This window comes from Lathyrus oleraceus, chromosome 6 (genome assembly GCF_024323335.1).
Source record: "Lathyrus oleraceus cultivar Zhongwan6 chromosome 6, CAAS_Psat_ZW6_1.0, whole genome shotgun sequence".
Lineage (NCBI taxonomy): Eukaryota > Viridiplantae > Streptophyta > Magnoliopsida > Fabales > Fabaceae > Lathyrus > Lathyrus oleraceus.
Genome location: NC_066584.1, coordinates 471,980,226 through 472,052,314, shown reverse-complemented (window position 1 = coordinate 472,052,314; position 72,089 = coordinate 471,980,226). Strand labels below are relative to the sequence as shown.

At 37.3% G+C, this 72,089-nt stretch overlaps 2 protein-coding genes across 2 annotated transcripts; both read left to right on the top strand.

Annotated features, from left to right (window-relative positions):
- Positions 1–32,856: 32,856 nt before the first annotated feature.
- Positions 32,857–40,898, top strand: LOC127097926 (phosphatidylinositol 3,4,5-trisphosphate 3-phosphatase and protein-tyrosine-phosphatase PTEN2A). The gene is made up of 13 exons (XM_051036413.1): positions 32,857–33,062; positions 33,363–33,876; positions 34,404–34,505; positions 34,602–34,658; positions 35,567–35,632; positions 36,842–37,018; positions 37,130–37,216; positions 37,334–37,398; positions 37,472–37,548; positions 39,193–39,239; positions 39,382–39,512; positions 39,593–39,662; positions 40,121–40,898. The coding sequence occupies exons 2-13, from the start codon at positions 33,448–33,450 to the stop codon at positions 40,655–40,657; spliced, it is 1,845 nt and encodes a 614-aa protein (XP_050892370.1). The 5' UTR covers positions 32,857–33,062; positions 33,363–33,447; the 3' UTR covers positions 40,658–40,898.
- Positions 40,899–54,924: 14,026 nt separating this feature from the next.
- Positions 54,925–57,050, top strand: LOC127097925 (cyclin-D3-1). Its single transcript, XM_051036412.1, has 4 exons — positions 54,925–55,633; positions 55,711–55,912; positions 56,085–56,221; positions 56,429–57,050. Exons 1-4 carry the CDS (start codon positions 55,106–55,108, stop codon positions 56,714–56,716), a joined length of 1,155 nt encoding a protein of 384 aa, XP_050892369.1. The 5' UTR covers positions 54,925–55,105; the 3' UTR covers positions 56,717–57,050.
- The last annotated feature ends 15,039 nt before the right edge of the window (positions 57,051–72,089 follow it).

Here is a 72,089-nt window from a genome sequence, read left to right as displayed (position 1 = left end):
TCTAACATGTGTTGGAAAGCTAAGAGAAAGGGCTACAACTTTTGTGTTGAAGCCAAAAGCTGATTCAAAGTGCAGATATCTCAAATAATTCGTTGAAGTTTCGTACTTTAGGAAATAATTTCTTTTGGGCCATTTGTTGGGCCAAATTTAGGTTTTCCGACCCAGTTTGAATTATAAGTGAAACCCTTATTCTGTTTAAAAGGGAAGTCGTTGTACTGTAGCAAACACACATTATTCCCAATAACTTTTTGCTTTTGTGCGATCATGAAGAGGAACTAATCTCCTAGAGTCAATATGCTGAAACCGAATTTCCAAGGTTTTGAGATTTTTATTCTATCAATTTAACTTCGTTCTCTTTCAATTCTATTCTATGAAATTTCATTTGCTTAATCTGTATTTTGTGGAATGGTTTTGATTAAATTTGTATGATTGCATTCCTAACTATTAATCGTCGTTTTCGTTGCTTTGTCGTTAAATTGCGTTTGTAAATCGTGTTTGCTTAATTCACGATTATATTTATCCGTTTGCTTAATTCGAAATATAGGAATATAAATTTGTCATATATCTATTGCGCTTGTCAATCGAATTTGAATCGAATAGAGATCGAAGCCGCTTAGGAAATTGGTAGGTAAAAACCAGTGATTAGGCAGAAACCAAAAACAGTAGATTGACTTATTTTATAATCGCTTATTTTAATCACTTTTTTTTTGCTTTGTTTTCTAAATCGACTACCAAACATAAACCCCCTTAAATCAATTTCATTAGGTTAAGAATAATACAAGAATCCTTGTGATACGATACTCGAGTTGTCGCTTCCATTAAACTACAATTTTCTAATTACTCATTTTGACCTGTGCGCGACAGCGGATCAGTCATTTCACTGAAGATTGCATAATATTCAAAATTAGGGTATAAGAGCTCATTGACTAGAAGATATTAAATTTCACATAAGAGAAACCAAATGTGAAAACTAATCCTCTACCTGGTTATAATGGACCAACATTTAATGTTATTGAAGAATCTAAGCACTTTGCAGTAGTAAAAAAAGTGAACAAAATGAAAAAAGAAGCTACACGAACACGACAATGGGTTCTTGATAGGTGTCGCGGCTGGAAAAATGACAGAGTCGCCAACATCCTTTATTCGTTCTTAATGAACAGGAAAATAATGAGAAAACCAAATAACTAAGGGTGAGAGACTAGGTTCGGGAGTCGGTTAAGGGAAACGTGTAAGACACCTCTTACCTCCATTGTAGTCAATGTGATCCTCCTCTAATTATAGGGTTAATATGTGTTTAAAGATGTTCGTTTGATATAAATTAATTTTTTAATTATTTATTTATTTATAAAATATTTTATTATTGAGAAAAGGACATTGATTAATAAAATGGGACATAAAAATATTTTTGATTATTGTTCTTGCTAGAGTCTTACAATTCTATGTCTATGTACCCTCACTTTTAATGAAGGATCAGAGTCTCGTAGTTCTGGTAGAAAATAATTGTTTGTTTTATCGTTTTTATCCTTTGAAAATTCTCACACATCGGGGGCAGAAAAATGATTGACTTTTAAAATGCCTCAATACCTAGGGTAGATGATAGTTTGAAGTGTGTTGTATTAATTTTACCCCTTAGTTATTGACAAAAATAAAAGGCTTAATTTATTTATGAAAATAAATTAGTGATGATATTTAGATATTAGACATAACACTTTATCTCGATTTTATTCCTGATTTTATTCCTTGAAAAAAAAACCTTTGAATTTGATCTCACATTTCATCTCATGTGTTTTATCCCATTTGATTATCATACTTTCTTATTACAAAAATATGATTTAATTTGATTAAGAAAATAAATTAAATAACTATAATATAATATATCTATTCATCCCATTTTCTATCCTTGATTTTTATCCCCTAAAGAGAAAAAAAAAAGTTCAAGTTTCTACTAATATTCATCTTATTTGGTGTTTTAAGAAAAAAAAACTCAAAATTATTATTTTAATGAAAAGTTGATTCTATTTTTATTTATTTTCTATATTTGTCATTCGACGGTTCCACCGGAATGCTAGATTCCAATGGTCCTCTTCTTTCGTGTTATTATAAGACAATTTAAATTGGGGCATAAAACGATTTAATCGTATACTTAAAAAAACATGGTGTTGGACCAAGATTTCTTATTTTACTTATTTTAATATAATTAATTATTTAATTTTGCAACAAGTGAATAAATAAATAGCGAAACAAATAATTTAAAATAATTGAAAGTAATGATGAAAAACTATGTAGAAAATATTCATATTAATCGATTTAATAATAGTGATCAATCATTTAATTAATAAAGACCGAAATAACAATAAAAAATAATTAAGAAATTATTAGTATAAAATAAAAGGGTACAAAAAGAAAAAAGAAAGAAAAAAAATCGTTTTTAATTCTTATTATTATCATTTTATAACCTTTATTAAATAATATATAAAAAAAATTATTAATGTCTAAAAAAAAGAGTTTGGGCGTTTATTGATAATAAGGGTGGTGAAGGAAATCAAATTGGCTGATTCCGACCCAGCCCAACCCAAAATTTAAGAATTCTAAAAGACCAAAAATAAAAATAAGTAAATCCTAATTTTCCTCTTGGAACCGCCGCCCCTATCCTTTTTCGGTCACACCCTGAACAACTCACATCAATATCTGTCCAAATTAATAAATGGGTACAGGAAAAGAGAAAAGAACGTTGGATAAAGTGGAAAGGTCAAATATACCGTATCTTTTAATTAAAATATATTAAAGTAAAATGGAAACAAATCATCATTTTTTAAACTCATTTATTCCTCTTAATACCCAAGAACAAACCGATTACATAAGAGAATCAAATCAACAACTCCCTAAACAAACCGACATCCCTGATTAAAACACGATTCAAACGCTCAACCTCCACAACAAACATCACACACGAGGATCAAATCGAAATAGGAGAATGAACACAAACAGAGCTAAAATCCTACAGGTTATTGAAATCATCTCAGACCATCCAAGCATCAATGAAGCAAAAATGCAGAACACTAAAAAAAATGAAAGAAAACAAAAGCTCATGAAGGGATACTAACAAATGAGAAGTCGGTCTTGAAACAGCTTTAGGTGTGCTCTTAACTCTATTCTAACTCTGTCTTCTTGTATGTTGTATAATGATTGTCATATTACAACTATTTTTTCATGTCGATAATGGGAACCCGTTTATTACTCGAATTAGTGTTTCTATATGTTGTGAGTTATGGCCTGGGATTTTTGTAGTGAAGAAAAAAAGATGTGACGGCTCAATTCAAAGAGTTTCTCTACTAATGTGTTTTTCTGATGTGAGTGTTTGTTTGAAATTTTTATGGCTGTTTTTTAATTTGAATTCCCCTTCCTCCTTGCTGTTAGAACTTCCCCTTTTTATATTCATCCAAGTTATGCCATTAGGGTTTGTTTTATGATAAAAGGGTAATGGAGTTAGCCTAACTTTTTTGAGATTCAAATTTGTTTCATCATACTTATGTAAATTCTGTTATACTGATGTTTTAGGAAACCTGCATCCTGCTTTTTTATTTAGACATTTTGGCTTTGTGTTATCTTCCTCAAAACTGTGCTAACTAGTTGCAGCAATGTGTATGTGACAGAAATATCAGAAATCAGAAGTGGAAAAGGAGAGATGTCTCACACATGAAGCCAAACAGAAACAAACAAAAATCAAGCCTTAGGGACCATCCACACATGGAAATTCTTACTTTTGTAATTGTTATTTTTTTTTGTAAAATATATACAAAAATATAATTAACCTAAACTTTAGTATAAAACATAGTGTTTATTTCTTTTAAAATGTGACCATGTATCTGGACTTACTTAACTCAAATTGGTAGATAAAAACAATATTATTATTATTATTATATTATTATTATTATTATTATTATTATTATTATTATTTCCAATCAATATAAAAGATTTATTGCTAGAACTTAATAAACAAAAATAAAACCTTACATAATAATCACAAAACAAAATAATCACATCATTCATGTTAGAAGCACTCAATATAATTCATCAACTAAAATCTTATGAAAGTTCAAAGAAAAAACCCTTAAATAATCAATCTGACTAAGGTTAGGTGAAATTCGTCACCAATTTCTATTATGGACATGTAACGAATACATGAACCGACTAGAACAGAAAAATCAAATCAGTTCAGATAATGAGATGCAGATGAATGATTCATTTGAATGAATGTCAATGGATGAATGCAGATGAATTAATTTGGACAAAATTTTGGGTATGACAGTTTACAATTGGATGCCCTTTTTCTTCTTACCAGTTTCTGTTTTTATAGTGACAAAAAAATTATTTTGATTGTTCTTGAATGAGAGAATATTTGAATTTTTGTGATTTGATTTTTATATTAGATTTTGGAATTTATTTATTTATTTATTTTGGAGTTAGTAAGAAAATTGATTTTGAAGATTTAGTTTGATTAATCATAAAAACAATTCAATCAGTTTTTTCTCAACTTGATATGATAGGGATGATGAATGGAATTTGGAGGAATTTCTCATTCTGATTTTGGTATATAGATTGTAGTGATAGTGTCTCTTCTTCTTTCAAAATCGATAATGATAATAAATTACATACTTAATTTCTAATAATTACAATTCAATTAAAGAAATTTAATTAAAATCATGTTTATGGATTTTTTGAAATAATAAAACAATACTCATAATAAGTTAAACATAAAAGGGGGAAAGTTCTAAATATAAAGAAAAAAGAGAGTGGAATTCGAACCCAAGTTCTCCACATTCACGTTCCATATCCTTGTTTTACTATCCGCTTTGCTTCTCATTTAAAATGAGATGTCGTTTCTGTCGCATCCTGCGAAAAATCAACCGGCGAGACTCAAATAAAAACACAACACAGAGCCGCCACTGCGCGTTATTTATCCCAAGATAGGGAAAGGAAACGCTCAGAGAAACCTGGAAAGGAAATGGTCTTGCGACCAGAGAGAAAGGGTAAGGGAGTCGGTTACGCGAGGGGAAGGTATTAGCACCCCTCACGTCCGTCGTACTCGACGGGATCCACGTTCTAAGAAAAGAAAAGGTTGCTAAAACATCACACACACACACACAAGGGAACGCAGGTGGGGTTAACAGAAGGGAGCTCGATAAGACGTCGCGTCTTATGCCTACATATCTTGTCTGGAACAAGAATCAGAGCCTCTGTAGTTCGGCTTACGCACGCCAAACAACACAAAACATACAAACAAGCAAGGGTGGCAAACATGGAGCCCGACAACCACTGGATGGAATTACGTCGGCATCCGAACCAAAACACACTCAAAAGGGCAAACGTGGAGCCCGACAGCCAATCACTGGGCTTACGTCGGCATCCGAACCAGAACACAATCAGATAACAAGTAAACACACACAAAAAAGAAAAAGGTTGCCCGGAGTGGTCTCGCACAACCACCTGCCTACATACCTCGTCTGGAACGAGGATCAGGGCGATGTAGTTCCCCTGAAAGGGACTGAATTGCTAGCCAGAAACCGGGGAAAAGACACACTACTAGGGAGCTGGACTCGAGCCTAGTGTTGTCATGCATCGTTTACCCTAAGTTCAGTTTTCTATCCTACTTGCATAAGCAAACTACTCCTATCCAGGAAAGAAGCAAGCACACAAGCATACAGCATAATTCAAACATACATCAAATGAGAACAAGCATCTCAAACAGATATCCACACAGCACGCACTATAACCAAACAAGTGGCTCACACAATAGGTTTGACTGCCGAAGCGAGTCGTCTGTACGGGCTGGGTTTGCTCTTAACCTTGCCATTACGAGGCTAAGGTGAAGCAGATGAGAGGTGAAGTGAGGATCAGACCTCACAGCTCTTATCCCTAACCAGGGAGAGCTTCTGACAAATGAGCATGGGTCCAGAATAGGGGAACCCTTCTATACTCGATGACTCCGACTCGATTGTGCGACAGCACAGATCTTGGGCTTGTGTTCTCAATGCTACAACCATGTAATGGGAGCAATGAGAAGACTCACAGAATAGTGGGGGGTAGATTGCATACCCCTACCTTCCACCAATTGCCTTGATTAAGGACTTTACCTGCTTAGGCACAAAATTAAACAATCACAATCATCGCCTCTTAAGGAGGACTTCAGACATTTATTTGCCCGGCCCGGTAACAGCCGGGTCTCCAGAATACATGAAGTTAGGAAGTTATACCTCAATGCAAGTTGCTTAAGCAAGGCAAAGCAAAAGTTCACAAGGAACTGAGCAACTAAAAGTACCTGGAAACAGTCAAACACAGTTAGTACTCAGACAGACAAAACTAAACAGCAAAAGTTCAATCAGTTAATCTATACAGATCAATGCACAACAAAGCAAGCTCAAAGCTCAATCCCAAACTTCACAACCTACAAAACAATGTTATGTTAGTGTACAAACATCAAACAACATCAATTGCATTTAACTTGGTTCATTATCCATGTGCATTATGCTTTTGATCCTGAAAAATCAAGCAAATATTAGCAACAAGACCACTAGGCTAAGCCTAGGGTCCAAAGGCAAGAAAAAATCCTAAACAGCAAGGTATCTCTAACCAAACTCAAGCTAAAGTCAAACAAGAGTCAACACAATTAGTCCCATGTCCATATCATTCATTATACTCATTTCATGCACAAAACAATTCAAACTAGTTCAAATGAAGCACCAAACATGCAAACAGAACTATTGCATTCAAATCCACATCAAAACAAATCTAAAAATTCTCAAATAATTTACACCTAAACAGGGGATATTCAAGGTCTACCATGTCAAATTTGAGCTCAATTGGGCAAATGGAACCATGTCAATAAAAATCAACAAAAACAGACACAATTACATGCTCCAAATCACAACATCAATACATGAACTCACTTCAAAAATTCATAACTCAATGAAAACAAAAAAGAAATGGATGAGACCAAAACAGAGATGTCACATTATGTGTCTATTACAAGCATATAAAATTTCATGATCATACAATACCATATGAGCATTTCACAAAAGATTTGCCAACCTATGTCACATGAACTTGCAATTTCAACCACCAGAGATGAAAAATAGCAATCAAATTGAAGATGCCACATAAAATTCCACAAAAATTCACATAGCATCTTAACATGTTAATGAAACATCATGCAAAATTTCACATCATTTCACCAAGTATAGGTCACTCAAATAAATCCAGCAAATTGACATAATGAGGTGTGACACAAATTGTCACACCTAAGTTCAAAAATTCACATCTCAATGATCAGGTATCAAAAATTCATGAAATCTACATGTAAATAAGCATCAACCAGTCAACAATCATCACAAAAATTTTCTACCATGATCACAATAGCACAAGGTACCAAAAATGCACATATGTGAAAGAACCCTAGGTCAAATATTATTTCTACCATGCACAACTTTGACCAATAGGTCAAAAAAATCCTACAGTCAACAACAAAGTCAACACAAAAATTCCTATATTTTTCTGAATTTTCTATAATTTTTTATGAATTATTTAACATGTTATGAATTTTTTATGAATTAATTAAATTAATTGAAATTTGACAATGGCACAATTGTAATTATGTTATGGCGGGGGCGGCAAACAGCCTATTCAAAATTTCAAATGGTTTTTTGGATCAAATGCTCTAAAATTTCCAGAAACGCGTCTTCTTCACCCAGCCATGCCAAGAACACGAAATTTTCAAACCAACATCAAAATGAGCAAGCGCATAGCCGTTCGAACCGTATGAACATGTGGAATCCAAATATCAATCTAGTTTCGCCTAAAAGTTCCTAAAACTCCTGAATCGAGCAACCTAGGGTTTGACATTGAAACTTAATTTCCAGATTTCGTAAGCTATGGTTCATCATTTGCTAAACTACTCACATCACTATGACCTACCATCAATGAACTACAAAACGCACCTAAGCATACAACAAATCTTGAGATTCGAATTTCTCAAACCTGGAAATGGCAGCGATGAGATTGGACGAATTCGAGCTACTTCTCCTCAAACAGATGCACTAGATGCTCCAAACAATTGAATGATGTGATTCAGTTGTGATGAAACAGCTCCTAATGCGTGAAATTTTGAATTGCCATTGAAGATGCAATGTTGGACAGTCACGAATCCAAGCCTTTTCCACTCCAAACTCCACAAACAGTCGATGATGATGATGAAAGGAGTTCAATGCAAAAGGAATTCTCAAGATTGATCAAGAATTGATGATGAATTTTGGATTTGAAGTTTTGGTGTTCTTGAGGAAATTGAGAGAATTGGAGAGTTTTCAGATCTGGTTTTGGGAAATGTGAGTTTTCTGTTATGATTAGAATGTGTTTAGGAATATATATGATAGCTTAATCATCACTTAATCATGTAATTAGCCAAATTGCATTTGTTAGTGAAAGTGTAATTTTCAAGTGAGGGCAAAATGGGAATTTCACTTGCCAGCTCATTGCCACCTGTTTGACAGCTCACACAACTTCCAAATGCCATGTGTGAGCTGTTGAAACTTGTCTCACTCTCATTGGTTGTGTAATTCTCAATTTCACTATGTATTTGCATTTTGTCCAATTTTACACTTTCATTTTTCAAGCCAAATCCCAAACCATGAAGCCTAGCCATGAAGTGATGATTCCAACAAATTTTAAATACCATTCATGAGGTGTTGCAAAAATCCCCACTCAAAAATTCCAATTATTTTGAAAGTTGGACAATTTTGCCCTTGGTCCAATTAATTGTCCAGTTGAAATTTGACTTTTTGCATTGGCCACTTTTGAGAAAATCCAATTATGCACCATGAAAGTACATGTCAAATGGAGTTTGTGCATATAAAGAACTTGCAATTTGGACAAACCATGTGGAAATTATGGCCTCCTGATTATGGGTCATTTTTGAATTTCACTGAGCCATAACTTTCCAACCATACATGGGATTTTCAAGTTCTTGGACTTTTTGGAAAGGTGAGAACAAGATCTACAACTTTCATGTTGAACACATTTTCATTTGAAGCATTTTTGGACACGTGGTCTTGAGGTCAAAAACTTTCCATTTTTGGAAACTTCCATTACAAGTCACTTTCTATTTTTGGCAGTTTTTGTCCTGACTTGATTTTCTTCATTCTTAAGCTTTGAGATGTCAAATAACACTTGTTCCAACATGAATGAAGTGTATCCAACTCATTTCCACCTCCAAATCCATCAGATCATGTACAATTGACCACAGTTGGCTTTTTCATCTGATAGATGAATCTGGCAATGCATAGATCAATCTGAGCTCCAATCTCCAACTGAAATGGCTCAAGGGTGACACCCTAGCCTCAATTATCTCCATATAATCATATAATGAACCCCATAACCATCATAGACCCCATCTCCTGATCATGCCCAGATTGGCCCAATGCAACTGATTAGGGTTGACCAGTGGTCAAAACCCTAATCTCAAGGAATCTTCCTCCACACTTGATTCTTCTGATGATAACCAACCATGATGATGATGATGTATCATTTCAAACAAGATGAAGACCAATATCCATTGAGAACCATGAAACCCTAATTTGACAGCCCAATCCTCAGATGGCCAATGATCAGTCAATAAAACCCTAGGCTTGCACTTTGACTTTCCCATCTTCTGATCAAGACTTGGGAAGATAGCTTGCACAATGTAACCACATGATATGCAATATGCAATGCCTAATGACCTAAAATGATATGCAAAATGATAATGCTAGTCCCAAGAGAGGAGGGCAAATTTTGAGGTGTTACAGCTGCCCCTATTCAATCCACTGTGAACCTGTCGATACGAAATAGCCTCGGCTTTCGGATGACCAGGATGAAGAGTGATTGAATACCAAGAACAGACGAACAATTTGCACTCTGATGGGATATAATTAACAACGCCTGTCAGCATTGGCGAAGAAACGAACTCCGAAAGCAAAAATCCGTCTGGTACGGAGAAAGTCGGCCTGAGTACCGAAACAGAAATGTCAACCTAAATACCAAAATAAATGGTAACACAGGGATAACCATGGTCTGATCACCACACATCCACTGGGGATTATTATTCTCTCTTCTTTTTTCATTTTTCTTGGCCTGAACACCACTTCGGTCTGGATATCGGAAAATTGGCCTGAATGCCATAAGTACATCGACCTGATCGTCGGAAACTTCTTCGATCTGAATACCGAAAACTTGGCCTGAACGCCACTTCGGTCTGAATACCGCCTCGGTCTGAACACCGGAAAATTGGCCCGAATGCCATAAGTACATCGACTTGATCGTCAGAAACTTCTTCGGTCTGAATACCGGAAACTTGGCCTGAACGCCACTTCGGTCTGAATACCGCCTCGGTCTGAACACCGGAAAATTGGCCTGAATGCCATAAGTACATCGACCTGATCGTCGGAAACTTCTTCGGTCTGAATACCGGAAACTTGGCCTGAACGCCACTTCGGTCTGAATACCGCCTCGGTCTGAACACCGGAAAATTGGCCTGAATGCCATAAGTGCTTCGACCTGAGAATCGGAAACTGGCCTGAATGCCACATCTTCGCTCGACAGAAACTTTGATGCAACATCACCTCTCAAACGGTAACCACAGCTTGAGACTAGCAGATGCTTTTAATGATGCATGATTGATTTTTCTGCGTAATGCTCCATAATTATGGAAATGCTACGCGATCATTTATTTTTCTATGCAATATGCCATGCTATTTTTTTCATGATGAATGCATAAAAAGAAATATCCCCCTCAAGGGACTCTTCTGAGGAATACGAGACTCTCTGCTGAGGAACTCGTCACCGCTCCGATTTCCACCCTGCTGGGGGAATAGCACTGCTGCTGGGAATAAGGCAACCCTTGCTGGGAAAGAACCTCCTTTGCACACAATCCACTCAAGAAACGGCTGGGGATAAGCACCACCAACACTCTGTGGGGATACAACAGTCTTCGACTTGCTGAGGATATCAATCCTGACTCTGCTTCGGGAAACCCTCACAGATACCTGCTGACTTCACTGGGGAAATGCTCACAAATACTCCGTTGGGGAATAACAACCTCCAGACTCAACTGGGGAAGCATCATTCTATCACCTGCTGGAGATAACCATCTTGACCCTGCTAGGGAATGCATACTACTCCGCTGGGGACAACCCACGCAATCCATAGGTAGAATCAGCTCAGCTGGGGACGCTGATATCTGTCCACTACGGGCACTTGTCCAATCCACTGGTAGGATGAACACTGCTGGAGATATATTTCATTGAAACCCGCTCCACTCGGGGAACTGCTGGAGATATATTTCTTTGAAACCCGCTCCACTCGGGGAACTGCTGGAGATATATTTCTTTGAAACCCGCTCCACTCGGGGAACTGCTGGAGATATATTTCTTTGAAACCCGCTCCACTCGGGGAATAGCAACCTTCTGACCTGGCTGCTGAGGAAACATCGTTTTAAACCTGCCGAGGATAACCATCCTGACCCGGCTGGGGAATCCACAGACCTTAGATCTACTGGGGAGTTAGCCCTCACCGCTCTGCTTGGGGACTTAGCTGGAAAATGAGAAAAGTTGGTACAACACCCGTCGACTCGTCGAACCACGGTATCTACCTCCAATACTCACATCAACTTTCCACTTTTGAGAATTTCCTGACTCGTCTGGACCTTTTCTGCTCCATCATCTTGTATTCCAAATCGCCCCGCGCTCGACGAGAACGTACTCCTGGGATTATACAGAAATTTCAATTTTCCGACTTTGAAGAGTCTTCTTGATTAATTTCAAAGGTCGTCATACGTCTCTCGTCACTTCTTCGTTCTTTCATACATTCGTTCCTGATCGAACTCTGCGGGGAATCTCTACAAACTTTCAAGTCTTCCGACTTTGAAGAGTCTTCTTGATTACCATCAAGGATCGTCGGACGTCGCAACGTCACTTCGTCGATTTTCATTCATTCGTCCCTGAGCGAACTCTCTGGGGATCTGTCACAAAGCTTCCACATCACAACCTGCAAGTGAGTAACGAATACCTAACAGTACCTGCAAAACAGACCGTCAGATAAAACCGTGCCCCAGGCGTGTCAAGATTTCAACACTTGGGTTACTCAACCTTCCAAATAAGATTTCAAGTTTTCAATCTTATAAACATGCATTGGAAGGGACCAGTATGTCTTAAAATGCAACATTCTTTATCAAAAATATCTGGATGTTTTTGCAATCAAAGCGGTTATGAAAAACAAAAACAAAATTATTTGACTGAATATGCATTTTATTGATCGGAAAAGTGTGTGGCTCAAATGAGCAATACAAAAGAAGCAATTCCTGAAAAGAGGTAATTGCACAAAAGGAAAAATCTGTCCTAATGGCAATGTGAAACCCGCAATCTCATCGAGTTCCAACTCGGTTACACCCCATATGTCCTCAGACTCTCCGTGCTTCTGCCTTCTGAACAAGATGATTCCGACTGATCCCTACCGGGTATTATCCGTGATGCTTTAACCAAAGCGCAAACGATCATGCTGGACGCAGTTGTTCGTTTCAATCCCTCTTTTGCCTGGACCGCCCTCTCGGGTTTTCAGTCCACCGGGATACCCTTTTTTGCCCAAGTCGCCTTTTCAGGTTTTCGACTTGCCGGGTGTACAGTTTTCTTTTTATCCCTAATTTTTGCCCGAACCTTTCTTTCTGTTTTTGGTTCGCCGGGATGCCCATTTTTGCCTGGACTATTTTATTCTTTTCGTCCAGCGGGTCTCTTATACGAAGTATTTTTTAACTGCGTCCGCATTCACAGGGGATGGAAAATCCTCGCCATCCATGGTCGTTAACAACAAGGCTCCGCCAGAGAAAACCTTCTTGACCACGAATGGACCTTCATAATTCGGTGTCCATTTGCCCCTTCGATCGTTTTGAGGAGGAAGGATCCTTTTCAGCACCATATCACCTACGTGATATACCCGAGGTCGTACCTTCTTGTCAAAAGCACGCTTCATCCTTTGCTGGTATAATTGCCCATGACAGATGGCCGCTAGCCTCTTTTCTTCTATCAGGCTTAACTCTTCATACCGGGTCCTTACCCATTCAGCCTCTTGCAACTTCACGTCCATCAGGACTCTCAAAGAGGGAATCTGAACTTCCACAGGTAATACAGCCTCCATTCCATATACCAATGAGAAAGGAGTTGCCCCAGTAGATGTACGTACCGACGTTCGATACCCATGCAATGCAAACGGCAACATCTCATGCCAATCCTTGTAGGTCACCACCATTTTCTGCACAATCTTCTTTATGTTCTTGTTGGCTGCCTCAACCGCCCCATTCATCTTTGGACGATAAGGAGAAGAATTGTGATGCTCGATTTTGAATTCCCGGCACAGCTCTGCCATCATCTTATTATTCAAATTAGAACCATTATCAGTAATGATTCTCTCGGGAACCCCATATCGGCAAATGATGTCTCTCTTGAGAAATCTGGCAACAACCTGCTTCGTCACATTCGTATAAGAGGCTGCTTCAACCCACTTGGTGAAGTAATCAATAGCCACTAATATGAATCTGTGCCCATTCGAAGCTGTAGGCTCAATCTTTCCTATCATATCAATGCCCCACATAGCAAACGGCCACGGAGACGACATCAAGCTCAACGGATTTGGAGGCACATGCACCTTATCAGCATAAATCTGGCATTTATGACACTTCCGCACGAAATTAAAACATTGGGCCTCCATTGTCATCCAGTAATAACCTGCTCTCAGCAGCTTCTTTACCATTGCATTCCCACTGGCATGGGTACCGAACGATCCCTCGTGAACCTCTTTCATTAATTGGCTTGCTTCTGCCTCATCAACACATCTGAGCAAGACCCAATCAAAATTTCTTTTATATAAAACCCCATCCTTATTCAGGTAGAACACCATGGCTAACCTCCGCAGAGTCTTCCGGTCCTTCTTAGATGCTCCCTCAGGATACTCCTGCGTCTCAAGATAGCGCTTGATATCGAAATACCACGGCTTCTCATCATCAGGTGCTGTATCAACAGCAAACACGTAAGTCGGCCTATCCAGACGTCCAACTTCAACACTGGGGAACTGATTCCACCTCTGCACCTTAATCAAGGCAGCCAGAGTAGCCAAAGCATCTGCCAAAGGATTCTCCTCTCTGGGCACATGATGCATCTTCACCTTGGTGAAAAACGTCAACAATCTCCTCGTATAATCTCGATACGGAACCAAATGAGACTGATGCGTATACCATTTCCCGTTAACCTGATTTATCACCAGAGCTGAATCTCCGTAAATGACAAGGTTCTTGATTCTCAAATCAATCGCCTCTTCAATTCCCAATATGCAAGCTTCATATTCAGCTACGTTGTTGGTGCATTCAAATGTTAGCCGAGCAGCAAAAGGAATGTGGGATCCTTTCGGCGTAACCAAAACAGCACCAACACCGCTTCCATTCACGTTAACGGCCCCATCAAACATCAGAATCCATTCGGATTCAGGGTCAGGCCCCTCCTCCGGGATTGGTTCCTCACAATCTTTCGATTTAAGGAACATGATGTCCTCATCAGGGAATTCAAACTTCATTGGTTGATAATCATCAATGGGTTGCTGGGCGAGGTAATCAGACAATACACTCCCCTTGATCGCTTTCTGAGAGGTATACTGTATATCGTATTCAGTCAAAATCATTTGCCACCTCGCAACCCGTCCGGTCAATGCTGGCTTCTCAAAAATGTACTTGATTGGATCCATCTTGGAAATCAACAAAGTGGTATGAACCAGCATATACTGCCTTAGTCGGCGAGCAGCCCAGACCAAAGCACAACAAGTTTTCTCGAGCAGTGAATATCTTGTTTCACAGTCGGTAAACTTTTTGCTAAGGTAGTATATGGCATGCTCTTTTCGACCAGACTCGTCATGCTGCCCCAATACACACCCCATAGATCCCTCGAGGACCGTCAGGTACAGAATTAAAGGTCTCCCCTCCACAGGAGGCATCAGAATCGGAGGCTCCTGCAAATATTCTTTTATTTTTTCAAATGCCACTTGGCAATCATCATTCCACCTGACCGTTTGATCTTTTCTCAACAATTTGAATATCGGCTCACACGTGGCTGTTAGATGAGATATGAACCGTGAAATGTAGTTCAATCTACCTAAGAAACCACGAACCTCCTTCTCTGTTCTCGGTTCAGGCATTTCTTTTATTGCTTTTACCTTTGCAGGATCAACCTCGATTCCTTTCTCACTCACAATGAACCCCAGCAATTTACCGGACCGCACTCCGAACGTGAACTTGTTCGGATTCAACCTCAGTCTGAACTGTCTCAACCGGTCGAACAACTTAGCCAAATCTACCAAATGCCCCTCTTCTGTCTGGGACTTTGCTATCATGTCATCAACATAGCATTCAATTTCATGATGAATCATATCATGAAACAAAGTCACCATGGCTCTCTGATAAGTAGCACCGGCATTCTTGAGACCAAATGGCATCACCTTGTAACAAAAGGTACCCCACGGTGTAATGAACGTTGTTTTCTCCATATCATCTGGCGACATTTTGATTTGATTATAGCCAGAAAAACCATCCATGAAAGAAAACACCGAGAATTGAGTTGTATTGTCTACCAACACGTCAATGTGAGGTAACGGAAAATCATCCTTCGGACTAGCTCTATTCAGATCCCGGTAATCCACACACATTCTCACTTTACCATCTTTCTTCGGGACTGGCACGATGTTCGCAACCCATGGCGGATAATTAGTGACAACAAGGAAACCAGCATCCCACTGCTTCTGCACTTCTTCTTTAATCTTCATCGCCATATCAGGTCGAGTTCTGCGCAACTTCTGCTTCACTGGAGGACAATCTGTTCTCAACGGTAGCTTGTGCACAACGATATCGGTATCCAACCCTGGCATATCTTGATAAGACCAGGCAAAGATGTCGACATACTCTTTCAACAATGCCACCATTCTGCTCTTTACACTTTCCTCCAAAGCAGCCCCGATTTTCACTTCTTTCTTCATCTCATCGGTACCCAAATTCACGACCTCAATCTGTTCTTCATGCGGCTGAATCACCTTCTCCTCTTGTTTTAACAACCTGGCTAATTCCCCTGGCAGTTCACAATCTTCTTCGTCTTCTTCTTCGGCAAGATAGATTGGATTGTCGAAGTCATACAAGGGTGTAACAGGATTGTTATCAATGAGATCCGGAGAAGAATCGCATCTGCATGAATGTTGATTCATGCATTGCTTTAGAACCGGTGTGACAAATAAAAAGGAAAATGAAAACATTGCCATTTTTATTTGTTTTTATTTTATTTTTTTAACTGCAAAAATAAATGAAAAACAGGGAACACCGCTTTTAACTGAAAAAACATCCTTTATTCATGATGCAAAACCTTGCAAATTTAAACATGAGGTGGCCCTTACAATGGACCATTACGTGTCGGGCAACACGCATGGCTTTCATGCAAATAAGAATGAAAACAAGAAAAATATTACTCTTCAAGGAGAGTGACCCGGATGATCTCTTCGGCCTTCCAGTTCTGGATTTCCATCCCTGGTGTGCACGGCTTTATCCATTGGTCGATGTCGCAGTCACTATCAATATCTTCACTCATCATACAGATGTGATCCGGATCCAGCATTCCGGCGCTTGTGAAGGTTACTGACGTACGACGTCCTCTTCCTTGCCCTGAGCCTCGGCTAGGTCGATATCCCACCCCAAATCTATCCTTCTTCTCAGGAATCTCCATCATTCTGCCCCAACCAGGAGCCTCTCCATTCTTAACCACCTCAGCAGCCTGTTTGTAAGAAGCGATGGATGGTTTCTCCTCCTCCTGCTTTGCGAACAGAGCATTCTCCACCTTAACGGTTTCGAATGCCTGGCTAGGCGTCTCCCAGATCTCACCATCCATCTCCACATACTTGAATGAAGACAGGTGGCTGACAAATATATCCTCCTCTCCGCAGACAGTAACGACTTGCCCTTCCCAAATGTACTTCAGCTTCTGGTGCAAAGTCGAAGTAACTGCTCCCGCAGCATGAATCCATGGGCGACCCAACAAGCAACTGTAAGCTGGCTGGATGTCCATAACATAGAAAGTCGACTTGAACACCTCAGGTCCAATCTTCACCGGCAATTCAACTTCCCCAAATACGGCTCGTTTTGACCCATCAAACGCCCGCACTATCAAATCAGTCGGGGTCAAAATCAGCCCATCACAGTTAAGCTTTGCCAGGGCTTTCTTTGGCAACACATTCAAGGAGGAGCCGGTATCAACCAGCACATGCGAAAGCACGGCCCCTTTGCATTCCATTGCAATGTGTAGCGCCCTGTTGTGGTTTTTGCCATCCACCGTCAGGTCCATATCCGTAAAGCCCAACCCATGGCTAGCATGCACATTGGATACGACCGTCTCCAGCTGATTGATGGTGATCTCCTGAGGAACATAAGCCTTCTTCAAAATTTTCAATAAGGCCTCTCTATGCCCCTCTGAGCTCAGCAACAAAGAAAGAATTGAGATCTTGGAAGGAGTTTGCTGCAAGTGATCCACCAGTTTATACTCCGACTTTTTGATGATCCTTAAGAACTCTTCAGCATCATCATCAAGTTTATTTTCCGACCCCGCAGGCACCGGTGTCATCACAGGAGTACCACCATTATCCACCACAGTTTTTCCCTTTGCCCTGGCTAAAGCCTCGGCCTTTTCTTTTTTATCTTTTTCTTCCTCCCCTCTCCTCAACGCATCAGGAGCAAATAGCCTACCGCTGCGAGTGAAACCGCTGGGACCGGCATTATCCACCTTTAGCACGGTGGTTTCACTTGCAGATTGCTCTTCCCACTTCTCCCCATTATAGTACACCTCCCCACCATAATGCCACGGCACGACATCATCTTTGTCATAGGGAATTGGCCCAGGTACCGTGATGGTAACTGGAGCCTCCTCCACAAGGTTTGACAAATCCACCGGGTCGTAATAAATTGTTATGGTGGAGACCTCCTCTTTTCCTTCTTTGTCAGCCCTCTCAATCAGGATAACCCCTTCGTCCATCAAACCCTGGACACACTTCCGCAGAAGCTCACAACCATTCACAGAAACAGTGCACTCATCACACTCGTGGCCGCAGCCCGGATAAACCCCATTCTTCAACAACTGCCTCTTGACCTCAGCCAGAGGCGTCTTCAACTGATCAACATCAAACAGCCCAACTCGATTCTCCGCAGAAATGGCATTCACCCCCCTTTGACCATGCGCAGGCATGGGATTTGCATTGACATTGGGAGATGGTGCGAAGTTAATTGCCTTTGAATCCACTAAGTCTTGAACTGTGTGCTTAAAAGCTTTACAGTTCTCAATATTATGCCCAGGCGCACCTGAGTGGAACTCACATTTGGCATTCTCGTCATAGCTGGCTGGCCTTTGATCAGGTCTCAAAGGTGCTAGAGTTCTGGTCTGCACTAGCCCCAAGTCTTGCAATTTCTTAAACAAAAAGGCATAGGTCACCGGAGGCCTATCAAATTGACGATCCTGTGCTCTGCCCCGAACTTGATAACCAGTCCTTTGCTGCCTCTGCTGAAAGGGTTGTCTCTGTTGCTGTTGCTGCTGTTGTTGCTGCGCAGGTTGAGGCTCAGCAGGGATTGTTACCGCAGCAGTGTGCTGGAAATAACGGTCCCTACTGGGTCCACGCTGCGTATACACGGCGCTGGTATCGCCCTCTTTTTTCCTCTGACCCCCATTGTTACCGAATGGCTTCTTTGAACCGGAAGAAGATGCAGAAGCGGTACCCTGGATCTTACCCAGCTTTAACCAACTTTCAATTCTTTCTCCTGCCACCACAATGTCAGAGAAATTGGTGACAGGACAACCCACCATCCTTTCCGCAAACGGCCCCTGCAGGGTCCCCATAAACAAGTCCGACATTTCACGATCCACAAGCGGGGGTTGCACCCTTGCAGCCAATTCTCTCCACCGCTGGGCATACTCCTTGAATCCTTCATTATGCTTTTGAGACATACCCTGCAGCTGGGTACGACTCGGAGCCATGTCAGCATTGAATTGGTATTGCTTGAAGAACGCGTCCCCAAGATCCTGCCAACTCTTTATCTCGGACGATTTCAGCTTAGTATACCACTCCAGGGAGCCTCCGGACAGACTGTCCTGGAAGAAGTACATCCACAACTTCTGGTCTGCCGTGTACGCAGAGATCTTGCGGACGAATGCTTGAAGGTGAGTCTCTGGGCAAGAACTCCCGTTATATCTGTCAAACGTGGGCGCCTTGAACTTCTGCGGGATCACAATCCCCTCAACCAGCCCCATATTAGACATGTTCACCACTCCAGGAGTGGCATAACTCTCCAAGACCTTTATCTTTTCAGCCAGCAGCTGAATCTCCTTGTTCTGAAGTGGAGCGTTATAAGGAACAAACGGCTTGTTCTGCATCGAGAACTGATCAGCCTCTCTATCTTCCTCCTGGTCTTCGTCGAACCCATAGAACGGAGGCACAAAGTTATCCTTCTGATTCTGACCCGGTTGGCCGCCCGCACCACCAAGACCACCAGCATTATTCACGAGACCCACAGTCGTCCTTTTTCCGCCGTCTCGAGACCCTTGCCCCTGGTTGGAGACTCCATCTAGGTTAACCCCACTGTTTGCTGCAGAAGCCCGCTCGAGCTTTTCAACTTTGTCTGCTAACGCTTTCTGACCAACTGCGAAGCCTTGCATTATGTTGATCAGCTCGTTCATTTTATCTTTCAGCTCGAGCATATCTGCGCTGGGAAGCTCCATGAGTCTGGGTGTATTGCGCCTGGTGAAGTATCTGTGAGGACGGGTCGAGTGCAAAGGTACTGTCCTTCGAGCGCGAGCAATGATTCCTGTCACAAACAAACACGTTAGTAACAAATACCTGCAAAATAAAGCACAGTTATTATGATCAATGCATGGATGTAGTGCCTATCCATATGAAGGACACTTTGTCTCTCGATCTTGGCATCACTGAGACAAATAATAATCCGGCGTCAATATTCTGATATTCAGCATTTGATTTCATCGTGCAGATCGGAGATATGTGATTTAGCATGATACCCCCAACCATGTGTGTGCTTGTGAGAGTGCATACAGTAAAGCAAATAAAGCTTGAAAACCATCACTGAATAGAAAATCACCATCACATAACCAAAGAGTGCACAATCAGTGCCATAGTCATACACCAACTAGATAAAGTCAAATACAATCCTTCAGAATAAAAAAGAAATACAGACAAGTGAATTCCGTCAACAAGCCTGACGGTAATTCAACACAAATGAAAGATCTAACTGGATGAGGGTCCCGTAGGTGGCCCTATCTCGTCTTCCATCCTCGCGAACTCTGCGGCGAACCTGAGCTCGGTGTTCTCCTGCTGTAGTCTCCCCACTTCCTTCTGATGAATCTTCATCTGTCTGAAGCAGTGGTCTCTCTCTGCCATGTAGTGATCTCTCTCAGCGGTGATCTTCAGATTCTCTGCTTCCTTGACCTTCAGCTTGGTCTCCCACTCAGCAATGAGGATTCGGACTCTGTCGTCCCTCTGATCCCTCACTAGGATTTGTCTTCTCTTCTCATCTTCAATGACTTTCAATGCTCTGAACAGCTTATCCTTCGTGATGTCGTGCTCCCGGTTGGATGATGCTAAAGCTTGGCTGATCTTCCCATAGTAGGCAGTATCCATCTCGAAACGCTGGGCCTCCATGGCGTGTCGTTTGTCTCGATCTTCCATCCTCACTTTGATCTCCTGATTAGCCGCCTGAAAATGAGCAACACTTCTCTCCAACTCAGCTTTCTCTGCAAGTAACTGATCTCTGGCCCTCTTCATCCCAAAGAATTCCTCCATGCTGACGGAAGAACTTGGATCCTCGATCATAGGACACCCCAAATCACCTCCAGGAAATGGTAGAAATGTGGCTTCAATCCTCTTCCGCAACCAATCTTCAAACAAAGGAAAATATCGACAGTTGACTTTGCCGAACGGAACCTTACCCTTTCTCTGAACATCTCGCCACTCGTCCAATACCTGCCTCAGCTTGGTATGGTTACCATCAATCAGGAAATAGAAGGACTCCTGAATCTCTCGCCCGAGAGGAGGACCCTCTATAGCAAACCCCATCTGTCTCCTGAGAAGCGTTGGGTTGTAATTGACGCAACCCTGAACTCCCACCAAAGGCACATTAGGTAAACTCCCACAACTGCATATAAAGTCTCGACCAGCCAGACCATTATGAGTCCAAGCAATGTCATCAGCCCGCAGACCCATCAATCTGAAGGACCACTTGACACTGGGATCAATCTGAACAAAGGCACCCCGAGAAGGCAAATACCCCATAAACCATCGGAAGAGCAACTGAGAACAGCATCTGATCAAGCCACCACGCCTCTTCTCATTCCTGTTATGCACTGAGTAGTAAACATCTCCGATCAGAGTAGGAATAGGGTTCCTCTGTATAAACAATCTGATAGCATTATGGTCCACAAAATTCTTCTGATTAGGAAACAGAACAATCCCATAAATGCTCACAGCGGTCAGAGCACAAACCGTCTTCCAGTTACCCATAGCAGCATGTTCCTTGGCATTAGCCTCCAAGAAACTCAAATGAAACCCGGGTAGCTTTCCCTTTTCCTTCAATCCTTCCTTGACCATTTCCGGACTCAAATAAAGAGCACGTGAAATTCCAAGGACATCTGGCTCTGCTCTGGTGACATGAAAAGGAATCTGATCTCGGATCTGAATACCCAGGATGCTAACATAATCCTCCATCAGAGGTCCCAACAGATAGTCTGGAAACACAAAACACCTCAGCCCCGGGTCATAGAATTGGAGAAGAGTATGAATGGCACTCCTATCACTGTCAGTGAGTCTGAACACTATCTTCAGGATACTACCGTATGACCCTCTGAACATCCCCACATGGTCGGGAGTAATCAATGTTATCATCTCCTTCAGCACACCAATCTCTGGATCGAAGAAACTGTAGGCAATGTTGTCTTTCAGACCGGTCCTCATATCTCAGCAGAAAGTCTCTCAACCAGGATCTCGATCAAAAAATGTCCCTGCATATGGGTAAACATGTGTTAGATGCAATTAATGCAAAATGCAATGATGCTGATGAATGAATGCAATGCGTTGCCATCCTCCGAGCCATCTGATAATCTGCACTGAATCTGATCTCTGGACTGATCATGACCATCTGAGGAACAAACAACCATCAATCCTTGGCATGGCTGGGTGAAGAAGACGCGTTTCTGGAAATTTTAGAGCATTTGATCCAAAAAACCATTTGAAATTTTGAATAGGCTGTTTGCCGCCCCCGCCATAACATAATTACAATTGTGCCATTGTCAAATTTCAATTAATTTAATTAATTCATAAAAAATTCATAACATGTTAAATAATTCATAAAAAATTATAGAAAATTCAGAAAAATATAGGAATTTTTGTGTTGACTTTGTTGTTGACTGTAGGATTTTTTTGACCTATTGGTCAAAGTTGTGCATGGTAGAAATAATATTTGACCTAGGGTTCTTTCACATATGTGCATTTTTGGTACCTTGTGCTATTGTGATCATGAAATCCTCATATTCTAAAAGAAATTCTTGAAAATTTTTGTGATGATTGTTGACTGGTTGATGCTTATTTACATGTAGGTTTCATGAATTTTTGATACCTGATCATTGAGATGTGAATTTTTGAACTTAGGTGTGACAATTTGTGTCACACCTCATTATGTCAATTTGCTGGATTTATTTGAGTGACCTATACTTGGTGAAATGATGTGAAATTTTGCATGATGTTTCATTAACATGTTAAGATGCTATGTGAATTTTTGTGGAATTTTATGTGGCATCTTCAATTTGATTGCTATTTTTCATCTTTGGTGGTTGAAATTGCAAGTTCATGTGACATAGGTTGGCAAATCTTTTGTGAAATGCTCATATGGTATTGTATGATCATGAAATTTTATATGCTTGTAATAGACACATAATGTGACATCTCTGTTTTGGTCTCATCCATTTCTTTTTTGTTTTCATTGAGTTATGAATTTTTGAAGTGAGTTCATGTATTGATGTTGTGATTTGGAGCATGTAATTGTGTCTGTTTTTGTTGATTTTTATTGACATGGTTCCATTTGCCCAATTGAGCTCAAATTTGACATGGTAGACCTTGAATATCCCCTGTTTAGGTGTAAATTATTTGAGAATTTTTAGATTTGTTTTGATGTGGATTTGAATGCAATAGTTCTGTTTGCATGTTTGGTGCTTCATTTGAACTAGTTTGAATTGTTTTGTGCATGAAATGAGTATAATGAATGATATGGACATGGGACTAATTGTGTTGACTCTTGTTTGACTTTAGCTTGAGTTTGGTTAGAGATACCTTGCTGTTTAGGATTTTTTCTTGCCTTTGGACCCTAGGCTTAGCCTAGTGGTCTTGTTGCTAATATTTGCTTGATTTTTCAGGATCAAAAGCATAATGCACATGGATAATGAACCAAGTTAAATGCAATTGATGTTGTTTGATGTTTGTACACTAACATAACATTGTTTTGTAGGTTGTGAAGTTTGGGATTGAGCTTTGAGCTTGCTTTGTTGTGCATTGATCTGTATAGATTAACTGATTGAACTTTTGCTGTTTAGTTTTGTCTGTCTGAGTACTAACTGTGTTTGACTGTTTCCAGGTACTTTTAGTTGCTCAGTTCCTTGTGAACTTTTGCTTTGCTTTGCTTAAGCAACTTGCATTGAGGTATAACTTCCTAACTTCATGTATTCTGGAGACCCGGCTGTTACCGGGCCGGGCAAATAAATGTCTGAAGTCCTCCTTAAGAGGCGATGATTGTGATTGTTTAATTTTGTGCCTAAGCAGGTAAAGTCCTTAATCAAGGCAATTGGTGGAAGGTAGGGGTATGCAATCTACCCCCCACTATTCTGTGAGTCTTCTCATTGCTCCCATTACATGGTTGTAGCATTGAGAACACAAGCCCAAGATCTGTGCTGTCGCACAATCGAGTCGGAGTCATCGAGTATAGAAGGGTTCCCCTATTCTGGACCCATGCTCATTTGTCAGAAGCTCTCCCTGGTTAGGGATAAGAGCTGTGAGGTCTGATCCTCACTTCACCTCTCATCTGCTTCACCTTAGCCTCGTAATGGCAAGGTTAAGAGCAAACCCAGCCCGTACAGACGACTCGCTTCGGCAGTCAAACCTATTGTGTGAGCCACTTGTTTGGTTATAGTGCGTGCTGTGTGGATATCTGTTTGAGATGCTTGTTCTCATTTGATGTATGTTTGAATTATGCTGTATGCTTGTGTGCTTGCTTCTTTCCTGGATAGGAGTAGTTTGCTTATGCAAGTAGGATAGAAAACTGAACTTAGGGTAAACGATGCATGACAACACTAGGCTCGAGTCCAGCTCCCTAGTAGTGTGTCTTTTCCCCGGTTTCTGGCTAGCAATTCAGTCCCTTTCAGGGGAACTACATCGCCCTGATCCTCATTCCAGACGAGGTATGTAGGCAGGTGGTCGTGCGAGACCACTCCGGGCAACCTTTTTCTTTTTTGTGTGTGTTTACTTGTTATCTGATTGTGTTCTGGTTCGGATGCCGACGTAAGCCCAGTGATTGGCTGTCGGGCTCCACGTTTGCCCTTTTGAGTGTGTTTTGGTTCGGATGCCGACGTAATTCCATCCAGTGGTTGTCGGGCTCCATGTTTGCCACCCTTGCTTGTTTGTATGTTTTGTGTTGTTTGGCGTGCGTAAGCCGAACTACAGAGGCTCTGATTCTTGTTCCAGACAAGATATGTAGGCATAAGACGCGACGTCTTATCGAGCTCCCTTCTGTTAACCCCACCTGCGTTCCCTTGTGTGTGTGTGTGATGTTTTAGCAACCTTTTCTTTTCTTAGAACGTGGATCCCGTCGAGTACGACGGACGTGAGGGGTGCTAATACCTTCCCCTCGCGTAACCGACTCCCTTACCCTTTCTCTCTGGTCGCAAGACCATTTCCTTTCCAGGTTTCTCTGAGCGTTTCCTTTCCCTATCTTGGGATAAATAACGCGCGGTGGCGGCTCTGTGTTGTGTTTTTATTTGAGTCTCGCCGGTTGATTTTTCGCAGGATGCGACAGCTGGCGACTCTGCTGGGGACTCTGCTGGGGAACTCAGAGATGTAGACCTGTGCTGGTCCATCGTCCCTAAGCGAGTCCTTCCTAGCGTTTTAGGATTAGTTTAGGTTGCTTGTGATGCTTGATTTATTGCATTTATTATTCTAACCTGTATATATTTGCATTAAATACTTGCATGCATCATACTATCATGTTGTTGCCGTCCTCTTTGCAGGTGGTTCCTCTGTGTGGGGTGGGTGTTCTGAGTGGGGCTAAAACCCAGGCCCGAGTATACACCTAGGATTAGTGTGGTCTCATGTCGCCTCTTTCATGTTAAGTCAACATGTGCCTGGCGGCGTGATGTACCACAAGTCGGACGAGGCTCATTTGGTAGTGCTCATCTCTGTGGATATTCCGCTTTGTTTGAGTTACTCCATCTGGGTTATTGACTCTGGTGACCGATCATTTCCCGGATCTTTGGTTTAGACGGTCTTAAGGGAGCTACAATGGCACACCCGAAAGGGCAAACCCATTGAGTATCTCTGCCCGATTGTCAAGACTATTATCCGCCTTAGGATGACTTGTTTAGAATTTACCTGTGAGGGGAGGGTGATTCTTTCAGATGCATGTTCAGATGGTGACTTTTTGTTCTGTGGATCAGAGTCCTATTTATAAGTCGGTTTTATGGTCATTTATTGCCGTGACGCCGGAGTGCTGTTCGTGATTTATCAGTGGGGATCCGTTTATTTCAGGATTCCCCGGGTCGAGTTATTTATCAGTGGGGATCCGTTTATTTCAGGATTCCCCGGGCCAATTCAGATGGTGGTGTGTCTGCTCGGAGGCCAGTGATGATGATGATGTATCTTTCAAACAAGATGAAGACCAATATCCATTGAGAACCATGAAACCCTAATTTGACAGCCCAATCCTCAGATGGCCAATGATCAGTCAATAAAACCCTAGGCTTGCACTTTGACTTTCCCATCTTCTGATCAAGACTTGGGAAGATAGCTTGCACAATGTAACCACATGATATGCAATATGCAATGCCTAATGACCTAAAATGATATGCAAAATGATAATGCTAGTCCCAAGAGAGGAGGGCAAATTTTGAGGTGTTACAGTTTCCAAATATCTAAATAAAAATAAATAGTCTTAATGACATTAAAAAATAATATAATAATTTTAATACTTAAGTATCTAATGAAAATAGAGACACTAACTAAAATATTTTCATAGTCAATAATAACTAATAATTTTTAGCCTAATTTTTAATAATTATGTCATTCTTAGTTGGTTGATTAAGTCAAAAATACATATTATATTATAAAGCCAAAATTAGCAACTAAGTCACAAGATAAGATCAAAACTCCTAAAAAGTCAAAATGATCTCCTTTTGACTTTATAAGATATTGGGATTGAACGGACAACTGATATAGGACTCTGAACATGTTAGTGATCTAAGCTTTAAGTTAGATGAAAAGAGAAATGACAAGTGGTCAAAATTTGGGGTACGACAATAAGTTTACATGATGTCTATGAGATTTGTTTGACAAAACCATATCAATGTGAGAATTGAAGGCATGTTTACAAAAGTTAATGGACCAAGGTGTAGTCCAATTAATTAGCTCAATGACCAGGGGAAAGGTAGCAACCCTGGAGCCATATCCCAATAATGCAGAGTTACCAGTAGAGGGTTCCTCTCAAAATAAAGCTTTGCATATATCGGTGAAATGTATGGACATCATCTTAACAAAAGTGATAATATATGTCGATTCTTCTCTAAATTTGATGCCCAATTTTACACTAAACAAGTTGATGGTTGAAGACGTACAAATGAGAGCAAATGCTTTAATAGTGAAAGCCTTTGATTGTTTGAGAAAAGCAGTAATTGGAGAAATTGGTTTACCCATATTAGTAGGTCCTCATCTTTTCACCATTACCTTTCAGGTGATGGACATAAATCATGCATACATTTGTCTTCTAGAAAGACCATGGATTCATGCCGTTGGGGTAGTTACTTCCATATTACATCGAAAGCTCAAATTTGTAGTCGGTGACATACTGGTCACTATTTTTGGCAAAGAAAACTTGTTAACAAGCCACATTTAGTCCTTTCGATACATAGAAACTGAGGAAGGAGCTAAGTCCCATTCCAAGCTTTATAAGTGGACAATTTGACCAATATGAGGTCGAAGCCTGGTGATGTCAAGACACCAGAACTATCAATGTCCTCATGGAAGAATGCAAAAGAAGCTTTGGAAAAAGGAAGTCCTATAGGCTGGGGACAAACATTGAACGTAGCAGAAAAGAAGAATTGGTTTGGACTCAGTTATCAGCATCTTTACAAGAAATTGATCGAGATGATCAAAGAAAGTTCTGCAGTTCCCAGAAGATCTTTAGTAGTGTTGGATTTAGATCAGACAACCAGATAGCTATGATCGAAGATACAAATGAAGAGATGCCCAGTCTAGTACGTCGATGCTCACCCATAATTGTACTAAACAACTAGATAACATCCGCGATCCCTAAAGTATTTATGATCTTAAAGTAATTCATTGTTTTTCTAAAAATGTCCATTGTCATGCCCAAGGGAAGCATATAGTTTTGTAGGACCACTTTTTGTTTGATGACCTTATTTGTTAATTAATAAAATTCATTTTTGTATTCAAAATGGTGTTCTTTTCCTTTCATTCATTTTCATATTTCTTTCAAAATGCAAAAAGATTCTTTTTACAATTCATATTTGCAAGATTCCATAGCATATCTTTTAAAAATAGACCATAATAATCATGAAAAATAAACGAATACATTGAACATAACACAACTATAATCCCTTATGACCTCGAGTTCCCAATTAACCACGCCGAAGAAGACGATTAGGAAGATTGTGAACTTCCAGAAGAACTAGCCAGGTTGCTTGAGCAAGAAAAGAAAGAGATTCAAATTCATTAAGATTCAGTTGAAGTCAACAACCTATGGACAAAATAAGCCATAAAAGAAGTCAAAATTGGGGCATCTCTAGAAAAGAATATGCAAAAAGAATTGGTGGACTTATTGCAAGAGTATGTGGACGTCTTCGCTTGGTCATACTAGGATATGCCAGGGTTGGAAACCAATGTTGTTGTGCCTAAATTGCCACTTAAGCCAGAATGCCCACTTGTCAAGCAAAATCACAAAAGGACAAGCCCTAATACGACCCTTAAAATCAAGGAAGAAGTAAACAAATCAATTTGATGTAGGCTTCTTAACCATGTCTGATGACTTCTCGACAAATGTACTGATAATGTCGCAGTAATAAAAAGAGCAAATCCACAGGGACTGCCTTTAAGCAAGACAAAATATGTGCAATATATAAAAAATAATAAAAGGGGGGGACTCAAGTTTCAGTGTGAAAAGTAAATAAACGAGTAAACAATGTCGAGAAAGCGGTCAGGTTGTGTTGTAGAATCCCATATTCCTCTATTGTTGATGTTTGATGCCATGTGTGAATGATCTAATCACTATAATCCCATGGTGAATTAACAAAATCGTTATAGCTGATCCCTCATGAAATAACTCACTAACCAATACTCAAAACTTTCTGTCTGTAGTCCGCCAACGTAAGTAGAGTTAGATGATGTATATAATGTTAATTTTCTATGCCACTACCCGGGGTCTCCTATCCCTATTCAACCAGCATGAGTACAACAATTGCCATAGGCCAAATATATTGACTAATGGTCAGTATTCCCTATGTGCCTAAAATCAGATTAAAAGAGTATCTCACATAAAAAGTATTAGGAACAAGAAGCAATTGAATAAGATTATAAATTAACGGGTTCATACAATGGTCAAATAAACATAGAATCCAACAATATAGAAATAGGTTTATCATAACACAACCTAACCTATAAGAGTTTGGCTACTCATTGTGCAATTAAAAGTACCATAATTGATAGATGAAAATAACATAAGAATTCCCTTTGAGTGATGACCTCAAATGACTTCAAATGCTTTAAAAATATCCATTTGTGCTTTCAAATTCGTGCTTTCAAATTCGTGCTTCAAACTCCAAAAATTGCAACCCTTGTAAAAGTGCATAAAATCCACTTTTAAAGGCGTAAGAATGGGACCAGAGCGCGTCAGAAAAGCCTAGAAAAAGTACATATCACGCACGTGATGCCTTGCATCGCGCGAGATGCAGCTTTAAAGATCCATATCGCGTGTCCGATATTGCGCGATGGTGCACGTGATTATTTGTTGCATGCTTTTGCTCCATTTTCACTCAAATTTTCACTAAGTCCGCAATTTTCACACATAGCCATTTTTTCCTCATTCTTTGGTCATTATTCTTCATTTTAGCTAAACTTTCACTTGTTTTACTAAGATTCTTCGACTAAATATATGCAATGATGGACTGTCATCATAACCCCAAACTTGAATCGTTGCTTGCGCTAAAGTAACTCATATGCAACTGAACATTTCAACAGACAACAAGTCACACAATAACAATCGAGCATCACCAAATTAAATATTTATTTTACCTGACCATTTTTCTAGCTCCCAACACCTATCCGACAAATTTAGAAAACGTCTTAAACATTGACGAGTACTCAACTTGTCTCTCATCTCACTATAACTCACACAATGGATAACGCGCTCTCTCGTTCAACATGAAAAATTGATTATACTTAACTTGATCATGTTCTAATAAAGTTCATCATATAAATCATAACACACAAATTAGAGGTCATTTCAGGTTGTAACTTGACTTATGTTTGGGTAGGATATTTTGAGGAAAGTAAGTTTAAACCTTTGGAGTTAGGTGCCTAGTTCTCCTTCTATCATCATACCTCTTTTCTCATTTTTATGGTATTGGAGAGTTTTGGTCCTTATCTTTCTTTTCTTTTCTCATTCATTTTTTTAAGTGCCTTTTTCCATTTTTTTTTCACAACAATTTTTGAAATTTTGGACCATATTCTCCAGTACCCCAACCCCAAACTTAAAAGTTTGCTCACTTTCAAGAGCAACCCCAAACTTAATCTTTTGCATATGATCAATGAACTAAATTTTTTACTTAACTCCAAAGAGAGGGTGGAAAGATTTAATCTTTCAAGTCATTTGGCTAATAAATGTGGCTATATCACCGAAAGAAAGGGCTTAGGCTCAAAGTGATTAACAATGGATTACCTATTACTACATGGTGATTTTAAAAAGGCTCAAAGTTATAAACAAAAATTTGCCTTAGTGTGTGTCGATCAAACCAGATAACTTAATCAGAAATAGATCAAACCAAATAAAATAATAATGCATGGATACACTCATAAAGAAAGAAAAGTGAATAATGGAAATATTTGACTCAAACCTTACTAGATAAGGTATCTATAGGATGAGTACAAGTTCATTGATTCTTTTCTCATCCGTCGCCTTCAAGTTGCTAGTTGTTATTGTGATGATCAAGTTTCTTTTGGAATATCTATTTAATGATATAATGCTAACTTACAATCTGAAAGAAACAAAACAGCTACAAACTTGTTTGTTAAGCAATGATTTTGAATATACAATAGTAGAGTCCTTTAAGAAGCTTCAAAAGAGACGTTGGGAGACGTCAGTATATTTCACCAAACTATCAGGTTAGGTGAAACCTAGTTTGAAAAACCTTTGATACAAAAGGAATTAACACTTGTATCCCAACATACTATATGAAGAAGATATAACGTATGTCTTCACGTGACAAAGTATGTTCAAAAATGAACATTGACCTATCAACGTCACCTTGGTCCTTGCGCTTTGACTGACTCAGGTTCTTATTAGAAGCAGACTTCTCCAAAGTCTGATATTCATAGGCTGGCTCATTCAAACTCTGATCTTTGGATGATGACCTCTTTGGATGATGACCTCTTTGGAAGATAACTTGTTTAGAGTCTGGTGTTCAACTTCTCGATCCGTCAGAATTTGATCTTCACGATTCTCTTTGAATATTCAGAGTTAGAACCAATACTTGGATATTATATGAAATTTTAGTTTATAGTCTTGCATACTTGAACAAACATTAGTATACCATATTATTCTTTAAATACGTTATTATCATCAAAATATAAGGGATATGAGACAAACCAATTTTGTCCCAACAATACTTCTCATGTACATTCCAAGTTTGATTAGTTTTCCACACCAATTTTGACCTTTACTTTTATCATAGTTGATCTATCTTCCATCTCAAATGTGCCAACCTCAATAACTTCTCATAGTCTTCCCCCTAACTTGAGACCCACTTATGGAGTTTTCCCATTGATCGAGAGTCCCTAAATTTGAACCCATATAGGCACCTTAGTGAATTCCATAGAGCTCATAGCCTTGATTCCATCATATTCATATATAATAAACCAAGTATTTATAAAGATCCAAGGGTTACATTTGAGGATTCTCCTGTTATATTCCTCTTTGTCCATCATGATTTTGAAGACCGTATGATCTAGATCAGTGACCATAAGATTTGTGGGTTACACCAGATATTTGCTAAAGCTAATTGATTGGAGGCCCCGTGTATGTACTTTTCAGTGATGATTTTACCCAATATGCATAAAGATCCTATACCTTGCATTTATTGTATCTATTTTTCCCTGAAAAAAATCTAGGCTCGTTTTTGCTTTTATTTTTCTCTACACTTTCAGAAAATTCCATGTTGAATTGATTAGAATCTTTGATTCTCAATCTTGGGGTATTAAAATTTAACGAATGCCTTGATTTGTGGTTACAAAATTGACAATTTATTTTATTTGACAAGTGCATCAGTTTGGTTGGATTGATCATTATAACAAGGGTTGGAGAATATTTTTGTACAATTTGGGTCAGAACTTGTTCCAATATGCTCACTGGGATTGTTCATTGTTTGATTAGAAATCATGAGATTGTTTTCCTGGTTCAAGGGAAGGTTTTCCATGGTAGGGAGGGAAGCAAAATCCAAAATGGAGAACAAAGTAAGGCGAAAGACAACAAAAGGGGGAGAAGACAAACACGAGCTAGCAAGTAACAAAGCACACAACAAAAACCACTCACCGAAAAGGAAAGAAATAGGAAAATTTCCACCTAAATAAGGGATTTATTACACAAGATGGACAGAGAGAGGAAACACACCAAATGAGAGAAAAAGAAGCAGAGGGCACAGGAAAAAACGATTTCATAAGAGAGAAGATTGCAGGGAAAACACGATTAGGAAATGAGATAAAAAAGAAGTGATATTGACGGTAGTCTTGGAAGGAATCTTGAAACTCGTTTACAAGTTCAATATCTTTCTTTTAGAAACTCGAGAAATTCCTAGATGATATACGAACTTTGATGTGTGATGGAAACACCTAAGTTCAAATTTAAATAATGATGTTTAACTTAACCATATCGACTTTTACCAATTGAGTTAAGACTTTCAAATTTTTTTATTTTATTTTGTTTATAGTCCTTTTGATCTATATTATAAGAAAAACATTATTTTTTATATTTATTGAATGATTAATGTATTTAGATTAAATAACAATTAGATATGTTGTTTATTTAATTAATCTAATCGGAGAGGTATCAAAATGAAGAAAAAAGAAAGAAATATTGGTCGTAAGAAAATATCAATTTCTAAGAAATGGATATGATATTTATCCACAACACACTAAAATAGGAATAGGGTGCATGGTGCACCATACAACAGACAATAATCCCCGGACTAGTGGCAACCGTGTGATCAATAATCCATCGCATCAAACTCATATTTCATTCATTGATGTTAGACAGTAATACAAAATTCAACGACTCCATCCCCAATCCCATCCTCACCGAAACCCTAATCAGCTCCTTCACTTCCCTTCTTCATCCACCGTCTCTCAATCCCCTCTCCGCTCCACTTTTGGTAAGATCACCTCACACCTTCAGATCTGTATTTTTTTCCCCTATTTTGATTTTGATTCTGATTCAATCTTTGATTTGCATGCTACGCGTAATTCCTTTTCCGAGTTTCAATCTATGCATGTTTGTGACTCATACTTCGGTTTTCTATGTTGCCATTTTAATTTTTTTTATATGATGAATTAGGACTTAGTATCTTTTAGTTGAATATGCAAGAGTGATCAACAATACATTATGTTCCTATTTCCACAATGTAAATAATTACTATTTTCTATAGTAACTAACATTATGTCTGCATTTGCAGCCTCAACCAGAAAGATACTGTTGGGCCAGTGCCACCTAATGATAGGATTTTCAATTTATGCATAAGTTTGATTCTTTTTAATAGAATGGATCCAGTGCCTGCTGATGTGTCTAATCCACCTTCTGTGAAAGTACCATCTGCGACACATCCTGCTAATGAGGATGATGTAGCATCTGGACAAGATAATTCTGCCCGTGAGTCACCGACTACGCTATCCCCCACTGGCATATCTTCTTGGGCCAAAAATTTGAAAGTTTCCCCGTCATTTTCTGGATCCCAAGACGAGTCTTCTAGTGGAAATGTTGGGAAATCAGCCTTTGCACGCCTTACAAGTAATCTGGGATTGCGGTTGTCTCCAAAGTCTCCTGTGGATGACAGTCCCAGTGAACCAGCAGCACAATCTAATTTGTTTGGAACTATCACAAAGGGCCTGGTTGACTCTTCAAAGAATGCGGTGAAAGCTGTGCAGGTTAAAGCACGTCATGCTGTTTCTCAAAATAAACGCAGATACCAGGTGTTGTTATCGTTCAAATGGATTTACTGTGTTTTGTTTTTGGAAAGTTGATAGTGTCTTACTCTTACATATCTGAACAATTTACCGTTTTTTCTTTTGAATTTTTGTTAACCTTGGTTCTCTGTTGCTTTCCCTTTTTGTACAATAGTTTAAATTAAAACTTATCTTTTAGATCTTATATATGGATATGTTTTATATGTAATGCTTATTATTATTATTATTATTATCTATTATTTAATCAAGAAGTGTTTTTTTTTCCCGGCTCTCTAGATCATCCTGTCTCATAGCTGGCAATGAATTTATAAAGCCCTGAATTCTGTAAACATTTGCCTACTTCCTTTTAGTATTCAAAATCAAAATGCCACACAATATTGGATGTTTATTAGTACTTCAGTTTGATGAACATTCTTTCTGCATCAGTTGAGAAAAGCTGTTAGAAATTTAGAACATAATTATTGTTGTGACTTGTGAATTTTTGGCTAACATGTGCTATTGTCCTTACAACCTCTTTTTCTTTTTTTCTTCAGGAAGGAGGTTTTGATTTAGATATGACATATATCACAGAAAACATTATTGCAATGGGATTCCCTGCCGGTGACATGAGCTCTGGGTTTTTTGGTTATGTGGAAGTGAGTTAGTAGATTTTCGAAGCGCTTTGTTTTGCTTGTTGTTTTCATCTTTAACATAAGTGTTCTGACATTCTAGTTTCTATGTATGCAATGCAGGGATTTTACAGAAATCATATGGAAGAAGTGATCAAGTTTTTTGAAACTAACCATAAGGTACAAATGGCTTGCTCTAACACGTGACATCATGGGTTATTCTACCTATTTCTTTTATATATTTTTTAATTAGTCAAAATCTACATTGTATTGTATGGATTGTTGTTTTATTAAATTTGAGTGTCTATACCAGAACATATTTGAAATTAATCTCAACCCTCGCAAGTGAATGTTGTCTATGGTCATACAAGCTCCTCCTTTGCTTGGCATATTCAGCCGCAGCTTCTGAATTTCTGATATGCACCACAAATCTGTTTACGCTTGTACATATTTCAATTTCTTCCTCTATACCCCCACACTCCCTTTCTGTGAGGCATATTGTTAGGTACGGGGTTGAGCCTTACCCCCAACAAATTGGCCGAATAAAGAGTTAGTTAAAATTGCTTATGTGGCCAATCTGTTAGGGAACTAAAAGGGAGTTATATTAATGATAGAGATAGCAAGAGGGAAGGTTTTGAGGTTAGCCAGTTAGAAACCTTATGGTTTGGGCAGAGAGAAAAATGTCTCTTCTCCGGGGAGCTCTTTGTCTGGTTAGAGGGGTTCATCTTAGTTGATCCTTTTCAATTAATAATGAATTTTCTTCTTCTCTTTAATTTGGGTTCCTATCACATATACGTAGATATGAACAAAAGGAAATGTTGAATTGCTGAACAAGTTTTCTTGAGCTGTTTTCATTTTCTTACTTTGGTTATCATAAACTATTTTGTGTAATATGAACACCTGCTTCATATTTTTGTTATCCTGCCACTTTGTGTGCATATGCTGTAGTTTGATGGAGGGTTGAGTTTTATGGGAAGCATCTTACATGGCGTTTTGTTTTTCTGCAATGCCTTAAACTTTAAAACTTGACGAGTCTTTGCCTTATTTTCTTGTCAAATATTGCACTTGACTTGTTTTTTGATATGCAGGGTAAATACAAAGTGTATAATCTCTGTTTGGAACGGCTGTATGATGCATCATTGTTCGAGGGGAAGGTAATTTCTGATTTACTAAGTCTTGAAGAGGACAATTGTGTTAGTTAGAACCATTAACCCTGTTGTAAATTTCTTTTGACAACTTTAAAAATTATTAATGTAAATTTTTTTTTATTAGAATTGATATATTACTTAAATTTTAACCTTTAATTTTATGAATCTTATTCAGGTTATGTATTCTTAAATTAACTATTATTCATACCATCTGTTTGTAGTCTTGTTCAAGATGCTAGACAACCTATATTATTCTCAGAATTTGGGTTGGGTCTAACTCAACCCTACAAAACTGGCTTGTAAGGTGAGGATTGTCCCCACAATATCGGGCATATTTTTAAGCAATGTGGGACTAAATCCACCCCTTCAAAGCTAACACAATGAAGGTGTTAGGGGCTTCAATGAGGCAGGCCAAAGTGTCACAATTAAGGCAATTAGGGGCGAACTGCAATTAAGGTGGAAAGTCCAACACACACCCTCACGCTTGGACCTTAATGAGCCCAAAGCGTGGACGATGCGGGATGCCAACAAGTGATCTAGGATAGACTCTGATACCATCTCAGAATTTGGGTTGGCCTAACTCATCCCTACAAAACCGATTTGTAAGGTGAGGATTGCCCCCATTTATAAACACAACACATGCCATATCTCTAAGCAATGTGGGACTAAATCCACCCCTTCAAAGCCAGCATAATGAAGGCGTTAGGGGCTGCAATAAGGCAAGCCAAAGTGCCGCAATTAAGGCGACTAGGAGTGGACCGCAATTAAGGTGGAAAGTGCAACGCACCCCCTCACGATTGGGCCTCAATGAGTCCGAAGCGTGGACAATGCGGGAAGCCCAACAATGGATCTAGGATAGGCTTTGATACCATTTCAGAATTTGGGTTGGGTTGGGTCCGACTCAACCCTACAAAACCGGCTTGTAAGATGAGGATTGCCCCCACTTATAAACACAACACATGCCATATCTCTAAGCAACGTGGGACTAAATCCACCCCTTCAAAGCTAACACAATGAAGGTGTTAGGGGCTGCAATGAGACAGACCAAAGTGCTGCAATTAAGGCGACTAGAGGCGGACCGCAATAAAGGCGGAAAGTCCAACAATTACTTATATCATGTTTCTGTTTAACTTGAATTTTATGTTTTTATCCTGTATTTCAATGAAATTTGTTTGAGCAGCTTCTTACATCTGAAATATTAAATTCCTTCTTCAGGTGGCTAGCTTCCCATTTGATGACCATAATTGCCCACCGATTCAACTGATTGTATCATTTTGTCAAAGTGCTTACTCATGGTTGAAACAAGACATTGAGAATGTGGTGGTTGTCCACTGTAAAGCAGGAATGGCCAGGACAGGGTTGATGATTTCCAGTCTTCTACTATTCTTAAAGGTTAATAGTTTCCAAGCATTTTCTTGAAAATATTATGAACATGCTTGATCATTTTCATCTGTCTTGTTGCGTTGCTTAATTGTTTTTGGATTTGGATTAAATGTACTGCAGTTCTTCCCAACTGCTGAGGAGTCAATGGATTATTATAATCAGAAACGCTGTATTGATGGAAAAGGACTTGTTCTGCCTAGTCAGATTGTAAGTTCATCTTTGTGATGTGTTATTATTGCAAAATTGTATTATGGAGTTACTACTTACATACGCTTTTATTCTCATATGTTTTTTTATTAATTTTTTTAAATTTTCTTTCTATAGAGGTATGTCAAGTATTTTGAACGGATCCTGACTTACTTTAATGGCGAATGTCCACCTCCCCGCAGGTATGTACCGGTGAAAACATTACTTTGATATCTCTCAGTTTTCATGTGCTGGCTGACATAATATTTTGTGCAGGTGCATGCTTAGGGGATTCCGGCTTCACAGATGTCCTTACTGGATCCGACCCTCTATAACCATTTCAAATCATAATGGTGTGCCTCAAATTCTTGTACTAAATATTGTCCTTCTGTTTACAGTCCATGTCCTCTCTGTTAGTATATTTAACATTTATTGTTATGTCCAGTTCAAGCGATGAGCTTTTCTTTCTTCTTTTGTTGACCTGTCTGCTGTTTACTTTTTTAATTTAATGTTATGGTTTTCTTATGCTTTTAATTTTACGGACTTCTGCAAGACTGATGATATTGTACGGGACAAAATGTTGGGCTGTAAAGAATCAACACAAAAATAGACTAAGTGTAGGAGTGATGAAGATGTTGAATTGAATGTGTGGTAAAACTAGACTAGATAAGATTAGAAATAGCAGTATTAAGTGGAAAAGACGGTGGAAACTAAGCTTAGGTGGTTTGGACATGTAGAGAGAAGACTTGTGGATTATATAGTAAGGAGAGTAGATCGGATAAAAGGGTAAAGGAAAACCTAGAAAAACTATAAGAGAAACTATTACGAAAGATTTCGAGATTAGTGAATTGGATAGAAACATGATTTTTGATAGAACGTTATGGCGTAGTTTGATCACTACAGACGACCCCATGGTGGTCAATCTCGGATAGCGGCGCGAAGTGGCTGACTCCAAAAGTGGGATAGCGGGATGACCACTATCAGATAATATTTTAGAAAAATTACATGAATAACTATAAACATATATTCAACGTAAAATTAAACAAATAACTCAATTCATAAAAGATTCATAAATCAAAGCACAATGGTGCAAAGAAGAACAATGTGAATAGAAGAAAAACGGAAAAGAAAAAGAAAAACAGAACAATGTGAATAGAAGAAAAACAGAAAAGAAAAAGAAAAACAGAAGAAGGAAAAAATAAAAACAGAGGAATGATGGATACAAAGAAAGAAGCGGAGAAGAAAAAGGTAGAACCAACCTGAAGAAAATGTGAAACAAAGAAAGAAACCGAGAAGAAAAAATACCAGAAAAAAAGAAACGATGGATGCAGAATGAAGAACAGAGGGAGGAATGTCGGCGATGGTGGCTGCATAACGAAGAGCAAACGAAGGAAGGAAAGACGACGGCTGCTGTGGTTGAAGAACGAATTGCAGAGAAGGAAATGTTACACGTGGGTTGTATGTTGGAACAAAGTGCAGAAACTTACGATGAAGGAAGGTTAGGGTTGAAGAACTTAAAGTTGAAGGGAAAACCTAAAATTACACTTGCAACATTTTGAATTTAAGGGGTAATTTTGGTGTTTAAAAGGGGAAAAAATAGTGGGCCTGAAAGTGCTCCGGGCCAGGAACTGCTCCGCTCCCCACTATTTTCCCTATAGCGGATGCTACTCTGCATCGCTCCGCTATCATGCTATCGCGCCGCCATTGTTCGCTATTGACTACTCTAGATCAGGCCTGGTGGTTGTTGCCAGTATGGTTTTGTATGTACTTCGATCGCTTAACCATGTAAATATTAAATTTTTTAACCCACAAACTGTGATCCAACTCAGGCATATTCAAGATGTTATTTTTTACTTATAGCAGTGATAAATTGATACATATATTTTATACATGACATATCAGTTGACTCACAGATGACCCTTTTTAAAGGGTGAAGTGTGAGATTTTAGTCCGTGAGACTGGCCAATTTACTGTTTACTCGGTTTTCAAATGTGTAGGTGTGTTGTTCTCAACCAAAAAGCATTCAAGAACCAAAGATCTTTTGGTGCGTCTCATTAATAATATTGATTTCAATTTATCAAAATATTGATTAAATTTTTGTGCCAAAGCTGTAGCGTGGTGCCTTTTTTAGCTGTTTTTTTCTTTTTGAAGTGGGAATTTCTGAGATATGGTCTCATTATTTGCAGCCAGAAGATTTTTGGTTTACTGCACCAAAGAAGGGAGTTATGGTCTTTGCTTTGCCTGGAGAACCTGGTCTCACAGAGTTGGCTGGTGACTTCAAAATTCACTTTCATGATCGCCAAGGAGATTTTTACTGGTAATTAATTTTCTTCATAATCTCCAATTACTTCTGCTGGATATCTCATGTTGAACTGAAATGTCTCTTTTCTCTTTTAGTTGGTTAAACACAACTATGACAGAAAACAGGAAAATTTTGATCACCAGTGATCTCGATGGCTTTGACAAGGTAAAGCTGTTGTGGTTCTTTGATGACACTTTCTTTAATATCTGCAGTAGTGGTGGCTATCTAGTTTTCTTTCTTTATTTTTTTTCTTCTGAAAACTTGGTATAGCCATCTGGCTGACTCATCCAAGGGGATCAATCCCACCGTTTACTAGCGGTGTCCGTTTAAAGGCAGAGCAAAACTCCGTATGAACTATCTAGCTTTATTATTCCAAGGACTATTTTCAAATCATCCCGAGACAGCTCTTGTCACCCAAGTTCCTCCCAATCACCCAATTAATAAAACCCTCCCTCCCTCACCCCTTAAAAAAAGGGTAGAGAAATTTGGTGATCTTTTTGGCAATATTGAAGATTGAGAGAATGATCTGGCTTCTGTGTAGTGTTGTGTTTCCATTTTTGTCATCTAAAATAATTTGGGTCTTGTAATTAAATGTATTTTTCATTGGAATGGTTTTCTGGCAGAGAAAATTGCCTTCTCCAGGATTCCAGGTTGAGGTTGTGCTGGCGGACTATAATGGCAATGTTGTAACTTCCAATCCTGAAGCTACGAAGAAATCAGACGAGAGTTCAAGCAAAAGTCCTGCCCCAGCTGAGACGAACACCCCCGCACCAAATGCAGACAAAGAGTCAGGGGATGGGGATCAAGACAAAGATGACGATGTATTTTCAGACGGTGAGGCAGACCATCCCGCTTCTTCCCAAAGCAAGCAAACAAAGGCACCTTCTGAAGCAGTTGCAACAGTTGCTAGTGCCACCAAAGAGTCCGAGGCTAACAAAACTTCAAATCAAATAACAAATATAACTCATGCAACAGAACAAGTTTCTTTGGGTAGTAAGATCTCTACACCAAGTCATAGTACTGGTGAGCCAAAGAGTGATGTTGGTGGAAAAACTGTGTCCAGTCTCGACGGGCCCAGCTCAGAAAGTGAGTTTAAGGCCATGGCTGCAGATGCTTCTGTGTTTACGTTCGGAGATGATGAAGACTATGAAAGTGATTGAAGTTCATCAGGGTTACCCTATGCTATTTCTATACTTCACATCTGTACATAATATTGCCTGCAACTGTATTCAACAATATCATGTTCATCCATTTGTTTGTGTGTTTGTGTTATAATGATAAAATCTGGCGACAGTCACTGGCAATGCACTAACTGAAAATAAGAATGTACTCACTTTTTGTTATTGATTTGTCATGTAATGTTACAAACATTGACATAATAGGCATTTCATGTTCATATCTTATTAGTCTTTTTGTCTATAATTTAAAAGTAATACATCATTAAAATTAAAATACAAACATGTTAGTTGTTTTTGTTGCACTAGAAGGACAGGGAATGAGACAGACAGATTATTTGATTCTCACAATTAGATCGATCTACTTGTCACACTGTTTTCAAACTTTTTAAAAATCATTCCATTTCTTTATCAGTGTTTTCTTTTTTAACTGCTTGAACACATACCAAAAAAAATTGAATTCAAGTTATAATGTTTCTATAAGCAACATAATATGTGGGGAAATAGAACTGAATAATGAATGTCTGTTGGAGTGCTCGTTTGAACCATACATATTTTTTTGAAGGCCGCAGATTTTTTTTGCAAACTGACAGAGACATGTTTGGAGCATTTAATTTTTTTTTATGAATATATAAAATTGATTTTGACATGTCTAGTCTCTCTTGAGTATAATAAAAATAAAATAATAAAAGTAAAAAGAAGAGAGTAAAACTAAAAAGTTAGTATGTGCACGCCATTGACTGAAAGGGTAAGAAAACAAAGGCGATGTTGTCTATATTGGTTAGGTTATTAGTGTTGGCTAGTGGAACTGCTACTCATTCAGACTTTGCACACCTTTTCAGTGTTTTTGTGTCTTCCCTTCCTTTTTACTATAACAGTACAGTACCAACAATGGAGTCTAAATCTTTACAAAAAATGCATGTCAAATAAATAACCCTAACAATCTTTGTATACTGTTAATCATTAGCACTATTTTAATGCATTAACAAGTAACACAATTTGAGTTTTTGGTTGTTTTAGTAATGTTGTAGGGTGCATTTTGTATACGCTCCAGTTTTTTGTATTCTCTGTTTGCTTAGTAGTGATCCTATTTATTAGTTTTATATTATCAATATTCCATCTGCAGACAATACAGCCAGGAATCATAAATATCAATATCAGACTTTCTTATTTAAAATTAATTAAATAAATTTCCATGTGGTGTGAAGCATGCGTTTTGTACAGAAGAGAATAATGAACTCCTTTTTAGGAACAGAAATTGGTAAATCATAAAAAGGTTAACCAACCGTTCAGTCATGGAAGTACTTGTTCTTAATTATAGATGCATTCTCTTTTAGGTTATATTATTCACAAACCAAGTTTTGCTTTATTTTTGGTATAAAAGAAGGGGATTACTTTTCTATAAGGATCCTCCCTCTTACCATAAAAAGTCACACTCAAATATTGTATTTTTGAATTAATCTTTTTTACATTTTTTTCAGCGTAAATTGATGAGATACTTATATTTTGTCAAAATTTAATTTTATCTGAAGATGCATCTTCATATGTATATAAGGTCTATCCAAAGATGCATTTTCATATAAACCGTTAATTTAAAATTTATTTAAAATTCAAGGAGTTGCTTTATACAAAGGGAATCAGGCGATCAAACCTTTGTGTATCTCGACCGCACTATAGCTAATGACATTGCCTTCTGCCCATACGATAGTCACCGCAAGACGTGTCAGTTGTGCCTCATTTCGTTATACCCTGGATGACTGGCATGTGGGTTAGGTATGAAGTATCTGTATATGCCAGAGCGAGTGATGGACCAATTTGGGTATTTACAAATCCTCCTGAGACATTCCTTATAGTCCGCTCCTCCCACTATTCGTTGCAGAGATCTTGATGCGATATTTGAGGATTTTAAGTGTCACTTGATACCGGAGGAGTATCGCAGGGTGCCAACTCTTATACTTTGGACTTATGCAGACGACTACATGACATGGTTCTATAGGATGTGACATCCTATCATGACACCAGATGCTTCTGGAAGACCATATAGTTCATCTAAACAGGAGGTACCTGAGGCTAGTGATGACCACATCCAGGACGTAAGCAACATAAGTTGGCGTATTGTGAATATGACGAGATCAAGCATAGAGGTAGGATTTTTTTAGGAAGGCAGTCCTCGGTTGGCCTCGTAGAAAACATTATGGTTGAGGCACGTAATACCTCACAATACAAGCAGAGGAGAAACCGGGGAGTTAGACAAACCTAATATTTTATGTTTATTTGTATTATTTTTTGTATTTTTGGAACAAGTTATGTATGGTCGATACATTATGATTCTACTTTAATTAATGTGCGACTTTTTACTTTGATTTTACTTTAATTAATGTGGGAATTTTTACTTTGATTTTAATTTGATTATACTTTAAAAGAACTTGGCATAAAAATATTAGAATGTTGGGACAATGTTGATGCCTTAAAACCATTCAGTTTTTTTTTGAGATGCATCTTCGAAATATCTCATGTGCGCAATAAACACACTTCTAATATGTTTTAAATGACTTCAGAGGGCTGTTTGGAGATGCATCTCTGGATGCACCCATAAAATTTACGGAGATGCATCTCCGAACTATATTTTGGTAAAATGGGGTGTGTGACCGAATTACAAGGGAAAAATTTACAGAGATGCATCTTCGAACTATATTTTAGCAAAAATGGGGTGTGTGGTTGAATTACAAGGGCTGATGTGATTTTAAGTGCGCTCGAAGATGTATCTCCGGACAAAGAAATGACATTTTCGAGTTTTCTGAAATGTGGGGCGCACTCCATAAGGTGGAAAGTGTGAAGTCAAGACACTCCATCCAATATATTTTGATGAAGACAAAGTGCAATTCAAATAATCATGTCAAAAGTATGGACAAAGCTTCAAGTGCATTTAATCAAATCAAGTTTCAAACAATGTGTGAAAGCTAGTATCAAATGATTAAAGACTCTTTGAAGACTAACATCGACCTTAAATTTTTAAGGTACAAGCATGCAATATATCTTGATAACTTGGTGCTCAAAATTAATCCAAACATACATTTCATGCATGGTCCATTGTCTCACTTGCCCTTGCTGTTTCACTAATTTTTCTAAGCATTTTTTCAAAAAACAGTTCAGGAAATCGATTACCCCATTTCTGGAAATCGATTTCCATTTGGCAAAAATCATTTTTTAGTTCAGGAAATCGATCCCCCCTTTCCAGGAAATCGATTTCCACTTGCCATAATTGTTTTTTCAACTCAGGAAAACGATTACCCCCTTTTAGGAAATCGATTTCCAACACGAAAATTTGAAATTTTAATGAAACAATGGCTGAGTTCAGACATGTCTTTTGGGCTAAACACTTTCCAAAGTTCATCCATTAACCATTGCATCTTTTCATTAAATTACACTCTTTCATAGAGGTGTCAAGGTGATATATATATTCATAAATTTCAGAATTCAAAGTAACCTCTTCCATTGCAATTTGAAATCTCATAAACATTCATTTTCAAACAAGTGTTTTGATCTTTGAACTTTCATTAAGAAATTTTCTGCATTATTCACATATAGCAGTCCAGAAAATTCATCTCATATTTCTAAACACTTGAGCAGTAATAATCATTATAAATTGCGTGTTTGGAAGATAAGATTAGTCATAGTAATTGATACATTGTCATATACTTTCTTTACTCAATATTTTCTAGAATTAATTGTAAACACCTTGTTGTCCAGGATTGTCGGAAGCAAGAGAGTTGAGTTTGAGAGGATTGTTCTCATATCAACTTGTTGAATCACAAGAGGTTGTTCTTGGTGATTGTGTTTGTCTTGTACAAGTCATAACAAATAGTGAAATATCTTTCATGTTGAAAGGGGACTGAAGTACTCTCGATCTGTGAGGGGAATCATGATATCTCTATGTGTTCTTTATCTTTTCCGCATTCTCACTTAGTAATCTCCAAGAAAAGATTATTAAAACAAGAGAAAATCGGAAAAAGTTTTATAGTACCTAATTCACCCCCACTTAGGTGCACACTCAACTTACATTTGGCATCAGAGCGGGTTATTAGTAACTTGCTCCTCAGATCCAGAAGATGGCTTCCGCAAGCACAAACCCGGTTTTGAAAGATGGCGGTAGTAGCAACAAACCACCTCTATTCTCTAGAGAATATTTTGACTTCTGGAAAATCCGCATGAAAGCACATTTAGAAGCACAAGGAGATGGTATATGCGAAACTGTTGAAAATGGTCTGCATAATCCTATTAGTGTGGTCAATGGTGTTGGCACTCTGAAGGTTAAAAGTTCATATGATGAAGACGACAAGAAAAGAATACTTAATGAAAAGAAAGCTATCAATATTCTTCAAAGTGCATTAAGTATGGATGAGTTCTTTCGTATATCACAATGTAAATCAGCAAAAGAAATATGGGACACTTTGGTGGAGACTCACGAAGGAACCGCTGAAGTTAAAAGATCCAGATTAAACATATTGAGTCAGAAATATGAAATGTTCAGTATACAGCCCGGAGAATCCATTGCTGCATTGCAGAAAAGATTTGTTCACTTGACAGATCATTTAATTGCTCTCAGAAAGACCTTTACAAATGATGGTATCAACCTAAAAGTGTTAATATCCTTGACTAGAGAATGACAACCAAAAGTAATGACCATATCGGAGAAGAAAAGTCTTTCTACGATGACGTCAGCATCATTATTCGGAAAACTCCAAGAACATGAACTTGAACTTGGAAGACTTGAAAATCATGAAATTCAAGAGAAGAAATCCAAAGGAATTGCTTTGAAGGTAGATTTAAAGGAAGATAAAGATGATGGCGCACCGGAGGAAGATACAAATTTCATGCTCCTTGTGAAAAGGCTTGGTAAGTTCTTTGGTAAAAATGACAAATCCTTTTATGCAAAAAGAAATAAACATTTCAGGAAAAAGGAAGCTTCCACATCTACGCAAGCTGTCACATGTTATGAATGTGGAAAGCAAGGTCATATAAAGTCGGATTGTCCGAAACTCTCCAAGAAAGGTGGATTTAAAGGCAAGAATAATTTCAAGAATAAAAAGACATATGTTGCATGGGAAGATAATTAGATTAGTTCTTCATCCGGATTAGGAAGCGACGAATGTGAAAATTTAGCATTAATGGCTTCACACCATTCTGACGATGAAGAAGATGAGGTTAGTAGCGATTTTTCTCTTTTCGATAGTGATGCTCAGGGTGCTATAAATGAACTTCTTAAAGAATGCAAATTCTGTATAAAACAATATCATCTCAAAAGAAAATAATTTCATCTCTAGAAGAAAAAGTCGTGACAATGGAAAAAAATGTCGATGATGAAAAACAAAAGATGATTAGTGAAAAACATAATTTTGTATGTAAAAATTATGAATCACTTTCTTTCCAAATTGTCCAATTAAAAAGGGTTCTTGAAAGGTATGAGAAAGGATAAATTAGGTTGGAAGGTGTCCTTAGCCAACAAAGATATTCCAATGACAAAAGTGGACTTGGTTATTCAAAGTTTTCCAAACCAAATTCTAGTAAAATTATCTTTGTTAAAGCTAATGACCAACCAACTAAAGAGAAAGTGAACAAGGCAAAAGATGTTCATCACTATCCTAATTGAAAAATATTTTCTAAAAAGAAATCTTATGTTCCTAGATATAGAAGCAATTTTGAACCTGCTTGTTTTTATTACGGAATAATTGGCCATACACCTACTGCATGCTATGTTAGAAATTTTAGTGTAGCAAGTGGGAATTACATGTGGATAAAGAAAGGCACTAATTATGAAGTACCCAAATCAATTTGGGTACCTAAAAAAACATAATTTTGTTTTGTAGGTATGCTTGAAAACCACATCAAACCTTTGGTATCTTGATAGTGGTTTCTCCAAGCATATGGCAGGAGACATTAACAAATTTTCAAATCTAGCATTGAAGGCCAAGGGTTATGTCACATATGGTGATAACAATAAAGGGAGAATTATTGGTATAGGAAAAGTTGGAGCACCACCTTTCACATCCATTGAAGATGTCCTTTATATCGAAGGACTAAAACATAATCTTCTAAGTATTATCCAACTTTGTGACAAGGGCTTCAAAATCAAGTTCATCAAGGATGAATGCTTGATTGAAGATGAAGTCTCTCATGAGGTAAAACTCAAAGGTACGATATTTAATAATACATTTATGATTTACCTTGATGATGTGTCTTTGAAGGTAAAATGTCTTATGGAAAACAATAATGAGTCTTGACTTTGGCATAAAAGATTCGCTCATATTCATATGGAACATTTGAATAAACTTATAAAGCATGATCTTGTTACTGGATTGTCTAAGATAAAATTCGTCAAAGATAGATTATGTGATGCATGTCAAAAGGGAAAACAAACCAAATCAACTTTCACATCAAAGAATGTGGTGTCCACTACAAGGCCACTACAATTGTTGCATATGGACTTATTTGATCCATCAAGAACAAGAAGCTTTAGAGGTAATGTATATGTTTTAGTTATTGTTGATGATTTCTCTAGATACACTTGGACTTTATTCTTAGTGCATAACAGTGATGCATTCAAGGCGTTCAAGAAATATGCAAAGCAAATTTAAAATGAGAAATCTCTAACTATTGCCTCCATAAGAAGAGACCATGGTGGAGAATTCCAAAATGTCTCCTTCGAAGAGTTTTGCGAAGAACATGGAATATTTCATAATTTATTGGCAACAAGGACTCCTAAAAAAAATGGAGTGGTGGAGAGAAAGAATATGTCACTTGTGGAACTTGAAAGAATAATGCTTAGCGACTCAAATCTTCCAAAGTATTTTTGGGCGGATGCGGTAAGCACGACATGCTATGTAAGTAGTAGAATTATTATTAGACCTATCTTGAAAAAGACCCATTATGAACTCTTAAAAGGAAGGAAACCAAACATCTCTCACTTTCATATATTTGGATGCAAATGCTTTGTCCTCAACAATGACAAAGACAATCTAGGTAAGTTCGACGAGAAGTCCGACGAAGGTATATTTCTTGGATATTCTCTTACTAGTAAAGCTTACAGAATATATAATAAAAGAACTTTAACAATTGAAGAATATATGCATGTTACCTTTGATGAAACTAACCCCTTAAAGGAGGATATTATTTTGTGTGATGATGATGAAACTAACCCCTTAAGGTATCTTCTTGACAAGACCTTGTTTATTAAGAAAATAAAAGGTAACACTTTATTGGTTCAAGTCTATGTTGACGACATCATATTCGGCTCAACAAACAAAGAAATGTGTGAAGAATTTTCATCAATGATGCAAGGATAATTCAAAATGTCTATGATGGGTAAGATGAACTATTTTCTCGGACTCCAAATTAAGCAACTAAAGGATGGCATCTTCTTCAATCAATCCAAGTATTGCAAAGAATTATTGAAGAGATTCGACATGGATAATTGCAAGGCTATGCCTACTCCAATGGGATTCGGAACTTATGTTGATCAAGATCAACCGGGTGTCTCAATTGATATCACAAAGTATCAACGTATGATTGGCTCATTGTTATATTTGATGGCAAGTCGTCCTGACACAATGTTCAGTGTTTGTCTATGTGCTCGCTTTTAAGCAAATCCAAAAGAATCGCATCTCACCGCTGTTAAAAGGATCATTAAGTATCTCAAAGGGACAACAAATATTGGACTACGGTATCCTAAAGGTAGTATTTGTAATTTAATTGGTTATTCTGACGCTAATTATGCAGGAAGTAAAACTGATAGAAAGAGCACTAGTGGTACATGTCACATTCTTGGAAATGCATTGGTATCATGGGCTTGCAAGAAACAAGCATGTGTTGCTCTCAGCAGTGCCGAAGCGGAATACATAGCAGCAGGTAGCTGTTGTACTCAAATACTTTGACTTAAGCAACAACTTCGTGACTACGAACTCGATCTTGGATGCATTCCTCTATGTTGTGACAACACAAGTGCGATAAATATTACAAAGAATCTGGTCATGCACTCAAGAACCAAACATATTGACATTTAGCATCATTTTCTTCGTGATCACGTAATTTAAGGAGATGTCGAAGTCACATTTGTGGATACTAATAATCAACTCGCCAACATTTTCACAAAACCGTTGGCACGGGAACCATTCTACAAAATTCGAAGAGAATTGGGAATCTTGGATGGAAAATACGTAGATAAATGGTACACGTATCTATATGCTTAATTTATGATTATATGATGCCTAAACTTGCTATCTATGTGTTATATGCTCTTACATGTATTTTTGTGTGTTTAATTTCATGTTCCATAGCTTCTGTTTTTTGTTTTTGGCAAAAATTTTAAGCAGAAATCGATTACCCTAATACAGGAAATCGATTTCCTGAGAGAAAATTTACTTCTTTTCGCTTCTAGAATTGTTGTTTATCAAGCGGAAGTCGATTCCCCAATCTGAAGAAATTGATTTCCTACACGTTTTTTCCTTTTTTGTATTCGTTCAACTTCCTCCTTTTATTTTTAAATTGCTTAAAATTATTTTACACTTTAGTCAATATTCTTCTATCTCCCTCATCTTTAATCCTTCCATCTACCTTTCTTGGAAATCCTCCTCTCCTTTATTACCAACTCATATTCCTTCACTTACCAAAAGAATCCTCTTAAAAAACCCATTATCTCTACTTTTAATTCCCTCTCATCTAAAACCTAAACAACTTATTCAAAATCACTTTCCCATAAGCTCTCCTAAACGCACTACGAAAATCCCATACAAACCTCAACCCGCCCTTAGCTCCATCCATGGCTCCTCCAAAAGCTTCCAAAGGAAAAGAAAAGATTGGTGAAGGTTCAAATGCTCCGGACTCTAACTCAAAGCAATTTCAACCACCCTTGAAGCAGAGAAGGATGTTGTCGAGTTTCAGACAACGCAATATACTCCTTACGAAGTATGGTAATATTGACACTTTCCCCTCTTCTAGCTTTCAATTTCCTATAATACTACAGTATCAAGGGGTTGTTGATTTCGTATCAGATTCGGGGCTATTTTATCAAGATTTGGTTAGGGAATTTTTTGCTCACTTTACTATTCTCCCGGGTTGTGCTTTTAGTACTACTGTTAGAGGTACTGAGATTGTTATGTCCTTGGAAGATGTTGGTGCTTGCCTTGGTGTACCCTCTGAAGGCGAAAGGATTTCACATGGATTTACTCCCGACACTGAGGGTTGGGAAAATTTCAACAACTTAAGGTTTTACTTCAGTTTGAGCAGGATCACTGAACAAGAATTCTATGCTCGTCATGCTCGCTCAAATTCAACAAATATGTTTTTATCAAGCAAGAATCTGTCTGTAAGTGACCTCATGCTTCACTACTTCCTCGCTTATGTGCTTGTTCCCAAAGGAAACAATTATGCAAAAATTAGAAATACGGAAATGCAACTCATGTTTACTATGAAGAGAAATATGAAGATTAATTGGGCTTATGTGATACTTCGACATATGGAATATTCAAGAAGTTTGACAAGTGGTTTTCCGTATACAAGAACAATTACAAAACTCTTAGTATCATGTGGGATTGAGTTGCGTCGGAAACCCTAAAAAAAGGGAAGGACAAGTATGATATCTAACAATACTTGTTTGAAAAATATGGGAATTTTCAAGGATGCTGATGGTCTCTACAAACACACGGACGTGGAAAATGTCTATGCACCGCCTCCCGCACCCATAGGTGGATACACACTTGAGCTCATTTATAACAAGCTTCATGAGATGGACATTCGTCATTCTTCTGAGCTTCGAGCCATGCATTCCAATATAAATTTCCTCAAACAACAACATCACCATCATCATGAGGATGTCGAAGAGGAAGAGGAAGACGGGGATGGAGAAAATGACGAGAAGGAAGATAGTGACTAGAGCTTTCTTTTTCTTTATGTTTCTTGGTATTTTGTCTCTTAATGTTCTAAATTTTCATTGTTGCTTTGTTTCCTTGTATGGTTTCATTTTATGTTGTAGTCTTCCTTGTTGAACAATGTTTGTCTTAAGCATATTTCCTTTGTTGGTTAATGTTTTGCTATGTCCATGCCTATTTGCTTATCTTTTATAAGCTTTTCCCATCCTTTTTGTTAATGACAAAGTGGGAGAAGATATTATGATTTTTTTGTATGTATTTCTCTAGCAATCTTTGCATCAAGCTTTAAAAATTGTAACTCTAATGGATGCATGGATTAAGGGGGAGTTATCGTTGTTAGGGGGAGCATTGCATAAAGCTTAAATTGTTTGTCATCATCAAAAAGGGGGAGAATGTGAAGTCAAGACACTCCATCCAATATGTTTTGATGAAGACAAAGTGCAATTCAAATAATCACGTCATAAGTATGGAAAAAGCTTCAAGTGCATTTAATCAAATCAAGTTTCAAACAATGTGTGAAAGCTAGCATCAAAGGATTGAAAACTCTTTGAAGAATCTTTCAAGATTAGCATCGATCTTAAGTTTTTAAGGTACAAGCATGCAATATATCTTGATAACTTAGTGCTCAAAATTAATCCAAACATACATTTCATGCATGGTTCATTGTCTCACTTGCCCTTGCTGTTTCACTGTTTTTTCTAAGCATTTTTTCAAAAAATAGTTCAGGAAATCGATTTCCATTTGTCAAAAATCATTTTTTAGTTCAGGAAGTCGATTCCCCCTTTCCAGGAAATCGATTTCCACTTGCCAGAATTGTTTTTTCAACTCAGGAAATCGATTACCCCCTTTTGGGAAATCGATTTCAAACACGAAAATTTGAAATTTTAATGAAATAATGGTTGGGTTTAGACATGTCTTTTGGGCTAAACACTTTCCAAAGTTCATCTATTAACCATTGCATCTTTTCATTAAATTACACTCTTTCATAGAGGTGTCAATTTATATATATATATATATATATATATATATATATATATATATATATATATATATATATATATATATATATATATATATATATATATATATATATATATATATATATATATATATATATATATATATATATATATATATATATATATATATATATTCATAAATTTCAGAATTCAAAGTCACCTCTTCCATTGCAATTTGAAATCTCATACACATTCATTTTTAAACAAGTGTTTTGATCTTTGAACTTTCATTAAGAATTTTTTACATTGTTCACATATAGCAGTCCAGAAAATTCATCTCATATTCATAAACACTTGAGCACTAATAATCATTATAAATTGCGTGTTTGGAAGAGAAGATCAGTCATAGTGATCGATACATTGTCATATACTTTCTTTACTCAATATTTTCCAAAATTGATTGTAAACACCTTGTTGTCCAGGATTGTTGGAAGCAAAAGAGTTGAGTTTTAGAGGATTGTTCTTATATCAATTTGGTGAATTACAAGAGGTTGTTCTTGGTGATTGTGTTTGTCTTGTACAAGTCATAACAGATAGTGGAATCTCTTTCATGTTGAAAGGGGACTAGAGTACTCTCGATCTGTGATGGGAACCAGGATATCTCTATGTGTTCTTTATCTTTTCCGCATTTACCGCATTCTCACTTAGTAATCTCTTAACAAGACAAAACCGGAAAAAGTTTTATAGTACCTAATTTACCCCCTCTTAGGTGCACACTCAACTTACAAAAAGAGCATTTCCATAAAAGAAGTACAATGCAAAATAAATGGAATTACTCTTTCCACCCTTATATGGACATACCACACCCTTGAAAATCCAAAATTTCCATTCTTGCGTCCGGAGATGCCTCTTTGGACGCACCAAAATCCCAGTAAATTACGCTACTATGAGGTCAACCCCAATTTGAACTAATATGGTATGAAGATGCATTTTCATATGTTATTTGGTCATATCGAGAGATGCATCTCCGAAATGTTCCTTGAAGTCTTTTAAAAGGTGTTGGAAATATGATTTATTTCAGAGATCCGTCTCCGAATACCCCTCTGAGTCATTTCAGAGCATCACCATTGTCCCAACATCGTAATTTTTTGCGGCCAACTTATATTATAGTAAGATCAGAGTAAAATCCATGTAAAAATGTAGTCAAAGGAAAACAAATCATACATAATCCAAAACATAAAATTTGTCTGAAAAATACAAAAAAGGTAAAAACATCCAAACATAAACTAACTACTGGATATGTCTAACCTCATAGCTTCTCCGCCGTTTGTACTGCACAATATTCCATAATTCGAAAACCATGGTCTCTAGATGACCTTTTGGGGAGTGCCATCCTTAAAGAGTTTTGCCTCTATGGCTCCTCTATCCATCTCCGCAACATTGTCGACAAACCGCCATCAAACTCTCGGCCTGCTCATCCTGAACCTTAAGTACCTTCAGGTTAGCTGGCCTAGGTGGTATTCTATGAGCGCCTGGTGTCATGATAAGGTGTGACACCCTACAGAACCATGCCATGTAGCCCCCCATCATAATCCCAATGTACATGAGTGGGCTTCCAACGATACTTCTCTAGTACTAGGTGACTCTCGAAATCATCCAGTATAATACCAAGATCTCTGCGGTGGATGCCGGGAGAAACGACCTCATAGGGAGGTCTCATAATAATCTGCATGTAGCCAAATTGGAGCATCACTCGCTCTGACAGATAGGGATGCATAAGAGATTACCCACATGCCAACCGTCTAGAGTATAAGGAGATGACATCAAACAAACATGTTTGGCGGCGACCCTCGTGTGGGCAGAAGAAAACATCATATGGTACCATACAGTCAAAAGAGACTCTAAATGGCTCGACCGCACCATTCCCCATGTACGAAACAAAAGCGGTTGCACGTGGACAATGCTCATCGTAGGCAAGCGCAATTTCGAACCTAGTGATGCGAGGAATGTTATAGATGATTCATCCCAGAAAATGGTTCGGATACGAACATGTGTAACAAATAAATTATGAAAATATTAGTAACAAGAAACTACTGTAAGAAACGTGCAACACCCTGTCATCTGCTTTGTCTTCCAAAGGTAACTCTCACCCAACTTTGAGTAAAAGTAGACAAAATAGGCGGCCCCCCAGGTGTACCCGTGAATCGTAGTCAGGTCGGTGAAGTACTTAAGATAGACCACAAACATGGACGTGCCAACCATAAGTAAGAGGTAACATCATCGCCTACGACATCTATGACCCACTGTACATATTTTCTATAAAGCTTTACCAAAAAACTAAACCTAGCATGAGCACCTCTAGTGTCATGCGTCTCCAGTGCAACCTCGACTGGGTCAACCCCCAATTGGGTGACCACCAAGTCGGCGCCTTCCTCTCAACCGATTCTCATGTAGTCCAATAATCTCCCCCTGATGGGAAGATGCAGGAGGAAAGAGACGTCATCCAAGGTGATAATCATCATCTTGCCTATAGGTAGGTGGAATGATGACGTCTCTAGGTGGATGTGGAGGTAAAATCGTTGCAAAGTTCAATTTTTTTAGAACTCTGTAGAAAATGAAGAGGGATGAAGAAGGAAGAGAATGACGCCGAAATATATCAAAAATGTTTGAAGATGCATCTCCAGACCACTAACATCTGTTTTGAATAAATGGTGTTTACAAAGATCATCTTCGGACACACTTTTACACATACGGAGATACATCATCGGATTAAATTTTAACGTAAAAGTAGTGTCTCTTCAATTTGACCTGAAAAATGATAAAATTGAATGCGTTCAAAGATGCATCTTCGAACGTCAGAAACATAATAGACTTTTCATACGGGTGAAAAAAGTATTGCCCACAATAAATTGGTCTACTAGGCCGTTGTAATTAGTTGTTAGCCCGGCCCATGAAGCTAAAAAAGATAATAAAATTCCAATAAATAAAAAATTCTCTTATACTGTATCTTTAAATATATTATCAAAATATATTAGTATCAATGTGTATAATTATTTAAAATAAATATTTTAAAATTTGTTTTTACGTACACCAGTTACTAGAAAAGTTGAAACTTAAATAAAGAAATGAATATAAAAAAAGTGTGAAATTGAAAGGTTGTTTTCATGGGTCCAACTTGGTGTGCGTGCCGTTAGATTTATGCACTTCTTGCCCGCCAACATAACATAAAAACACCGAAAGTGCAACACAACTCTAAATTCTCAATTAAAAATATTACAATTTTTTTTTGGATTCTAAAAATAAATTATCATTATTATTATTATTATTATTAATCTTTATATTGATATAAATATATAAAGACAAGCATGACACCCACTCAGCTGAAAATCATCACTCTCTACTCTTCTACTTCTCTCTCTCCTCTCTCTTCTCTCTCTACATAGAACACAAAACAAAGAGAAAAAAAAAAGATGAATATGAAACTCTTGATTACTCTTTTCTTCTTTCTATAATGAACAAAGGACCACACAACCTCTTCTTCATTGAAGAAGATGGCAATCCATCATCACCACCACCATCATCAACAACTACACCACAACTCTCTTCTTGATGCTCTTTACTGCGATGAAGAAAAACTCGAAGAAGAACAAGAAGACGTTTCATCTCAACAAAGTGATGTCACAACAAACAATGACAGCAACATCCTAGACTCCACTTCCCTGTTCCCTCTTCTTCTCCTGGAACAAAACCTCTTCTCTCAAGATGAAGAACTCACCACACTTTTCTCCAAAGAAAAAACCCAACAAGAAACATACTACGAGGATCTGAAAAATGTCGTGGATTTTGTTTCTCTCTCTCAACCTCGTCGTGAAGCTGTTCAATGGATGCTTAAAGTCAATGCTCATTACGCCTTTTCACCTCTCACTGCAACACTCGCTGTTACTTACTTTGATAGGTTCCTTCTAACCTTCCATTTCCAAAAGGATAAGCCATGGATGATTCAGCTTGTTGCTGTTACTTGCATCTCTTTAGCTGCTAAAGTTGAAGAAACTCAAGTTCCTCTCCTCTTAGACCTACAAGTATGTTCCAAAGAAACCTTAAACTTTTTCTTACGTTTTATGTTTTTTTTTAATGTTTGGCTTTTATGTTTTTTTAGGTGCAAGATACTAAATATGTGTTTGAAGCAAAAACTATTCAGAGAATGGAGCTTTTGATTCTGTCAACACTGAAATGGAAGATGCATCCTGTGACACCACACTCTTTTCTAGATCATATAATAACAAGGCTTGGTTTGAAAACTAATCTTCATTGGGAGTTTTTAAGACGCTGTGAGAATCTTCTTCTATCTGTACTTTTAGGTAAGTAAACAAACAACATCATCAAGATACCATTATTGAGTACTAATTGAAAACTTTACCTTTTCTACAAGTACAAAAGAATATTAAAAAAAAAACTAAAAAAATGATATAAAAGACAAAATGTTGATTTTGTTTTGATTTGTTATATGCATGTTTGTGTTTATATATGTAGATTCAAGATTTGTTGGTTGTGTTCCCTCTGTGTTGGCTACTGCTACAATGCTGCATGTGATAGACCAGATTGAAGAGAGTGATGATAATGGCGTGGACTACAAAAATCAGCTTCTTAGTATTCTCAAAATCAACAAGGTTAGTTTTTGTTATGTACTTATGTTCTTGTTTAATTAATATACCTTATACTTTATGTTTAGTTTGATTTGATTTAATACAAGTACTTTAATTTAATAGACCTACTCAATGGGACCATATAAATATATCTGCGTGTGACCATGACCATGACATTGACAAAGACCATGATTTACTTTAAGGTTACTAATGCATGTTTTTTTTTTACAGGAGAAAGTGGATGAATGTTATAATGCTATTGTTGAGGTTACTAATGAAAATAATTATGGTCATAAACGAAAATATGAACAAATCCCTGGAAGTCCAAGTGGCGTAATTGATGCTGTTTTTAGTTCTGATGGTTCCAATGATTCATGGAAAGTGGGTTCATCCTCGTATTCAACCTCAGAGCCTGTTTTTAAGAAAACAAAAACTCAAGGGCAAAATAGGAATTTGTCACCTCTTAATAGGGTCATTGTTGGAATTCTTGCCACTGCTAGTGCTACTACCTCTCCTTAATATCCTCTCTCTGTCCTTTATAAAAAAAACAAATAATAACCATATGAAAAAAATCTATATTTATTTAGTATATATGGTTATGTTGATGTTTCTAAGATCTCTTCATTTCCAACAATGTCCCTAATGAATCTCTTGAAGAGGCAGAGACAGAGAAAGAGGCAAGGTGAAAGGAGTGAAAGAGGAGAGGACAAAGTTGGCAATGAAGATTATGTTTTTTTTTTAATTTGAAGGCACTTTTTATTTACTATTGAATGGTTGTTCTCTTCTAGACCATACCAAATTTGAACATATTTATATGATATTTCTATAATAAATTGGGAATAATTTTTGTTCATATGTATGCTTCTATTTTATTCACTTGTTTGAATCTTTGAATGAATGATGATAATAGTGGGAAAGTGTTAACAGGGTCCATTCAAATATATTTTTTAACATATAGTTTTATTTAAGTTAAAAAACAAGTGTGACAGAAGAAATACTAAAAAGGTTGTTTTGGAGAGGTTAAGAAGAATGGTTTGTTTGCATGTGAAGGGGGGAAGAGTTTGTTGTGTTGATTGGTGGATAGAGTCATTTGACCTCGATTGTTGCAATGGTAAACACAAAGAGAAGACAACACTTGGTATTATAATACTTTCCTCCATAAACCTAACCACTGACCTATTCACTGAAAACACCAGCTATGTTTTGCCTCTATCATTGTGCCTCATTCATTATAGTCTTGTGGCATGCTTTGTACGGTACATAGTAGTAGCACTAGTACTATATATACACTAGTTAAGTATACTTTTTGTACTAGTTAGTTGTATTATCATGTCATTATCAAAGGATTAGAGTTAGATAGATAGCACTAATTAAACCAACCTTTTACTAATTGGAACCTTCAAAAGAAGTGTTAGTAGGAGTATAACTAAGGGGGGAATTACTAATTGGAACCTTCAAATGAATTGTTGGTAGGAGTATAATTAGGGGGGGAAGTATTTGGTGACTTTGTTGTTACTAGTATAACTTTGATGACTTTCATCTAAAGAGAGATGTTAGAAGAGAGGGAGAATCATTCTTGAGAGAGATAAATGAAAGTCACTATATTTCAAAGGTAGTTAATATTTGTTCTAGGTAAGAATGACAAATAGATATCTCTGCTTATTAAGTTCGTCTTGTAAAAGTCTATAAATAAATACTTTTGTATAATTGAGAATGAGACGGTTTCGTGAGCCTTGTTCACTTAAAACTTAAAAATTGTAAAATTTCTTGTCTAATAAGTTAATGTCCTTATCCAAAAAAGAGACAGTCAAGACAAAAAGTAGAAGATGGTGTTAGTCTAAAACTTAAACTTGGTCGACCATGTCTTCTAAGTATAATTAGGAATGAAAAACAAACATGTTTGTCATGTTTATGTTTGAAAAAAATGAGACGAGACGGAGGATACATTATTGAAAATGCGAACCTCAAACCTTGATCCCATGAGGGCGGGGCAGGGAAGACTCGTAGACATTACATCTATAAAGCCTAAGTATTGTAAAAATGTATGATCCAATGAGGGCGGGGCAGAGTAGACTCGCAGACATTACATCTATAAAACCTAAATATTGTAAAAATATATGTTAATATTAGCGTCCGAAAAAATAATGACAGAATAGATATAAGAGAGTATAGGTCTAAAACTTGATTCATCATAAAAAAAACAAAAAACAAAATAGACATATTGGCAAATCAGACCCGTTTTGCGACCTCCCATTTGCCACCTCTAAATATAATGCAATATTAATTTTATTTTGTTTATTAATTTTATTTTGTTTGTTTCCCAAAATTTATGAGTTGTCATACTCTATGAGTTTGAATTATGAAATGTTATTGCACAACAACTTAGCGGTCAAGAGAAGGTGACAAGAATTGAATAATAGTACTACTAATAATAATGCTTAGAGCACATAACATAGCGAAGAACACGGAAAAACAAAACAATTTTACAACAACAAAATTCAAAGTACACTAGTGGGATACATAACATTAACTTTTCAAATGCAACCATTAGTTGAATTAGATTAACTATATCATTAATTGCACACTCTTTTTTAAGTAATTACCATACCCCATGTGGACTCTTACATTTTCCTTTTCTTTTTGTTTTTCCTTTTTCTTTTATTGTCCAAAGATTCATCATTTATATCCTTCTAGTGGATTCACTATAGTGCATGCTTCACCTTTTTGCTTCTTTAATCTACTTTTCTTATTTTTTGGTCTTTGTAATTCTATCAAAACTAAATATAAATTAAAGTCACTTCTACTTTTTTCACGTGTATACACAATTTCTAAAAAGATATTGAAATCTAAAATGCAAAATGGATTAAGAATTATGAAGCATAATATTGCCATATTTGCTTGTTTTTATTAAGTGAAGTATGGGTTGTAAGCAAGAAATGAAGAAGAAAACAAAAGGAGTTAGTAGAAACAAAATACTTTTGGTCTTTGACAAAATTTTCATCTAATCATAAATTATGATATAATGCATAAAGGTAGGAGATTTTATTATGGGGGGACAAAAATCTGATTTTGTAACAAGATTGTCTTTGCTTCTATTAATATTTTTCTCCACTTTAAGTTTTGTAGTACTACATTATATGGATAGTACCATATAGATTATGACTTCATGAGTTAGACAAAGAAAAACTCTAGATTTAGATTAGTTATATATATATATATATATATATATATATATATATATATATATATATATATATATGCCCCTACATCAATAATTGTAGAATAATATCATACATTGAGGCTAAACTTTTTTTTGTTGACCTAGTCACATCCACTAGTAATTTTAATGAATTTGCATTAAATTAAGACTAAAGTTCTCTCAATGTAATTTTGCTATGGTGTTTTCTTGGTTACAGCTGTAAAGTTTAAAAGAACAATAAAAAGAGGACCATATATGTTTGTGGACCCCTCTCTCTCATTTCACTGTCTATCTTTCATTTTTACATGACTAAGGTTTATGAAGAGTAAATGGAAACAAAATGCTTAGGTTGCACAATAAAACATACTACTACTCTTTAATCTATGATTCTTGTGTTAAGAACAAAACATGAAATAAAAAAAGAGTCTCTTCTTAGCTATATACAGCCGTATCTACTTCTGCAAAAGGTGAAGCTAGTGACCTTTCATACTTGAATGTGTTAACCATTATCACTATAATTCTTAGATATATTATAAAAATTATAAAAATAGTCAATAAATATCTTTTGTAATGAGTTTGTTCTTCAAATGTATAGTTAACTAGATAGTTTGATTTTAGAATGCATCTTTTGTTGAAGAGTTTAACTTATAAAATAATGATTGATCTACCACTAAGAAGAAAATTTAATTGGTTTCAGCGATATGGAGGAACGACTAATAGGATTTGTCCTATTTTGATTTTCAGTGGGTGGTGAGATATTTGGGGAAGACAACTCAATGGACTCTTTTTAAGGATGTGTCCAATTATTGTTCGATTATTTTGAAGTACAACAGTCAGATGCGGAGTCCAATATTTTTTAGATTTAATAATCATTGATTAGCGCATAGTAGGCTTCGTGAGTTAGTTACTAATTTTTGGATTATTACTGAGGTCTAAGGGTTGAAAAGCGTATTTTCTGATGAAAAAGTTTAAAGCTCTTAAAATGGCTATTAAATCTTAGAACATAGAGGTTTTTGGTTACCTGATCCGAATTGATAGGTTGAGAGAGGAAGTTAGTGGGATTGATTCTTTGGTTGATCTCGACGTCTTATTTGGGGATGAGATTGAGATTAGATCCAAAGTGATTGCAGATTTGTGGTCCCTCCTTAGGTTTAAAGATCTATATCCAATTTGCTCAAGGTAGGTGATGCTAATACTGAATTCTTTCATGCTTTTGTGAAGAGTAGTAGCAAGGGGAATGCTATTTTAGTGCTTCAGGTTTGTGATGTTTGAATTAAAGGGGTTCCCGACATCATCTAACATGCTGTGAATCATTTCTCTGAGATATATAAAGAACCCGATGTCGAAAGCCCATGTATAGATGGTGTCATATTCCGCTCTCTTTCAGATGATGACAACCTTTTTCTTATCGACTCCCTTCAATTGCAACGAGCTTGATGCGACAATATCTCGACGTGAGGGAGATGAAAGCCAAGGTCCATATGAATTTTACTTCTCCTTTTTTTAAAAGAGTCTAGAATCTTCTTAGAGTTGAATATGGGATTATGTTCAATCAATTTCATCGCTTCACATCTCTACCTCGTACTTTTTATTCTTACTTTGTGACATTGATTCGTAATGTTAAATCCCCCTCACATCTTTGAGAATTCCGGCATATTTCCTTGGTCGAATCCCTATATAAGCTGGTGACGAAAGTTTTGACCATTAGACTAGGGGTTGTTAGAACATGATTTGGTTCTGCATCTATACCTTGAGTTTTGATGATAACAATGTTGTATTTGTGTGAGAATTTTTTTGGAACCCTAATGGTTTGTTATTGTGTAGCTTTAACAAACATTTTTTATTCTGATCATATGATGTCCAACATCATCAGTTTTTGAACTTTGCGTTCCAAATTCGCTTCTGCGTTGCAATTAGAAGTTCTGAAAGACATCAATATTGTTGCTGCAATGTTCTTTCTGCTTCTGTGTTATCTCACCCATCAGAAGCTTCTGAGGAAAATCTATATTGTTGTAGCAATGATCTCTCAGTTTCTGCTTTTGGATGTGACTCCGATCAACAAGCTTATGAAGAATGGCAGGCTTCTGAAGTTGTGTTATGTAGCTGAAGATTCTGAAGATCTCAAGACAGATGATTGATGTTATCAAGGTTCTGACTGAAGATTCTAAAGACTCTGAAGAATCTGAAGACACTGAAGAACTAAAGCCAGACTACTGACCCTGTTAAGGTTCTGACCCAAGGTTCTGAAGTTTTTCAATCCAGCTATCTACTTCTTCACTTTATGCTTCAATCATCTTTTATCAGAAGCCAATGAATTTGAAGATAAGATCAAATGGGAACATGATCAAATAGTACATAGTACAAATCGAACAACCTTTCCACTACCTGATTTCGTGGGCAAGGATTATACTATTCATCACACCTGTCACTGATTATGTGGGCGAAAGGACAATACATGGTATCATTCCTTTCTCATCCAACAATGGACAGTCGCTCAAAGAGATTTCCCCATTTTATCCTCCAACATTCACATGCTTACACTATATAAGCATGCATTGGAGACTTGAAGAAATTGCTGATCTACACAAGTATTTTGACAAGCTAATTTTCTTTGTGAAAAGCTATCATCTTTTGTATACAGTATTCTTTAAGTACTTATTATTCATTTTGTGTAAATCTGCTTTTGAAGAAGCATCTTGTAACACATAAACTTTTATTCAAACTATTTGTTTGATTCCTTAAGGAGGTTATCCTTGAGAAGACAAAGAAAGTTGTTCTTTGTGAGTCTTGGAGGAGACTAAGGTTTAGTTGGATCCTTGAGAAGACAAAGAAGGGTATTATTTGTGTTTATTATAATCTGTTGATTATAGTGGATTGAGACCTTATGTATAAGGCAAATCACCTTGGTGGGTGGACTGAATTAGCTTTGAGTTTCAAGCGAACCAGGATAAAAATCATTGTGTTTTTATCTCTTCATTATTTAACTTGTTAGTGGTGTTTTTATTTTGGAAAAAGCTTTTGTTTCTAAAACCCAATTCAAACCCCCCATTTCTTGTGTTTTTCACGCCTTTAATTGACATCAGAGCTCCGATTCTGATTGTGATAAAAAGTTTTTATGAACACCTCACAATGTTCAGTACCGATCCAGTTGTGTGAGAAACAATGGCTGCTGCTAACATTGTTAACAATACTGATATAGATCATTACAGTGCTAAACCACCTATTTTTGATGATGAAAATTTTGACTACTGGAAACATAGAATATAAAGTTTCTTTCTTGGTTACGATGTTGATCTCTAGGATCTCGTGGTTGATGGCTATGTTCACCCAGTGAATGTTGAAGGAAATATTTTAGCAAGAAGTGCTATGTCTGATCAACAAAAGAAAGACTTCTAAAATCATCATAAGGCCAAAACCATTTTGCTCAATTCTATCTCTTATACAGAGTATGAGAAGATAACAAACATAGATTCTGCCAAATCTATTTTTGACTCTTTGAGAATGACTCATGAGGGAAACTTCAAGTAAAGGAAACAAAGGCCTTGGCTTTAATCCAAAAATATGAGGCTTTCAAAATGGAAGATGATGAAAATGTTGAAACCATGTTCTCAAGCTTTCATATGCTTGTTGCAGGACTTAAAGTTATGGACAAAGGGTATTCTAAAAAATGGAGACCTATGGTAACTGCATTAAAGTTGGCTAAGGATCTCAACAACATCAGTCTTGAAGAACTCATTAGTTCTTTAAGAAGTCATGAGATTAAGCTAGAAGAAGATGAACCTCAGAAGAGAGGTAAATCTGTAGCTCTAAAATCCAAGCCTGAGAAGACTAGAGCATATCAAGCCGAGGAAGAATCAGAAGGATCTGACGAAGACTCAGAAGATGATGATGAGTTATCTCTTTTCTCAAGAAGAGTCAACAGACTCTAGAAACACATGCAAAGTGGTCAAGGGAAATTCAAGGGAGTTAGAAGGACTGTTGGTCGCTTCAAATCCTCATTTATTCAAAAGAAGCAAACTTCTGGAAAATAAGTTATCTGTTTTGAGTGCAAGGAGCCATGCCATTATAAGAATGACTATCCCAAGATGAAGAAGGACAGAAGGCCCAAGAAGAACTTCTCCAAAGTCAAGAAGAGGTTGATGGCTACCTAGGATGACTCAAAATCTAAAGAAGAAGATCCTGACAAAGAAAAAGCTAATGTTGCACTAATGGCAACTACTAAGGATCCCACAAGCTCTGAGGAACCAGAAGACAAAGTTTTGTCAGGATCAGAATTCGACTCCGATTCTGAAGAGGTATTCTCTAATCTATCTCGTTCTGAAAATGAAATTTGTCTTTATGAAATGTTGGAAAAGTACCAGAGTCTTCAAAGCAAATACAAGGACCTTAAACAAGTCCAAGTAACCGCTTCTGAAATTCAGAGATAACTTGAGAATGATATTTCCTCTCTAAACTAAAAAGTATTTTCTTTAGAAAGTAATAACTCTGCTTTGAAAAGTAAAATTTTAAAACTAGAGGAGGAAATAACTTCAGAAGTTTCTGGTACTGATTGCATCATCAGATATGATAGAGCATTCATGTACTTTCTGGCTAAAAGCATAGATATAAGCAAAATGGCTTCCTTGATCTATGGAGTTAGTAGAAATGGCAGGAAAGGTTTGGGTTATACAAAAACTACTAAATCTGACGAAAGTCATAAGGTCAAACCTAAACCTCTCAATGTGGATTTCGTGCCTACTATCACCGAGTATGATATTTCTGCACAGACACATAAGCATACTAAGGATAGGAACTCCATTATGAAGCCTAAGTATCATGCACAAATCTCTCATGATTATCCTTCTGCTAAAAGACTCAAAGTTGTGAGAAACTCTTGGAAAACTAACAAAAGAGGACCTAGAAAGTGGGTACCTAAGGATAAAATCATTTATGTTGCAGACATCCTTAACAACTCAGCTGAGACACCAATCATGGTACCTGGACAGTGGATGCTCGCGACACATGATGGGCATAAGGTCTATGTTCCAAGATTTGGAACTTAAGCCTGAAGGCTTTGTTGGTTTCGGAGGAAACCATAAAGGAAAGATCATTGGCTCTAGAACCATTGGTAACAGTAAAGTTCCTTCTATTACTAATGTTCTTTTATTTGATGGTCTAATACATAATCTATTGTCCATTAGTCAACTTAGTGACAATGGTTATGATATCATCTTTAATCAAAAGTCTTGCAAGGCTGTTAGTCAGAAAGATGACACAATCCTTTTTAATGGAAAGAGGAAAAACAACAGTTATAAAATTAGACTTTCTGATCTTGAAGATCAAAATGTAAAATGTATAATGTCTGTTAATAAAGAGAAATGGGTATGGCATAGACGTTTGGGTCATGTTAGCCTGAGAAGGATTTCTTAGCTAAATAAGCTGGAATTAGTCAGAGGTCTACCCAAATTGAAGTTCGCTTCGGATGCTCTTTGTGAAGCATGTCAGAAAGAAAAGTTTTCTAAAACTTCTTTCAAAGCTAAAACTGTTGTTTTTTCCTTTAGACCATTAGAACTTCTGCATATTGATTTGTTTGGACCAGTGAAAACTGCTTTTATCAATGTAAAGAAGTATGGATTAGTCATTGTCGATGACTACAGTCGTTGGACATGGGTAGATTTCTTGAAACACAAGGATGAGTCTCACTCTTCTCTACCTTCTGCTCACTAGTGCAAATAGAAATGAATTACAAAATAGTCAAAGTTAAAAGTGATCATGGTGGCGAATTTGAAAATAAACATTTTGAAAATCTTTTTGATTCAAATGATATTTCCCATGATTTCTCCTGTCCTAGAACTCTACATCAAAATGGAGTTGTATAAAGGAAGAATAGGACTTTACGAGAAATGGCCCCCACCATGAATCAAGAAACTAATATGGCTAAGCATTTCTGGGCAGAAACAGTTAGCACAACGTGTTATATTCAGAACAGGATTTCTATCCGACCTATTCTGGGTAAGAATCCTTATGAATTGTGGAAGAACATAAATCCCAACATTTATTACTTTCATCCTTTTGGATGTGAATGCTTTATGCTAAACACTAAAGAGAATCTTGACAAGTTTGACTCTAAGGCATATAAGTGTTTACTGTTAGGATATTCTGAACACTCTAAAGGATACAAAATCTTTAATACAGAAACATGAATTATTGAGGAATCAATTCATGTTAGATTCAATGATAAGCTTAACCCTGAAAAGTCAAAGCTAGTTGAGAAATTTGCAGATCTGAAGATCAATCTTTCAGAATCCAAAGAAATTGTCTCTGAAGAAAAAGGCTCGGAAGGCTAGGCTAAAGAATCTGAAGAAACGACTCAACCAGAAGCGATCATTGATCCAACTCATCAGAAGAAGAGTAAATCAAGAACTTCACATTCCGAAGAACTGATTCTGAGAGACAAGAATGCTCCAGTCAGAACTAGATCTTCATTCAGAACCTCTGAAGAAACTCTTCTAGGTTTGGTTTCTCTGATATAACCCACCTCCATTGATGAAGATATTCTGGATAATGAATGTATTATGGCCATGCAAGACGAACCGAATCAATTCACCAGAAACAATGTTTGGGATCTTGTTCAAAAACCAAAAGGCTTCCATGTCATTGGAACCAGATGGGTTTTCAGAAACAAGCTGAATGAGAAAGGCGAAGGTGTCCGAAACAAAGCTTGACTGGTAACACAAGGTTATAGTCCGCAAGAAGGTATAAACTATACAAAAACCTTTGTTCCAGTTGCCAGGTTAGAGTCTATTCATCTTTTAATTTCTTTTGCAGTCAATCATAACATCATACACTATCAGATGGATGTTAAGAGTGCATCCCTGAATGGTTATATTTCTAAAGAAGTTTATGTGCATCAACCTCTTGGTTTTGAAATCTCTCAAAATCCTGACTTTGTTTTTAAATTTAAAAAGTACCTATATGGTCTAAAGCAAGCTCCAAGAGCTTGGTATGATAAACTAAGCAACTTTTTGTTGGAAAATAATTTTACCAGATGAAAAGTGGACATAACTCTCTTTTATAAAACCTTCAAGAATGACATTCTGGTTGTGCAAATATATGTTGATGATATTATTTTTGGTTCTGCTAATGCATTGTGCAAGGATTTTGCTAAGTCTATACAGGCAGAATTTAAAATGAGCCTGATGGAAGAACTAGAGTTCTTTATGGGAATTCAAATTGATCAAAGACCAGAAGGCACTTATATTCATCAAAGAAAATATGCAAAGGAACTTCTGAAGAAATTCGACTTATCAGAATGTAAGCTAGCAAAGACTCCAATGCATCATACATGCATTCTGGAGAAAGAAGAGGTAAGCAGTAAGGTAAATCAGAAGATTTTTAGAGGTATGATAGGTTCTCTTCTGTATCCAACAACTTCTAGACATGATATCTTATTTAGTATATGCTTATGTGCTCGCTTACAATCAGATCCTAGGGAAATTCACTTAACTGCTGTTAAGAGAATCTTTAGGTATCTGAAAGGTACTACTAATCTTGGTTTATTTTATAGAAAATCAAGTGAGTATAAATTAGTAGGCTATTGTGACGGTGACTATGCTGGAGATAGAATTGAAAGAAAAAGTACTTGTGGAAGTTGCCAATTTCTGAGAGACAACTTAATCTTATGGTCCAGCAAGAGACAGTCAATAATTGCGCTATGAACAACTGAAGTTGAATATATCGCAGCTTCTGGATGCATCACTTAGATACTCTGGATGAAGAGTCAGCTGGAAGATTATCAAATATCTGAGAGTAACATTCCTATTCTCCGTTGTAATACTTATGCTATCTATTTATATAAGAATCCTATCTTGCATTATAGGGTTAAGCATATTGAAATAAAACATCACTTTTTTCGTGACTATGTTAAGAAGGGAATTTTTCATCTTAAATTTGTTGATACAAACCATCAATGGGATGATATCTTTATAAAACCCCTTGTTGATGATATATTCACAATCATTATGGAAAATCTATTTATGAAACCATGTCCAGAATGAAAAGATGTTATTCAGAATGTAAAGTCTCTAGAACTCTATGTAAGATTCTGAGATTGTTTTGCTTTCTGACTCTGAAACTTGAAGCTTTCTGAAGTAAGGAAGTTTTCATGACTAAAAAAGGTTCTGATCAGAAGCAATCTTATCAATTTGTCTTCCTGATTCTGAATAGTTGTTGCATTTAATGGCTGTCTTGTCGTTTGAATTCGTGTGGTTCTTAGTGGAGATAATCGTCCCACTTTTTGAGCATGCGTGATTAAAGCGTGACACATTGGGTTTAACAATTCTTGGAATTAGGTCTAAACCTTTACACCCCCATGACTGCACACACCTTTTTTGTCATCATTTTAAAAATTGTCTATTTAAACTCACATCACTCACATTTTCACATTACACACATATTTATCCTACACTTTCAAGTTTTTCAAACTTCAAAACTCTCTCTCTCTCTCTCTCTCAATTTTTCTTCATCTTAATCCTCTCTTAAATGGATGAACAACAATTTTCAAGGACTGCTGAACAACAACAACATATTGAGAGCAATGTACTGGAAGGGATTCCTGAACTTACTCTCCATACTCCAATTAATGAACTTACAATGCTATGTGAAACTATCATTGATTTCAAAAACCTGAAGGAAAATGGTTTTGATTTTACAGAAACCTTGAATGTTCAAGGATGGAAAATGTTTTTCGAGAGACTCACAGGTCTAGTTTATCCTGTGTTAGTCAAACAGTTACGGGTTCATGCCACCGCAGAAAGGGAAACAATTACCTCCTATGTCATGAATAGGAAAATTGTCATCATTGAGAAGTCCATTGCGGACCTTATTGGGCATGATGGCAAAGGTAAAAGAGTTCGTAGTGCAACCATCACAGCTAAAAGGGACGCTGATATCTCTCCAGTCATCTTCAAAGAAGGAACTAACTTTGTTGATGAAAAGGGTCCAAGTGCCAAGGATTTAACCAACAGTTTGAGTATATGGTTCAAGATTATTCTGGGGTGTATCAATCATTGGCCAAGTACTAACGGTTTTGTCTACATCAACATACGTCAGTTTCTCTGGTCAACCTCTTTGAACCATCTTGCAAACTTGAAGTTATTTTGCTCTTTGGGGCTCATGGAGAATCATATATGCTTGAGATGATGTATAATGAAGTATACCTTGAAATATTTGACCAATTGTTGAAGAAACTTGTTGAGGAAGTCACACAAGATACCCAGATGAATTAGGGTTTTCAAGGAAAACAAGCTTCAAACTCTTGATGAATTCTTGATCAAAATGACAGATAAAGAACATGGGAATCCATATATGATACTTAGAACCATTGTGAACCTTTCCTTGATTGATCTCTTGCGCCGAGGGTCTTAAACCCTAGATGTGAACTTGATGATGCACATATGGACACATACTACCTACAAAAGAAATAAAGCTACACATAGACATATTTTTGGTATTTTGGTTAGTAAACCATGAAAAATAAAGTATGATACAATCAAAAGTTCTTGGCGATCTCTCCCAATGCAAACCCAATGAATGAGGGGTGAGGAGGATACCAAGGTGTGATCCCAAAGCCAATGCAAGTGATGAGATATCATGAGGGATCTTAGGGTCAAAATTGGGGCCTTATAGCTGCCTCTATTTAAGGACATTCTAGCTGAGGATGTGAAGGTTAAAATCTTCGTATCAACTCAGTAGAATGGACTTAAATAACAACATCAAGAAACAAATTTTGGTCCCTAAGAGACCTCATGATGCATATGATATGAATGTAAAAAAGTAATTTTTGTGAAGAATATATTTCCACAAAGGAAAAGAATCCGGAGAGATTGAAAATCTACAAGAGAATAATGCACTCCATAAGGAAAGCTCAATGAGGAGACAAAGATTCTGGAGGATAAAAAGCTATGCGTATGCCAGACTACGACTTGAAAACTACTAGAGACACGAGGGGATTTCTATGAAAATAAATCAATGGCAATACTCGGTTGGAAAAAAAAATAATCTGCATGTATTGGGATAACACCAATACAACAAGAAACACCCACTGGGGAAATGCGTAAATCAGGCCGAGATTGAAATACTCAAATGCAAAAGGGGAATCAATTTCTCAAAGAAATACGAAACCAAACTCAACTGGGGAAGAAAAACGTCAACACAAGAGTAAAAGAGATATATTATCAACTACCGGTTACTGGGTAAGAAGATAATACACTCGGACAAAGGGACATCCTTTACCGGTTAGGGTAAACATATCAAGGATGACTCGTTGAGAAAAATGAGGCATGGTCATTATCGGTTACTGGGTAAGAATGACCTACCGGGGAAAAGAAACCAAATAGGATTTACAACTACCTGTTACTGGGTAGAAGATCAAAGAGAGAGTATTCGTCATCGGTTAAAGTGAACCTATCAAGGATATACTCAAAGGGAAGAATATCCGTCACCGGTTAAGATGAACATATCACGGATAGACTGCCAGGAAAAAAGGAATTACAACTACCGGTGCTGGGTAGAATACCAAAGAAAGAGAAGACCCGTCACTGATTAATGTGAACATATCAAGATGAACTCTTATGGGGAAAGTAGGAATTATAACTACCTTTTTACTCGATAGAATACCGAACAGGAAGAATATCCGTCATCGGTTAAGATGAACATATCAAGGATAAACTTGTTGGGGAAACAAAAAGACGAATCCGCTGGAGAAAATAAAAAAATTAAATTACCTTTTACCGATTACTGGGTAAATTAACACATGTAAAGTACTCAAAACCAAGAATAATATTACCAGTTATTGGGTAATAAACACTCGGGGAACCAAAAGATATATCTAGGTAAGAACTAGAAATAAACGAACAAACAAGACTCAACACAATAATGATATAACTCAAGGGAGTGGTTCCATCTAGGTAATGAACCGGGGAGGAAACTGAAATAATAATCATCCATGAGGAAATAACTCAGCGGGGAAGAAGAAAAGATAAACTTTGTCTGCTTAAGGGGCTGACACTTCTATAGTTGAAGGAGGGCAAACACACCAAATCTGCTTGGGGAAATAATATCACCAAAGCAGGGGATCAAAAGAAAGGCCAATGTGATAGGAAATGCACAATGAAATATCCGATGTTGTGTTTTATGCATGTATATGCATGAGTATGTATATGATTATGCTGACAAACAAGCACGAAGGATACAAACATGAAGATCTGAATCATTACAACTAGATACTCAGCTAATCTCAACAAGATGGAAACACCAACTGGAGAACCGTCCAGGGAAGAAAATAAATCACCTAGGATGTAAATCCTAACTCAGGATAATATTTAAATCAACTTTGGCTGGGAAAAGGCCTGAAAAACATGCATCCAACCTAAAGTACTGCAGACAAAGAATGATCTATTGGGGATCCTTATCAGAGCAACAAGTCATCACTGCAGAGAATTTTAAGTCAACACCATATCAAATGGGAGACAATCTTGTATGGGACACCAACAATACTTCTCAAAACCAAATACTGCATGAAGGAAGAAATCTTCTATCAGAAAAATGGAATTTCGCTGGGGTCTCAAGTCGCAATAAGAGGTAAAAACTCTGAGTGGGGAGAACCAGACAATCTACTGGGGATTCCATTCAAAAACATCTATGTGGGGCTTTACTAGGGATACAACAATCTGCTAGGACAAATCAAAGACCACATGAGGATACAAAGATCAACAAAACTGCTTGGTCACATTTGCATACGATGTCGCTTCAACCCATTTTGTGAAGTAATCGATAACCACCAAAATGAAACGATGTCCGTTTGAAGCTTTAGGCTCAATCACGCCAATCTTATCAATTCCCCACATGGAGATGGGCCATGGAGAGGAAATGAAATTCAACAATGTCGGAGGAACATGAATCTTATCTGCATAAATTTTACACTTGTGGCATTTCTTCACAAACTTGCAACAATCAAATTCCATTGTCAATCAATAGTAACTTGCTCTAAACATCTTCTTCACCATAGCATTTCTATTAGAATGTGTACCAAAGGAACCTTCATGAACTTCAGTCATCAACAAGTCTGCTTCGTGTCTATCCACGCATTTGAGAAGAACCATATCGAAGTTTCTCTTGTAAAGCACATCAACATTTAGGTAGAAGTTGCCAGCTAATCTCCTCAAAGTCTTCTTATCTTTCAAAGATGCCCTAACGGGTAAATCTGACTTTGGAGGAAACATTTGATATCATAATACCATGGCTTTTCATTTTTGACTTCTTCAACCATGAATACATGAGTTGGCCTATTAAGATGCATCACAGTTAAATCGGGAACCTCATTTCAAAACTTCACCACAAGAGCATCTGCCATCCGATTTTCATCTCGAGGAATATGATGAAACTCAACCTTTGTAAAGAAAGTTGATATCCTCCTCGCATAATCTTTGTATGGTATTAAGCCAAGTTGATTCGTCTCCCATTCACCTTTGATCTGATTCACAACCAAAGCTGAATCTCCATAGACGTCAAGATATTTAATTCTGAGATCAATGGCCTCTTCAAGCCCTATAATGCAAGCTTCATACTCAGCCGTATTGTTTGTACATTTGAAAGTTAATCTAGTTGTAAACGGAAAATGAGTTCCTTGAGGAGTAATAATCACTGTCCTAATGC

What these genes read in the sequence shown, in the direction of transcription:
- LOC127097925 (XM_051036412.1), top strand. Translation starts at nt 55,106, where the DNA reads ATGGCAATCCATCATCACCACCACCATCATCAACAACTACACCACAAC. An exon ending in CTCTCCTCTTAGACCTACAA is followed by an intron (nt 55,634 to 55,710) that starts GTATGTTCCAAA and finishes ATGTTTTTTTAG; the next exon opens with GTGCAAGATACTAAATATGT. An exon ending in TCTTCTATCTGTACTTTTAG is followed by an intron (nt 55,913 to 56,084) that starts GTAAGTAAACAA and finishes TTATATATGTAG; the next exon opens with ATTCAAGATTTGTTGGTTGT.
- LOC127097926 (XM_051036413.1), top strand. Translation starts at nt 33,448, where the DNA reads ATGGATCCAGTGCCTGCTGATGTGTCTAATCCACCTTCTGTGAAAGTA. An exon ending in TTGTTCTGCCTAGTCAGATT is followed by an intron (nt 37,217 to 37,333) that starts GTAAGTTCATCT and finishes TTCTTTCTATAG; the next exon opens with AGGTATGTCAAGTATTTTGA. An exon ending in GAATGTCCACCTCCCCGCAG is followed by an intron (nt 37,399 to 37,471) that starts GTATGTACCGGT and finishes TATTTTGTGCAG; the next exon opens with GTGCATGCTTAGGGGATTCC.